This window comes from Dipteris shenzhenensis, chromosome 16 (assembly GCF_047967505.1).
Source record: "Dipteris shenzhenensis isolate YYH24624 ecotype China chromosome 16, Dip_SZ_1.0, whole genome shotgun sequence".
NCBI lineage: Eukaryota > Viridiplantae > Streptophyta > Polypodiopsida > Gleicheniales > Dipteridaceae > Dipteris > Dipteris shenzhenensis.
In genome coordinates this window covers 15,971,066-16,032,013 of record NC_141611.1, presented here as the reverse complement: position 1 = coordinate 16,032,013, position 60,948 = coordinate 15,971,066, and the positions used below count along the sequence as shown (strand labels likewise).

General features: G+C 42.3%; 1 protein-coding gene across 1 annotated transcript; it reads left to right on the top strand.

The window, feature by feature from the left end:
• Positions 1-18,419: 18,419 nt before the first annotated feature.
• Positions 18,420-31,252, top strand: BAG4 (BCL-2-associated athanogene 4). The gene is made up of 4 exons (XM_087387065.1): positions 18,420-18,813; positions 18,933-19,189; positions 19,306-19,452; positions 31,050-31,252. Exons 1-4 carry the CDS (start codon positions 18,606-18,608, stop codon positions 31,236-31,238), a joined length of 801 nt encoding a protein of 266 aa, XP_087243191.1. The 5' UTR covers positions 18,420-18,605; the 3' UTR covers positions 31,239-31,252.
• Positions 31,253-60,948: the final 29,696 nt, after the last annotated feature.

Below are 60,948 nucleotides of genomic sequence, written 5' to 3'. Positions count from 1 at the left end.
ATGGTGGACGATCTTTCGGGTGACAAGACGATCACAATTGGCCTCCACCGAGGAGCTCAAGCTATCTGGTAGCCCTTGCTACACCCCAAGTCTCGGCCTCAACCACGGCCCATCCACAGGAGACTACCTCCTTCATCACTGCCAAGTGGATCCTTGGTCCAAACACTCATGGACCAGGTCAACAAAGTAGAGTCCCGCCTTCGAACTCCAAACGAACAACATGCGTAAGCAGAGATACAGCAAGCATGAACTCAAGAGGGCTACAACCACCAGATCCAGACCTTGCAGGATCTCTTGGCATAGGAACGGGTGGTGACTGTGTCAATGCAGATACAGAACGAGTGGCTACATACCCCACACCACACAGAGGACTCCGGGTTGGAAGATCGCGCGAGCAACGGGAATTTCATATGTATAGGGAAGTATTCGCACAATTAGCCACCTACACACTCGCCCCACGCACTATCCTGCAAACACTCCAAATGCACTTCGATGCACTCTGCACATAGAATCTCATCTTCCACCTCGACCTCACTGTCCCACTCCCTCCTAACGCCCTCCAAACCATCCTCCGTCGCAATCCCGAGCGACCATTGCCACCCCATTCTCACCATGTCTTATTTCTCCTTAGACCTTCAGTCATCTAGCCTCTCTCTCCTTCGCCCCTTTGACCTCTAGACTCTCGCTGCTCATCCAACTTTTCTTAACTTCCAGGCCTGGTGCCGCGTCATCATGGAGACCACAAATTATCCAACGGACGATGATGTGATGCAATTAGCTAAGCCCGTGGAGTTCGGCCCGTGGGTATATACTCTAGATAGTCTGCAAGCTCACATCAATTGGATGCAAACCTACGGTCGTGACTCCGTAATACAAATGCAAGGGCATCTCACATTTTACCAATCCACAGCATACCATCCCCTCGACATAATAATACTCTATAACCGGGTGCTACAAGCTCTCCAAGACTCACTTGAGTCCTTGGTTAGCAATTTTAAAACAATCCATGTAGCATACCTCGAGGAAGTTGCCAAGGAGGAGGGCCAAGAAGCTATCACGATATTTAATTCTTTCATCCCACCTACTGAGCTTCCACAACCGCCTCCTATTGATCCCCCCCAACCCACCCAGTAAGCCACCCAACCCCTCCTACCCCCCCTTCCTCGCACAAATCTTCGTGAGTACTCATCTAATGCCTCTAATACTAGCACTGCACAGCACAGGACCTCCCTGTCCATCTCATTTATTGCTTCGATTGACCTCTCAAAAGAGGCCCTCAATACGCTGATTAAGTCAGCCAATTTTGTACATACACCCACCGACACGGCACCCACAGAGACAGCGGAGGAGGAACCAATGCCGATGGAAGATGATGAGGTTCCTCAAACTACTCCCTCCTCCACACTGAAAGATGTATAGTGGAGACCCAACCTACAATCGTTCCAGGAACTACTAGACAGTGACCTCATGCACCACTGGAAGAAGCAGCTCAAAGGCTGTACACACACATTTACAATAGATTGAGTAAATCCTACCATGTGTCTTTCTCATGGAGTTTCTTCTATGTTTTGATCCTCAGTGATCTTTATGCCTCATTGAGTGATAGATTAGGCTAAGTACAATCTGCATGTCACTACGGGCCCAAGAGCCTTATAAATGTGAAGAAAGAGAGATGCTGAAAGGAAAAGGGTTGGCCCTCCCTTCAGAAGGTGACTTGTATAAAAGACGAAATGGTTGACTTTGGTCTTCATTGTTGTATGCACAAGTTTGGAATACAAGCTCCCTCTTCTCTTCAAGAGTGTCTTTGGGTGTTCTCTTGTTTCCTTTGTAGTGCCTTTGTGTTTGCCTTTCCGTCCCCCTTCACTCTCCTCTTCCCTTCTCCTCCTCCTTCTCTTCTCCCCTCTCTTCTTCCTTCTCCCCCTTCCCTCTTTCTCTCATGGAAACTCACTACAACAATTTGAGAGCCGCTTGAATGCGGATGGCTCGTGCCTTGCATTGCTCTCACAAGGAGTAGCTTGGAGTGGAGGCCCCATCGGCATTCCTTCAAGATCCCCACGACATGTGAGTCACCATTGAGACTACACACTACTAATTCCTAAAATCTCACAACAAGTGATCTTTGTTTTTTTGTTTGTTTTTTTAAAACAAAAAAGGAAACTTTCTATTAATGCTTTGAAAATACATAACCGACAAATCGACTATCCCAAATGCAATGATAAAAATAAACCCTCAAGCCTGGCGAAGCCTAGCTTGCATCTTGAGAACCCATCCCACTACCTAGGTATCTTAGGGACAGGGGCTAACAACCAAGGGGGGACTATAGAACTAGTGAATCCCTCGCAGCGTGAGAATGTAAAAAACCCCTGTAGGCCATGCCTTTCAGAAATGCCTCCCGACATTTTATGGTCGCTCTAGAGTCGAATGTCCTGCACTCCTAGATGGCATGCAGAGTGTAGATGATGTCCTGGAAAATAGCAACCAGAGTGGTTGTCGCTAGTGGAACTCAATGACCTCCCATCACTAGGATGGAACGTGCAACCTAGATGTTCCACACTGTGATGCATACCATTGTGTCCCACACATATCCTCAGGAGCCAAGGGAGAATGATGTTGGGAAGGAGGACTCACCTCATGTAGCTCTATATGATGAATGCTCTGTCTATATATCCCATAGGCTAGAGATAACACATCATGGAAGGCATGGCCCCTCTCAATCAACCAATCCACCATGGCCTAGGCAAAGTCTCGGTGGATATTTTGCATCTGGCCACAATCCGAAGGGAGCTTAGCCAAATCCTCTGAGTACTTGGGTAGCTCTAGAGACAATGTAAGATCATATCCAAGACACCCTCCATTTAACTCTAGTAGTGCCCATCCACCCTCATCTACTCTAACCAAGGGCCTATAGGCAATCCCTCATAATAAGCGATCAACCAAACGAGGTATGAGATCTTCGAGGGTCGAAGGCTGGACCATAGCCACGTCTAGAACCAAGATCAAACCTTTTGAGATACCTTTTGCTCCCCCCAATGTCTCTCTTTCAAAGGAGTCGAGGTCGATGTCTCCATCTATAGATGTTGTCCAATCCATGTCGTGAAGGAGAAGAAGGGTATCTCCTCCACCCTCTCCATGTGACCTACCCTAGATGGCTAGAACCTCTTTCTTGGGTCCTACTAAATCCCCCAAAGCATCTTCATATTCATTTGCACCATGTTGTAGCACACGTGACTCCTAGTTGATGCTTGTTTCCCTTCTACATGAGATACCTTCACTATGAGTAGCAACACATAGTCTAAGGTGCATATAGGCTAGAATTGTGTCTGCAATACAAGTGGAATGGACGTGCATTTTTAACCTATCAACACTTGGTGACCATGAAGGGATCACAATTATAACCAAGTGCATGTCTTGCAAGGCTCACAGATAGTCTCCAAGATAATATCAGGCTAGACTAAGACGAATTGCAAAGGAAACATTGGGTTCCTTCTGTGGTAGTTGTGGTCCATGTGTTAATTGTATGATGTGGCGAATGATGTGTTTGATGATGTGGATTGTTGATGTGGTCATTGACTAGTCAACATCAACGTGGAGTTTGTGGTGTTGACATGGTACAATGACGTGTGATGGCTGATCAGTGGATGATGTGGCATCATGCTGAGGTGGTAGATAGGGATAAGGTGGATATTTGGCACTTCTGGTGGGCTTAGTGTTGATGTGTTAGGTGTGCCACATGGCAAGATAGGGTGTGCCATGTGTCACTATGCTAGCCAAGCCTATGGGAGACAGGGTTAGATGAAATCCTACCAAATGCAAACAAAATCTTTGAAAGATTTTATTGACAAAAAAAAAGCCCATCATGGTTCATGTTCAGTCTGTGTGTCGATGGAGTTGCTTCAATGCTGGCGTGAGAGTCGTCTTGTGTAGAGTCTTTATTGGAGGCACTTGGTGGTTGAGGCATTGTTGAGTCATGTGAAGGAGCAGCCATTGAGGTTGGCCATCTTGGTGTTTGTAGAAGTCGTGTAGTGCCCCTTGGTTGTTGTCATAGAGAGTCGTCCAAGTTGGTACTTGTGCATTAGTTGCTTATTGGAGGCTAGATTGGTCATTTACAAGAGGCACTTTGAGTCAATGTTGAGTCATAGAGATGCTCGTAGTCATTGTTCGGGTTTAAAAGCTTAGATGGAGTGCCGTTGGTTGGAGCTCATTCAACCGTTGCTCACGTCGGTAAGGGCTAGGTGTGCTTGTTGAAGATGAGTTGTGTGTTGGATGGAGGTGCTAAGCATCGTAGGCTTGGCTTGGTGCTATAGATAGTAGTAAGCCAGTTGTAGGGGCTACCGAGCATGCAAGAAAGTCATAGCTCCATTGTTTGTAGGTCATGGATAGTCGAGTCGCTTGGCTTCTTAGTGTGTAGTTATTGGCGAGGTTGCTTGTGGCTTGTATGTGTCACTGCGTTATCGTTGTCAAACAAGGACAAATTTTTTTCAAGTTAAACTTGAAATTTATTGACTTCAACCTTTATGTTGGGATCCTCAATCCATGTATTTGCTTGACATCAACCTTTGCTTTGATCACCAATGATTATAGTAGATATATTGGTTTGAGAATGAATATCTTTTGAATGGATATTATCTCCTATTTGATTTTCACCACTTGCTTTATCGACTGCCTCCCAACATGAGAATGGGAATATCGAGTAGAGTCTTGAAGGTCTACCCTATCACCACATGACAACATGAAGGTTGTAGTTATTGCCAAAAAACAAAATCACATTAGAAGTGTATACTAAACTTTTGATTCAAGAATAAGCTAAGAGAAATGGAGTTGATGGAAGTACCATTCCAATATCTTCAATGTCTAATACAGAGTTTAGAAGCAATGGTAATCACTTTCATAGGTCACATAATAATGGTAGAATTCCCAAGGATATGATCATTAGCATAAAGGGAACAAAGGTAGATCTAAGCAATACTAACAACTTCTACCAACAAAATGATAATCATAATAAATCAACACAAAGGAAAGCAACAACGATTCTAGATAAAGAAGCAATATGCACATGCAACAAAGATATTGAACTACTATCTAGTTTAGCAAGAGAAAGGTGTTACATGACCACAATTTAGCTATTTTTAGTATAGAATTCCCAAGGATATGATCATTAGCATAAAGGGAACAAAGGTAGATCTAAGCAATACTAACAACTTCTACCAACAAAATGATAATCATAATAAATCAACACAAAGGAAAGCAACAACGATTCTAGATAAAGAAGCAATATGCACATGCAACAAAGGTATTGAACTACTATCTAGTTTAGCAAGAGAAAGGTGTTACATGACCACAATTTAGCTATTAATATGGTAGAATTCCCAAGGATATGATCATTAGCATAAAGGGAACAAAGGTAGATCTAAGCAATACTAACAACTTCTACCAACAAAATGATAATCATAATAAATCAACACAAAGGAAAGCAACAACGATTCTAGATAAAGAAGCAATATGCACATGCAACAAAGATATTGAACTACTATCTAGTTTAGCAAGAGAAAGGTGTTACATGACCACAATTTAGCTATTTTTAGTATAGTAACCATTAATGCAATAATTCACATATGCAACAAAGGTAATGGATTACTATCTAGTTTGGTAAAAGAAAGGTGTTACAAGAGCATACTTAAGCTATTTTTAGTTGTGGTCATGGGTAGTATGATGAGAGACTAAAGGAAATAACTCTACCAAAGAGCTATCCTCATTTGTGCCAAATGTTAATATTGATAATTGAATCTATAATACACCTTAAAAATCACTCTCAATGTGTTCACTACTAGACAATCTAATGGTACATATATTCACCAACATTTGTGCACATGAGCTTCAAAGGATCAGACTAACAAAGCCAACACTAGAATATCTACTTGTTCATGATAGAACATTATCAACTGAACACTACCAATTGAAGGGATAGAAATTGATGGATCACAAAGAGAAATCTATCATTTAAGTTATGTATGTTCTAACACTAGCCAAAAATTTGATATCTGTGTCAAGAGACATTGATCAAAAGATAAACTTTGTGGACCATAATATGAGCAAGAATGTGAAACCAAATGATTACTCTACCTCTTTAGCTCCATCTCAATCTACATCTCAAGGTCCTGTGATGTGAGGTTTTTTATCTAGATCCTTTAGAAAATTAATGGTCCACTGTACCTTTGAGGTACTTGAAGTTCCTTTTTAATACTTTCTAATGATGCTTGCTTATATTGGTTTTGCATGACTTGCTTGACCAAACCTATTGCATAATGGATATCTAGCCTAGTCCCTATCATTACATAAATCAATTTGCTTGCCAATATGACGTGCATCTTGGAACTAATCTCACTCAATCTATATGGTATTGTGACCTATTTCAATTAGAGTGTTGGCAAGTTTGTAATTATCCAAATCAAACTATTTGAGCATCTCATCAATGTATCCTCTCTAATTGAAAAACATCTTGTCAATGTATCTTCTTTGATTGAGAAATATCAAAATCTATTTACCTTAATGATCAATACATAATTCAATTATAACAAATCTCTCATGTCAAATTGCGATTTCAAAGTTAAACTATCATCTTCATTCTATTGCATGATGCAGTGAACACTGTCATCCACATATAGTGAAATGTTTTTTAAATTTCAATTTTGAATTAAAATTTATAATCCACGATTATGCTCACTCCTAATAGACCCTTTTTTCTTGAAGTATGCATCAATTTTGTTGTAACAAAGCCCTTGGAGATTGCTTCAAGCCCAAAATATTTTGTTTAATTTCCATACCATATGTCCTTTTGCTTTCATCTCAAGTCCTAGTTCTTTTTCTTCGATCCATATCATATGTTATTTTCCTTCTACCTCAAGAATTAATGATTGTTGCAAGTATACTTCTTATATTTATCCCATTAAGAAAAACATATGATAAATACACAAGTTCCAAGTTCATGCAATTAAAAGTAGGAATCTATTTGTAGTCATTCATATTATTGGTATAGAAGCTTCCTTAAAATTTACTCATTCCTCTTGAAAGTAACATTTACAAACAACCGATCTAGCCTTGCATCATTCCATTATGCCATTTGCATTCAATTAAACTTTCTAAACCCATTTGCAATGAACTATATACTTATTATAGGTGGATCCACAAGCTCTCAGGACGTGTTTCTCTTAATGGCTTTATATTCTTCCTCAATGGCTTGAGTCCAAGTGGGTTTCTACTTCAAAAGATTTTGGCTATTTGAAATTTGTTAGTAAGAAACATAGAGCTTGATGTCTAGGTCTATTGTCCTTAATAATTTCTTTACCCTCTTCCACTAGCTTTCTCACTCATCTTGTTTGAGGTTTTGAGGTTGTTGCATGCCTATAAACTTTGTCCACCATAGCAGATAAGTTGATGAGTCTCAAGGTTTTGCTAACCTAGGGTTGCATCTGATTATATATCTCCTTCAATGCTTCTTCTATATTTTCAACAACACATCCATCTGTTGTATCTCCTTTGTGAAATTTTCTTTGAAATGCAATAGATCATGATCATGGCATACAATTTCCATTGGAATTTCTTCAAAAAAAGAATCTCAACTATAAGAAATCTCCTTTTTCTAAATTTGTAAATCTCGTATGCCTTTTTCTCATCTATCTATCCCCAACAAATATACATTTTTCACTCTTTGATGCAGACTTTCCCCTTTTGTCCTCCTTAATATGAGAATATGTGGTTGATGAACCAAAGACATGGAGATGTCTCCCTATTGACTTGACTCCCAATCATGCTTGACTTGACTTAGAGGTGTCTCATAGCTAACTTGACTCCCATTCATGCTTCCTACTGTGTCATACCTTTACTGTCTCCCTATTGACTTGACTCCCAATCATGCTTGACTTGACTCGGAGGTGTTTCATAGTTGACTTGTCTCCCATTCATGTTTCTCTTGTTTCATAAAGGTTGATGCATAAGTTGATGTAAATCAATCAAATATAAAATGGTATTTATGGCTTTTTCCCATTAGGAATTTTCCAAACCATTTGTTTGAAACATACATCGAGAACTTTCTCAAATTACCTACGTTTTCCTTTTTTCAAAACTGTTTTATCTGCTATAAGATTTTCCTCAAGATGCATAGCTCTTGCAAAATACAATTAACTCCTATGTTGACAAGTTGTCTCTACCATTATCACTTCTCAAATGTGTTATCTCTCTTTTAAGAATAAATTATACTTGAACACTTAGGATCTCTTTTTGTATGTAGTAGATAAAGACTTTCTAGTGTAATTATTGATGAAAGTAGCATTATATTTTCTTCCTTCTAATGATTATGTGTTTATTAGCCTTGTATTTTACAATATTTATATGAACCAAATCCAATCGAGCACATGTTAAAGTGAAGAGGAGACAGGGAGAGAGTGAGTAAGAGAGAAATTCATCAAAACCTACAATGTACACCTCCCTAACATGGACCGTAGTCTATGCTACTCTAACCTTGCCCTAGCATGGACCTTAGTCTATATCACTCTTCCCTTGCAATTATTAACAAATATGCACGTTGTATTTACATGATGTTGATAATTTTTTCTCAACACCTTCCCTTAAGGTCAGCATCATGAAGTTGGCCTTCCCTCATGATGGTGGTTTTGGTGTTTAAAGGAGGAATATTGGGCATATTTCCTCCCCCTAATGAGAACATCCTTTCTCTTGGTCATACCAAGAGATTGATTGTGTTTTCCATAAAACAGTTTTCCAAGAAGTTTGTTAAAGGTCTTTGCAGCATTATCCTTATTGTCACAATGCTATAGTGTGATGTCACCACGTAGCAATTTTTTTTAATGAAATGCTCTCTAAGATCAACATGGTTTATCCTAGAATGATATACTAGCCTTTTTACAAGTTCATGAGCTGACTTATTATCGAGTATATTAATGTTGGTTTTGTCTCATGTAGATAGTTAGCTTTTTAATAGGCTTTTGAGCCATGTAGCACATGCTTCTATTGTGAGAGCTCTATATTCTAACTTGGTGATGGAAAATGGCTAGTTTTTACTTGTTTAATCACCATAGAATCTCTCCTTGACCAAGGAAAACGCATAACCTTGGGTTGATCTTCTTATATTACAATCTCTTGCATAGTTTCTAGCATAGTGACCATGCAACCTGATATGACTCCCTTTGTATTCAAATCCTCTATCATAGTAGCCACACAACCTAATATGACTTCCACTACATTCAATTCCAAATTGATAGGTGCCTATGAAGTATCTAAATAAACTATTCCGATGTGGTTGTTTTTTCTTTGACATAAACTATTCCAATGAACTCATAACATAACATATATTTGGCCTTATGACTAGAGGGGTCTTGTTGGTGGTGCATGCAAGTACTCCCCAACCTCCTAGTGGGCATCTCGACAACTCATTTAAACTCACCTTTAACACTGCTAGGAACATGAATACCCTAGCAAGATCTCATGGAGAGAATGCTTCTAGTAGCTATGTCCTTAGATTGGGAAGAGGGGACGATGGAGTGGAGCTCCATATGCATAAGAGTCTTATGCACAAGAGAGTAATGCATAAAACTCTCTATGTAGAGATAAGAGTCTTTTGTATAAGCATCTTATGAATATGCATAAGAGTCTTAAGGTTGTTGTGAGTAAGAGAGGAAAAGAAGAGGGAAAGGGGGGTTGTTGTGGGAAAGAGTGGAGATGAGAAGTGGAGATAAAGACTATGAGAAGGGGAGATGAGGTGAAAATGAGGGCTTTCATTGCATCATGGCCGTCATATCTCTAGAGTAGCGGCCATATCTCATGTTTAGGAAAGCTACCATATCTCCAGTCTAGGAAATAATTTGAAGGGATCTCAAAAAACATTCCATGCAATCTTGTTTGTTGTGCATATCTTGAAAATGGTAAATTCTCACAACATCAATGACTAAAACCAAACCGGGTTTCCACACGAACTAGATTGGGTTAGTTGTATGAATTGAAACTTGCATGGGCCAAAACATATTACATGATGTTTTTTGAAGCACCTGATTGATTGCTTTTGCTAAGCTTCTATATCTTTGACTTTGTGAAGCTTCGACTTCTATTAGTTTCTTAGGTTCACGCTTCTCCATTTCCTTTCCTCATCTTTCATATTGCTTCCACTCAACTTAGTGAAGCTTTTACTCTCCTCTATCTACTAAAAGCAACCAAGAATAGAGTTCTATCAATTATTCTGATACAACCTTCTCCATTGATTTTTCTCTCCATCCATTTAGCTTCTGCTCATCTTTGCAAGGCACCATCTTTACAATAAAACCCAAAATAGTCTTACTTGAGTTATGTGAACCTCATACACTTGCCATTAGATATGAGCACAGACTTCTGCAAAATTTCCATCATTGGCATTAAAGAGTTTTGTTTTTACTCTCCATCCATTTGGCTTTTGCTCATCTTTGGCAGGTGCCATCTTTACAATGCAATCAAAAAGAGTCTTACTCTAGTTCTATGAACCTCAGACACTTGCCATTAGATATAAAAAAGAGTTCTGCAAAATTTCCATTATGGACATTAAAGAGTACTTTGCTATTAGAGACAGTGAGATTGAGCTACACCAAGAAACTAGTATTGAGGATGTTGTGGACTTGGAAGGTGGAAAGAAAGGTTACAAATTGGATGGATGTTAGTTTTAACATTTCAAAGTACCCATCCAGATAGAGCTTTGACTACAAATGCTGATCAGAAGGTGAGTATAATTGCAATTTTACACCTTTTAGCTAAATCTTTGCATGTTGCCTTCCCAAGTGCAGAGTCAATTCATATGGTCCAGGAGCTCCCTATGACATATGATGGGTACGTTTTGTATGAGAAACCACCAATAATTTAAGGGTCTCCTATGCAAGGAATGGAGTGAAAGAATGATGGGCATGTTTGGACGGAACACCTCACAAGCATGCAAGAGGTCTTTAGAGGTATTTGAGATTGAGCACATGTGTAGGTTTTTTGCAATGTTGTAATGTCAATTGTGCTTATACTGAGCATAGTGGTATAGTTAATGAAACTCAATGAAAGGATAGGCATCTATAGGGCCACTTTGACAAGATATTGGAACATTTACAATGGATAGATTTCTTTCTCAAAAAAGAAAGTCCTACATTGGAAGGCATTCAAGTCAACCAACTACAAGCAAGTGCAATGAGGAGGATGTGCATGATGCCATCGGGGAAATTCAAAGAATTGAACCACATAGCACTATGACACATGCTTTGGGTACTTTGTAGATCCATGTGGGAAGTGTGGGGCATTATTAATATTTAATATGCTCAATAGAGGGGCTAAACAAGGAGTACCTGCACCATGCTTCAAGGGTAGACAACAACATCTAAAAGGGATCATAGAGTAGTTCATCTAGTTTTGAAGTACAATAGTTACCCACACAAGGAATTTGGATCATTCGATTCAATGTGTACCTAGAAATTCTCTGAGAGAGTGGAAGATTGCTCGAGGCACCTTTCTAACAAAAGAATATAAATATCAATTGGTCAAAGCAAGATTTACCCTTCATGATATTGTCCAAGGTATTGAAGTGTGACAAGGTAGCACAATAAGCCATTCACAACCACCTCGTCATCGTGATGGGGTCGTGATGGAAAGATTGTGAAATGGATATCAAAATTGAGTAAGGAATTCAAAGATATGATAGAGAAGGCAATGATGGAGAATGCTGAGGTTATGAAAGAGGATATCCATACCTATGAGGTGCATGTGTTTCATCACACAGGCGTAGTTTCCACACTGCACATGTATTGACTTTGTGCAATGAGATGCAAAGAAAGAGCACATACATGCCTTGCAAACACATATACTTTGTATTGATTTCTCGACTTGCGTTAAGTGCAATGGTCCATAAATTCATGCATCAAGGTGCTCTCATAAAAGTGAAATTGTTTCAAGCCTTACTAGAAGAAACCTCATAGAGTAGATGGAAAAGGACACATATTCCAATTTTGTTTTTGTGCTACATGTGGATGGCATGCAATTGGTGGATATGATAGAGGAATACAATTTTAATTTGCCAAAGAAAAGCACCTATAGTATTCCTTTTTTCCTCTGCATGTTAGAGCATCTATTTTGCATCCTTTTTTGCTCCTTTTTGAATTAGATAGTAGTTTATTGGGGGGTGATTGGACATGTATTAACTATTTCACCTAGGTGGTGGCATGGTTTGGTAAAACTGTTGGCCAATTGTGACTCAAGTTCAACCTTTTCACCGATGAATTCCCCTAATAGATTCTTACTAGTTTTAACTAGATGTCTTTTGCAAAAGTCCAATTCATTGCATTTGCAAAGATAACACCTTTTAAATGTCCATTGCCTTGTCATTTCCTCATCATATGCTACCAAAAGTGGTAGCTTTTCCATAATACTTCAGATGAGATAGCTTCCTACCCACCACTAGGAAGTCCTTAACTTAGCATTAAAAGATGTGATAATTGTTTCCATTGGATATCTTGGTCTCTGGGACCTAAATGGTATTTATTGATTCCATCTTTTAATGTTCAACATTTTTTGGTGTATTCGATCATAACTACTCTCAATGTGTGTAGCATTTGCTCACAGCTAATCTTGATAGTGTCATATCAATATTGATATTCATTTTGATGCTAAAATACCCTTGAATCTTTGATGCTAAATGGAAGAATTGGTTTTAATCCTTGAACTTTATCCAAAGATATATCCTCCTTGAGGAACACTTTTGCTTGGCAATTGTTTTGGAATACCTTTGGAAAATACTCTTTTTGGAAAGGCCAAATGATTGTTTTTAATGCTTTAAACTTGGAGGATTAATATCTTTAGCTCTCTAGAAATGACTTTTAGAAGAACTTTTGAAATGAGCCTTGTGTTTCCTTGGATTGCCTTAAAATAGTCCTTAAAAGAAGCTTTATAATGGGTAATGGAAGGATTTATGATTAGCTCTATCTTATGGTAGAAGGCTCTAAGTAAGTGTTTCATGCAAGTCTTAGTGGATATATAGGAGAGGGACTTTATGGCAAAGAGATTTGGGATAAAGATGTGCTTAGGGATCTTGGGAACACTCAAGTCTACTGACTTGATTAAGTGCTATAGGATAGACTTGGGAGGGAAATGTTTAGCCATGAATTATGCAATGAAACATTTTAGGGACTTAAGACTTAAAGATTATACTCCAATTCATATGATATACTCGGGTGATGGTTGGGTGAGTATACTAATACTTGAGTGCAGTAGTAGCTGAGGATTCAAGGTACACATTATCATTTTTGTGAATTCTCCACTCTTCATTTCTACACATTCTCCAAATCCATTCCATCATCGTTTGTGCACTATGCAACCTCCTCTTGTTCTCATGGTTCTCCGTCTTCCTCAAGCTTCACTACAAAGCCTTACCTTCTATGCCTTCATGACTTGCATCATTGTTATTCTCATCATCATCTCAAGTTGCATGTGTTTCATTCATTCTCTTTGTTCGTGCCTCGACCCATGCTTGATTTTGTTGACCAATAGTAGGCCATAGCCTCACATCCTTCACAAGCTATCTACAACCTCTCTAAGTATGGTCCACATGGCAAATAGTACCATATGGTAGATAGGATTAGACTCAATACTACAAGTCACGTGGGCAAGCTAACTTGACATGTCATTAGAAAATGGTAGTAGGTTCTAGCTAGAAGACATGTGGCACAATGCCTCATAATCACTACCCATGTAGCTATTCCATATCAACCACCACCTCAATAGACTAAATCATTAGTAGCCATCTTATTTGCCACCTCAATAAACACATGGCACATAGTGCATTGTCATCACCTATGCATGCCGCTAAGCACACCACCAACTCACACATTTCATATGCTCCAATTTGCCATCATCATTTGAGCATGTTCTTTTAATAAAAGATTGGCAAAATTTCCAACTTTAGGCACAATGATATTAGAGGTTATATGAAAAGGAAAAGTGCATGGCATCTCATGTTCTATGCAGTTGTCACTGCACATGCATGTTTTTATTTAGCTTCGTTCATTAAAATCCACCCCTTAATTGATTTAATCTTCTTCATTGACCATAGTTCTTCATTGTTCTACATTCAAACTAACACCTAAAGGGAACAAGAAAAGAAAATATTTTGCTACTATTTTCTTGCCAAGACATATAGTACAACTTTTAGACTAGCACATCTTTAGGCTACACCCAACTTTATTATCAAAAATAAGTTTGACAATGAGATTTGGATAGGGGAATCAAGTGCACCACAGCATGTGTTAGAGATGTAATTGGTTCAAGACACTTCATCCAAGTTAAAGGAGCCCCATATTTCATCTTGGAGTCATCCACTTTTTATCAAAGGGATCAGTGATATACCAATCAAGATTCCAATTGGCGAGATTAAGGCTATAGGTGTGTGCTTTATATTGTAGACTTTCCATGAATCTATTTTCAATTATGAAATTTATTGATCAGAAGATTTGGGTCCTCTTTGATGACAAGAAATGCGATCTTGTTCACTCAAAAAGAAACCATGGACATGGGTTGAGAGATGGCATTTTCTACAAGTTATTAGTTACACCCCCTAGATAGAGAGCATGCATGGCTGCATATGAACTCTCAATTATGGCACAAGAGGTTTGGACATCTTGACTTTAGATCCATGTAATGGACTCCCATCTATCAAGGAGTGGAATTATGCATTTATGGAAAATAACACAAAGAGTCATGCCACTAGAGGACAATGATAATTGCAAGGTATATGACTCAGATATAATCACTTAATGGTAGCATGTACTTTGTTACATTTATTGATGAATGCACTCCAAAAGTATTTCTCTACTACATCAAGCAAAATTTAAACTTCTTGCATGATTTTGTGAATTCAAGACTATGCTATGTCAAAAACATAGTCATGTTATTAAATCAAATGCCTTCAACCCAATAATGGGGAAGAATATGTCTCTAAAGCATTTTGAAAAGAGTGGTAAATATGCAAAGAATTCTCCTTTACTGACATAATTGCAAAATGGAATAGCAAAAAGGAAGAGCCACAGCATTATTGAGTGTACAAGAAGCATAATGACATGCCCAACAAGTATTCGATGAAAGCAATTTACATAGTAAGTAGTGTATTAATTAAACCAGTCTCTTGCTATTGTTTTATGCACTCTGGTCAACAATCAGGGCTTGCTTACACACCCAACTCTGCTAGGAAATTGTTTGAAGCGTTGAGTGGGTGGGCGGTTGGTTTGGAGTTGGGTTTATACCACCCAACACCCATCCTCCAAAAAGATAGGCAAAGGGCTACCATCCTAGGTGGGGAAGAAGACCGCGGATAATGACATAAAAAATTGTATCCAGCACCTAAAGGCCACCCAGCTCCATGGCCAACTGAGATAAATCTCCTAGCCAACTGCGTTGATACTCACACTAACTTATCCGAAAGTTTTGCCTCAACCATTACACTAATCAAGCTTTGGTGACAACTAATGGCATGTGAACCACAACACCTGATGGCCATTCATGAGAAAGGCATTTCTCTCCCCATGGGCATCAAAGGTGGTTGCATTCTTTGCAGGCAGGCAGACATCTAGCGGTAGAGTTGGCACCCGATGGTGTGAACCTAGCCTAAGAGCTGACCAATTAGCTATTTCATCCACTTGACTTTCGGATGCCAGAGCCACCTGTGGTTTGCAAATTTAGAGAGCAGCCTAGCAAACTCACAATGAATGGGTTGGTAGTTCAGGTATCTTACACACACCCATTTCAGAAAGCTTCTGAAGAAGATTATGCATAGTTGTTATGTCGATGCTGAAATACTGTTGGCACTGAATTAGATGACAATTTGTAGATCAACTCAAAGAGATAAGGAAATATTCGCTTTTGCAAGAAGATGAATCAGACTAGGAGCAATGGTAGCATCTATCTTTTAACTGTAGGATTGGATGCCATAGATTGGGAATTGAGACCTGGCGATATGTTGGTCCAATGTCGAGACACTTTCTCCGAGCCCTCCCCATCCTCTTGGCCTTTGCTCAAAGTCAAGGTTGCTCACAACTTGAGGTGTCACTAATTGGCTCAATAGGGAAATGTTCTATTGGTCACTAACCAAATCAATAGGGAAAGCAAACTAAGAAATGCCCCCTTAGTCATTGACCAACTCAATAGGGAAACCAAACTAGGTCCTGATAGTTTCTTGTAGAATTTTACGCCTAACTCCACTCAATTATCTTGCAATGTGCATGCTTTGACTCACTTTGTGTAGTAAGCCATTGCCACATTTATTGTACTATTTGCCAATTCACAAATGCATCGAAAAGCTTAGAACGAATCCCAAACTTCTTCTAGACCTTAGGTGAATGCAGAAAGCTATAGAAAGCTAAGAAAGCACAAAAAGCGGGCTCAAAAAGCTATAAAGAGCTTTCAAAAATGAGTTCTAATATCTTATTTTTTAATTTTAGTATCTGATTGGTTATTTTAGGTTAGAATACTTTTGAGTAGTTATTTAAATCCTTCAATTAGGTCTCTAAAAAATTGTTGCCTTGTGACCCCTCTCCCCATGCACACAATTAATTAAATTAATAGGCCTAACAAATGCACATCCTAGGTTTGCTAGGCTCATAACTTGACCTAGACAACTCAGAATTTACCTTTACTGTATCCATCCTTTAGACCTAGACATACTCTATTTAATGAGCGCGTGAGTGATTAAGGTGCTAAACCTAACACTCAAATGTTAGGTGTTCTAAAGATCACATTCACCTCACAAATGCAAAACCAATTGATGAGGCATACAATCCATGGGACCAAGGTACTTGTCCTTTTACAACTATCACACTCTCTACCATATTTATCAAGCTTAGTATACATAATTATAAACTTTAACTCTACCAAAATTGCTACCAAACTTGTATGCATGAGTCCTCTTTCTTTGATTAAGTAATTATTCATAGTTTTCAAGGTCATCTTCACGATTATAAGAGGAGATTATCCATGTTGGAAATAAGGATACTTGGCAAATAAGTGTCATATTAAAGAGAGTTTCCTAATGTTAATGTACTTAACATGAGCCTAAGTCACATTGATGTGCTTCTGGTTGAAGCATAATGGTGTGTCCCACCTATGGGAGACAACCATTGGCCATAAGGTGATTTGTCTACAAGTTTTGCATAGTTTATGTTTTAAGATTACTGCTAGGCCTCCATAGACAATTATAGTGAATTGCAAAATCATAACAATGTACCAACACCATTTTGATGCCATCTCAACCACCTTTGGTCGCATGAATTCATACAAGCAAAGGAATGTGGTGCTCAAATAGTGGCCTTCACATCATTAGTGTTTGAACAACTTGTGGTATGTAATGACCCACTCCCAACAAGTTGGTGGAAGCACTAAGTATTAGGCATCTTCAAGATAAATATATATTGAATTTAGTACAAGTTTCATAGGCCAAACTTAGGAAGTGTCATAAGCCAAACTTAGGAAGATAAATATATATTGAATTTAGTACAAGGGTCATAAACTTAGGAAGTCACAATTTACCAACTAGAAACTCACTGTAAATGCAATACCATCCACAATAAAGTTGAAAAATATGTTGCGGGGTGGATCCCATATGCCGCCATAAGAGTGAATGTCTATCCGCACATCATCTCTAGGCCAAGTGGTAGAGAAATAAGGTGAATTGTTGTCTAGATGGGAAAGAACCCCCAAACAGACAAGTGCGTTCCTTGTGCTCATCCAAATTCATCTGAAACCAAGGCTAGGTTCATACCAGCCCGCGCAGGACAAGCAAATGGTGATGAACTTCCAATCAGACAATGGAGAGTGGCAATAGGTGTGTATATGGTACGACACTTCTCTCCTGCTAGAGATACAACTGACAGGAAAGCGTAGCTGAAATTCATCTCAATTGGCCAAGCTTGCCCACTCCTCCTGCACACTTTGGCCAACAATCACCCAACCTCCAAAAAGATAGGTGAAGGGCTGCTGTCTTCGGTGGGGAAGAAGACTGCGGACACTGATACAAAAAACTGTGTCTAGCACCTAAGTGCTATACCCAGCTCCCAGGCTGGCTACTAACAAATCTCCAGTTGGGTTTTGACTCAAGCCAACTTATCCGGAAGGTTTGCCTCAACCATTATACCAATCAAGCGGTGGTGACAATTAATGGCAACATGCATTATAAGTCATGGATGCCGTGTGTGGGGTGGTGTGAAGCACAGTACCCAAAGGCCATACGTGGCAAACAGAGAGGTGGGAGGTGGAGCGGGGACGACGGCGAGAGATGGCGAGGGGTGGTGTGAACCGAGCCTAAGAGGGGACCAATGAGCGCGTGACTTTGGGATGCCAACTTGCAAAGCCATGTGTGGTTTGAAAAGTTGGAGGGCAGCCTGGCAAACTCACAATGAATGGGTTGGTTCGGATGTCTTACACACCCAGCTTTGCAAAGCTTCCGACGAGGATTACGCATCGCTTCTGTGTCAATGTTGAAAGCCCGCCGGCATTGAATTAGATGACAATTCGTATATCATCTCCCCAGACAAGGAAATATTCGCTTTTGCAAGAAGATGAATCGGCCTCGCAGCGCCGTTAGCAACGATCCTTCAGCTGTAGGTTTGGATGCCATAGATTGGGAATTGAGACCTGGCGGTATGTTGGTCCAACGTCGAGACCCTTCCTCCGAGCCCTCCCCGTCTTCTGGGCCTTTGCTCAAAGTCAAGGTTGCTCACGGCCTTCGCCAACACGATGTTACCATCCCTTCAGAGGCCACCTTCGGTGAATCTCGGCCCTGAACCAATTTGCTTTGCTTTCCCTTTGAACAATCCGATCGCAAGGAAGAGATGCTTGACGTCACGTAAGTCCCTTTCCTATTGCTGATATCGTCTTTTTGGCAGGCGACATGAAGTGGGTTCTGGCGCCCTTGACCGGCCTGCACCCGCAAGAGCAACGGATTTTATTTAGAGGGAAAGAAAAAGAAGATACGGACTACTTGCACATAGCCGGCGTGAAGGACAAATCCAAGCTTATTCTGGTAGAGGACCCAGCAAGCAAGGAAAAAAAGCGGGAGGAAATGAAGAGGAATGAAAGCATCGCCAGAGCCTGCCAGGCAGTGGCTCATATACGGGAGGAGGTTGACAAGCTTGCCGGACAGGTGCCCTCGCTTTTCAGTTTGGCTTATCCACCGAATGAACCTTATGTCATATCCTCGAATTGTCTCTTTGACTTTTCGGACGTTGAAAATTGAATAGCTAGTTCTCCGTTACACAGATCACGTCTTTGGAGGCAACAGTCGGCAGCGGGAAAAAGGTCCTTGAGAACGAGTTCACTTTGCTGTCAGAATTATTGATGAGGCAACTGCTTAAATTGGATGGCATAGAGGCAGAAGGAGACGCCAAGGTGCAAAGAAAGGTTGAGGTAAGAACATAAGAAATGCTAGGGTTGGTTGGAACAGGAGATCTTTTGGTATGTTTTCGAGCGATTAATGCTGCTCTCGTAAGAGGAGGCAACTGTGATCCTTTTGGAGCATTAGTAATCGCGTAGCTGGCAGGTTCACACAGATGGACTATAGTTATGCTTTAGAGATGAACAATGCAGAGGTGTACCCTGCTGCACTACAAGTTACAGAGGCTACAATGGACACAGATGTAGCTACTGAAAAGATGTGCAAATCCGGCCTAACCATTTCCAAAACCTGATACATCGTCTGTTAGTGGGTTGAACCGACATGTTAAGGTCCATGATTTTGACATCAAGAGTCCTAACTGGCCAACACAACAAGCCTGCCTCTATCATTCCTTTCAAGACCCACTTTACTCTTTAGGTCCTAGCACATGACCGGTCCTTTAGAGTTGGTTAGCCCTAAGATTAAGTTTACACTACACCCAGTGTTCGGGTACGCTGAAGTTAGAGACACCTTGGGTCTGTCTATAAATATGAGTGAGGGGCTCATATTTGAGGATCCCACGAGGATGGAATCCCTGGGACACCAAGGCCTAGAGCAGGCCTAAGCCTAGTCAATCCATACATTGGGCATTTGTGGTATTGGACACAGATGCTTTGCTGGCTCCTCCCATGTGGTCCTTTCTAACATTGCGGTGTTGCGAGGTATGGAGAACTTGGAGTGTGCGATCTTGGATACAAGTCAGGTATAGGCCTAGCTATTCAGTTGATATCGGAGCCACTTTAACTCTCTACTTGCAGTGTGATCTTTCCTGCATTTGCTTTGTGCAAACATATGTTATGAATGTGTTGATGAACAATTCAAAGGCGTGCTGCACTACAAGTTATAGAAGCTACCTTACTGAAAAGACGTGCAAAATCTGGCTGATCCATTTTTAAAACCTGATACATCGTCTGTTAGTGGGTGGAACCGACATGTTAAGGTTTATAATTTTGACATCAAGAGTCCTAACCGACCAAAAAAACCAGCCTGCCTCTACCATCACTCTCAAGACCCAGTTTATTCTTTAGGTCCTAGCACATGACCGTTTTAAAGGGGTCCTTTAGAGTTGGGTTAACTCTAAGGTTAAGTTTACACTACATCCAGTGTGCGGGTATGCTGAAGTTAGGGACACCCTTGGGTCTGTCTATAAATATGAGCCATGGGCTTATATTTGAGGACTCACGAGAGCAGGCCTAAGCCTAGTCAATCCCTACATTGGGTATTTGTGGTGTGGGACGCAGATGCTTTGCTGGCTCCTCGTATGTGGTCTTGCTAACGTTGCTGTGTTGCCAGATATGGAGAGCTCGGAGTGTGCGATCTTGGATACAAGTCAGGTATAGGCCTAGCTAACTTCTGCTTGAGTGCATGTTTCAGTTGATATCGGAGCCACTCTAACTCTCTATTTGGAGGGTGATCTTTCCTGCGTTTACTTTGTGCAAACATATACTATGAATGTGCTGATATCTGTTGTGAATCACTCGATGATTCATGGTTGCCTTTGTGCAATCAGTGCCATCTTGGTTGATGAGGAATCATCCCAATGTGGAGGTTTGGTGGTTCAGTTCTGACTAGAATAAGGGCTTTCAAGCGCCATGGAGTAGAGCGTGAGGATCTGAAATCTGATCGCTCCTCTTTCTGGTTGTTTTGCTGGTGTTTCTTGTTAGAGACAGCAAGGGACAGCTGCTGTTAAAACATTTGCAAGAGGGTTGCTTGTTTTTGGGCACCTGATGTTGCCTAAACTAAGGCGATTTGTTGACCAGCCAGTATGAGGCTGCTTGGTTGCTTGTGGAGGGCCAGAACAGAGGCTAACTGCTGAAGCAGGTCTTTTTTGCCACAGTGAGTGCCGCTGCAGCCCCGTTTATGCTATGCTTTTACCCAGGGCAAGTGGGCGAACTCTTTCTGGGCTAATCCAAGGTGAGGCGCAGCCTCCTTGGCCTGATTGAGGGCTAGGCACTCTAGTATGGGTGATGCAAAAAATACAGTTTTCCTCGGCTGCCTCGTGCTGAATTTGGAGCCAGCTGAGTGATCTTTGGTGATATGCTGCTGATTTTAGCCTGTTGCCAGCCCAGGGGGTGATTGTGGTTGTGCTTGCCTGTGATGTGGACGACATGAAGGCCTCATGCGGGGAGATTTGTCCTTATGCATGCATTGCATGGCTCCTACGTGGCTCTTTTTGACAAGTGGCAGCCATGCATGCACTATGCACAAGAAAAAGTGTGCATGTATGCCACATGCAAGCTTTGCATGTGTGGGTAGCAATGACATGTGGGACTAGAAGTGTCCATGCTATGCCATGGGGGCAGTTTTATTCCATGAAATGCACGTTGTGTCAAAAGCTAACTGGGGCAGAGGTGAGATATCCTATGCATGAGATAGAGCTTTATGCTGTGACCCATGCTTGGAAGTGGCGGCATTATCTATATGGCACCAATTTTGTGGTGTGTAGGTAATACATCCCCTAAGTATTTCTGTAATGCTTCCGACTTGCGTGGTTAGAATTTGAGTCGCATTGGACACGTGAACATGATGAGTTTCACAGAAATCCAGTCTTATGTCTTCCTTTCCTTTAAAGGCTTGTATGAGCATGATTAGAGTTTCAGTTGTATATGTCAACAGAGTCCAAGGTGGGCCCCAGATGAACCTATGGGTTCTACTTCTGTGGGAAGGAAAATGGATCCAGACTCTATTCAGAGTGGACTACTATTCTGAAAAGGCAAAATCTGTGTACCAGGTCGTTAAGCTATAAGGAAGAAAGTCCTTCATGAGTGTCATGACGGCCCTTGTGCTAAACATACTGTGATCCAATGGATATTGGCTTTGGTCAAGAAAGATTTCTATTCGCCAAAGATGCAGACTCGTATCGAAAGGTATATTCGGGAATGTCATCAATGTCAATTCAATAAGCCGAACGCCTTAGATAGGGTGGCACGCCTCGTCCTTTGGAGGTTGTAGATAAGAAATGGGAAAGTATTTCCATTAATTTCATAGTTGGACTGGGTCGTACGTAGAAACATCATGATATCATCTTGGTAGGTGTAACTTGTCTGACCAAGATGGTGAGATTTATTCCTACAAGGACTACAATAACCGGGCCACGACTAGCCCAATTGTTGGTGGAAAAGTTGTCTAGTCTTTATCGGCTGCTAGCTAAGATTGTTAGTGACCGTTAAAAACTCGCTCAGGATTGTTGGGTGTAGGAAGCAATGGAAGCTCAGAAATGAGTGCAAGAAGCCAAAAAATGAGCTGTTGTAATCAAAATGCTGCAAGTACAAGTGAGGAGGCTCAAGGGAGACCCAACATAACAAAACCCTAGGGCTAACTATCCTAACTAGACTAAGTCTCCTCACTGACCATAACTAGGCCTACAAGGCACATACCAAGGAATAAGTGGCACCTATGGATAGCCCATAGAATGGCCTACAAACCCCCCTCCATGGTATGGGCTGAAGTATCTTGGACATGGCTTAGGATACCTAGATATCTAATGTCATGGTTGCACATGTTCGTCCTGTCGGGATATAGCAACCTATGACTGTACAGAGTATAACAGATCAAGTTACAAAAGGTGCTAAATTTAAAGCTTGCCAAAAAGCTTCAAACTTAGGTCGAGGTAGAGCCTTCGTAAAAAGATCTGCCAAGTTGTCTTCAATGGGAACATAAGACAACTCAATATCACCTGCTGATAATCGCTCTCTAACATAGTGATAGTGAACCTCAATATGCTTTGTGCGAGCATGGAAAATAGGATTCCGTGCAACAACCAAAGCACTCTGACTATCAGTGAAGATGACCGTAGGAGCAGTTTGACATGCACAAAGAGCTGCAAGTAGCTTCCGAAGCCAAACACACTCCACTGTAGTTGTAAAGGCTGCTTTGTTCTCAGCTTCACAGCCAGAAGTAGCAATTGTACTCTGCTTCTTGCTGAACCAAGAAACACATGAAGTACCAAGCATAAAACAGTTGCCACTATGTGACACGAGTGTCCGAACAACCAGCCCAATCACTATCAGTAAATCCATGCATGACAAGTGAAGTATCAGCTCCATAAAGAAGGCCTAAGTGCTGAGTGCCTTTAAGATATCTGAAAAGACGCTTCACGGCATGCCAATGGTGCATAGATGGGTCGTGCATATATCTGCTCAATTGTGAGACAACATACTGTAGATTAGGTCTCGTATGGCATAGGTAAATCAAACAACCAAGTGCTTGCTGATAGGGAGTGACATCACATGTGGTAGAATCAAAAGCAAAGGCATGTGCATCTGCAAGTGCAGCATCAACATCCAAACATCTGTCATAACCATCAAGTCTGTAAAGACCTCTAGTCAATGTGCTAGTCAAGACCATGGTGAAGGCATGTGTAGTATCATACACTACACACCTAACACCATAAAAAAGAACCTGATAGCCACACTTAGCAATGGCTGAAATAGAAATGAGGTTCTTATGAATGCGTGGAACATAAAGCACATGCTCTAGAGTAACAATACCACCAGAGATAGAAGTAAGAGCAACTTGCCCAATACCTTTCACGGTATATGATGCATTATTGGCACATGTGACCACTGCCCCCTTGAGATGTATGCTCTAATGAGCTGAATAACTTCCGACAGGAAGTGATGTGCTTGCTAGCGCCACTATCAAAGAACCAGGCATCATGAACATTTGAAACTGCCATACAAGCATTATAAACATCAGGATTATATTGACATGTAACCAAGAAAACCCAATGCTGGTCTTGTGCAAAATTAGCAGACTCATGTCGATCTTTTGCACTAGAAGAACCAGGTACTGCAAAACTAGACTCTCTCTTCTTCTTTTCAGATGCTATGCGCTTGCTACATTCAGAAATATCATGCCCAGGTTTCTTGCAATAATTACATCTCTTCTTTTTGTTATCCCTTGAAGAAGAGACACCATGTGAATGATCAGCATCCGAATGAGAGGGTTTTTCAGCTGAAACCTTGCCTTACCTTTGTGTTTGTGATGAGCAGCAAATGCTTGATCACTAGCCATAGAAGCATTGCGATTTGCACGACTTTGCTGTTGCTGAAGGAGAAGAGCAACCAGCTGGTCAAATGAGAAATGATTTGCATCACCCCCTGCAACCAACCTCACTATAGTAGAAAAGCCTTGATTAGGGAGTTAATATGCTCACCATTGCACATGACGATCAAGATATGTGAATAAAAATGGCAAACAACATCATCAAGGAATGCAAGCCCAAGTGCCTCAAAGTGGAAGAGGCATATGCCTCAAGCATTGCAAATAATCTACTCCCAAGATGGTCTTCCCAAAGGTTTCACCAAAGATGAAGAGGGATAGAGGTCAATCTATGAAGAGCTAGCCTATTGGATCAATCAACTTAGTGGTACTGGCCAAATCACAGGCAACCCATCAAGGGCATTAGAAACAAGCTGAGAATTAGGCTTAATCTCATCAATGTTGGCCAATTGCTCTTTCAAATCCTTCACATTAGTGAGATAGGCATCCATCTTACCACCTTCTTTAAGCTTCAAGTCTTTCAACTGCTTGCAGAGATAGGCAACCCTTGCCTCATTCCGCACCTGATACAAAGACGCAAGCTGAACCCCTGCTTGCTTAGGTGTCTTGCAACACCGGATATGAGGGATAATAACCCGTTTTATTGAAAGCGCAATCAAGGTATGTGCTTTGGCATCACGACCATGCCAAAGAATCTGCTCCTGTGTAGGAGGCAAAACACCTATAGCAGGAGGTGCAGGTGTCCTTGAAGTAGCATTAGAACCATCACCTGAAGACCCATCACCTGAAGAAGAACCAGAGGTAGTAGGTGCAACACCAGAAGTGACAGTGCGTGTAGGCCTGGCCTCAAAATTTGAAACAATATGCCATAGATTCTTGGCAACCAAAACATGTCCCATCATGTATGACCACATGGGATAATTGGTGCTATCAAGCTTGTCATTAGCCCCAAGTATCCTGAACAAATCATCTTTACCGCTAGACATGGTGCTGAAATTCAAGACAAATGCACCAACTAGCAAAGCAAAATGAGAGAAAGGCAATCTCTCAAAATCAAGTAACAAAAATCTGCCCAAGCTTCAAAGCTTATGCCTACAAGAGACTCTGCTGTCCCAAGGTGTACCTGTTGCAAGAAAAATCCCCAAAGGCAACACGAGGCCTTTCCAAAATGCAAATGAAGCAGAAATTGGAAAGAGCCAATGCAACAACGGCTTACCCAATGATGTAGCCTGAAAGGATAGTAGTGTAAGGCTTTGAATGTGAGCAAATGAGGGCTGGAAATGAGAATGACAGCAAAAGAAAGTGCTCCCACGACGAGGAGAGCACTTAGGAATGGAGAGAAAGAGATCCAATGGAGGGGAGCTTGCAGCCCGAGGCAAAGGGATGCCAAGTGAGGAAGAATGGGTTCAAAGAGTAGACTCTAGATCACTTCAACATGTTCCAAAAGGCTCCAACAGTCGGCATGCAGCTCGAGGCAGCAAGAAAACTGTTTCAAAGGGCTTCAACAGTCAGCTGGCACACAACTCGAGGCAGCTCCCAAACGCTGGTATGTTTCACGAAACAGCTCTAGAGTGCAAGAAAACTTTGAAATGGCTGTCACGAACCCCGAGGAGCAGAAAATACAGACACAACAGTTCCGTACAGCAACTATGGGCCCCGTAAGGCAGCCGTACTACATTAAATGTAACCCTGACAGGTCCGTACAGCAGTTAATGCAACTGGTCCATACAGCTGCAGGACAGCAATAAATGCAGTCAAAATTCGTCCGTGCAGTCTGTACGACTGTACGGAATCTGTACAACAGGCCCACTCTTCACACGTGCGAGTCGTACTGCAGGAAAACAGGTCGAGGAAGTTGTGACCGCCTCGAAATGCAGCAAATGGATGAGAAAACAGCCAAAATGCAAAGCTTGAGCACTACAGACTCGATTTCCGGTGATGAAACTCCTCCAAATAGCTTCGAATCACTCTAGCTTGCTGCAAATGCCTTGAAAATGAGCTGTCCAGCAGGAATGAGAGCTCAAGAGGCTACCAAACAGCTTGGGAAAGCTGTCAATGGCTGAGGGAAAGGATTCCCGAGCTGCTTTGATACCATTGTTGGGTGTAGGAAGCAATGGAAGCTCAAAAATGAGTGCAAGAAGCCAAAAAACGAGCTGTAATCAAAATGCTGCAAGTACAAGTGAGGAGGCTCAGGGGAGAGCAACATAACAAAACCCTAGGGCTAACTGCTTGGACTAAGTGTCCTAACTGACCTAGATGAAGGCACATACGAAGGAATAAGTGGCACCTATGGATAGCCCATAGAATGGCCTAGAAGGATGAACTCTACAAAATCTCCAGCAAGGTGCTGGGATAAACATTGGATTTCTCTGCCAAAGATGGCCTCTCACAAGAGTGTGTTGCACTGCCTGTGGTGGAGGCTTCTGCTCCAGGGCCAAATTAACTGACTAAGGGGGCTGACTTTGCCCCTTGCTGCACTGATTTTTCCCCGCCTCCTTGCAAAATGCAAGGTCGGCTATATGGGCCGGCTTTGGGCCGACCGTGCCTGGCCTATAAAAGGCCCATGTGCTGGGCACATGAGCTGCTGCTGCCAGGCCTATGTACAGCAGTGCAGGCCCCTCAGCTGGGCCCTGCTACAGTCTGAGATGGTGCCTTAGATCCCGCGAGATGCTGCTGCTGGTCGCCCTCTTGATGCTGGGTATGTGCTGAGTATCCCTCCCCAGCACCCTCTTATCTACTGCCCCCTTGTCCCCTCAAATCGGGGGCCCACAGCTGGGGACTGTGATTTCTAACAAGACGGTCAAATGGAGTGAGTGAATTAGATACTTAAAGATATGCTTCTTGCTTATGTAAGCTGATTGAAAGAGTTCCGAGAGCAGAACCACGAACTGGAATAGTAAGAAAGCTGGATGGAAATCGACACAAGAGTAGGGGAACAACTCTGCTGATAATGCTGAGAAAAACCTCCACATGGATGATAAACAAGAGGGCAAGGGAGGTCCCTATATATAGGGGAGAGCCCCTTGCTGGTTGGCCTGCTTATGCAGCTGACTGATCAGCCTAACTGGACCCACATGGGTTGGGTCTGGTCAGCTCTCTGGTTGGCTCTACCTGACCAGGCGGATTGGGGTTACCCAACCTGGTTGCGTGGCCAAATGTGGACCCCAATCCTTGCTGGTGAGGCGGCCAAATGTGGCCCTTAACAGCCTCCAAACCAGCCTCCAAACGTGGCCTGGCGAAGCCCGGACTTTAGCGGGAACCATGGTGCACATGCCTTAGCTTGTCGCCCTCCTAACCTGTGAAAATACACTGAGAAACGGCTTGATACTTGGCCTCTGTGGAAGACGGCGACCATCATGAGCAGGAGCATAGAGCTAGTAAGGCTCTCATGAGTCAGTGGATTTCTTGTACATCCACCACCGCCATTGATGATGCTACCAGCTTCGTGGCTTCCATCCTCAGAGTCTAGGAGCATGGGATTGAGGCGCATGGCTCATAGTGTGTGACCCACCCGAGAGTAGCCTCTTGTCATTTGATTCAGAAACACTCAGGCTCGCCTTGCAGCATTGTGTAGGCAGACAATGCTACGAACCACCCCCATATTTGCACCCTTATAGGCAGAGGAGAGGCGCGCCTTCCGGCAGCAATGAGATGTCGCCCGCAAAGGAGGGGCAGTGGGTAGTGGTCAGAGATGGATAGCTTTCGATAGGCCTCCTTTGGAAATTTGGTCGCTCCCCTACATTGTTGGGTGGAATGGCAGAGGACATTGAGCATTAGCATTTGTAGTAGTATTGACTTTAGAGTTTCCTTTGTCCTGGACTGTAGGAGCTGGTTTATTCGTTTTAGCATTTGGAGGCATCTTATGCAAGGCCAGGGGACATTGTGAGGCCATATGCCGAAATTTTGTACGTTTAAAACATGCACGTGCAAAAAGATACCATTTGATCTTATAATTAGCACGTCCCATTGAATTATTGACAGTGACAAAATATGATTCAGGCGTGGGGATGTCTGTGTTCCTCAAAATGCAAAAACAATTAGAATTTCCATGCTGCCTGGGAGGGCATATGACTTTATCCAAAGATGCTGCAATTTTAGGAGAAAGTTTTTCCAGGCACTGAAATGAGTAACGGATAGTCCCGTGTGGGAGATCACGGCAATACTTGCACCGTCTGCTGCCCATAAGGTAAAGGAGAATGCTCCAAAAGCATTTGTTTGTGCTGTTCATTTGTCATGATTACCTCAAAGAAACCTCGGGCAGCATAATGCACTTTTTGAACAAAGCATCCTCTTAGAGTCCTGGTCAACCAAATTTCCACATCTGCAGCCACAGGCATTCTACCTGGGAAAAAGATACTGACAGCTTTTCTAGCATATTCCGGAACTGGATCAACTATGTCATCCACCTCAATAGTGATGCTCACCTTGAGGAGCAGGCTCTTTTCAATCTTTCCAGGTGTCTAAACCTCTCATGCATAACTTCAAAACAAGTTGTGCCTCATACGAGGTATGAGCTGGGTCATCCTGACCCATGGGTCAACTTTTCCTTTTGCACCTGTCTTTCTTTATTGTACGTTTTATCAAACTGAGGATCATCAGCCATTTGAGCACAAGATAAGTCCCCCACAAGCTGAGCTGTAAGCTGGGAAAATGAAATATTAACAGTGAAAGAGAGAGAACCTGTAGACACAGCTATACACAGCAGAGAAAACAACCCCAAAAGAGAGTTTTACAGAGTTCCAGAGCAAGAAAGGGCAGGCTTATAGACAGCAGAGAAAAGAGTCCTTAAGGAAAGGTAAATTGCACAGTGGAAGATAGATAAAGAAGAAGGCTAAAACCAGGGGGGAAATAAAGAAAGATTGCAGCTCACTGCACACACACACACACACAGAGCTACCCACACACGCAGTGGGTAGAGGTTAAAAAACAGCAAAAGTTGGCGACAAAATGGAGGGGAGATGATTGGAGGTCTGAAGGGGCACATGACAGGAAAGGGGTATTTACAGCTGCACACAGGTCGACGGGCTTCAAGAAACCCTTAACTAACAGAAATTCAACATCCAGCAGCTCCAACGAAATGCTCATAGCAGGACACATTGCAGGGCTCCACACGTGCTACACCAGGTCAAAACCCAGACTGGGAAGAACCCGTACAACAGGAAAGAGACTGCAGAAGGGTATGAGTTGCAGACGCGCCTACAGGTAAGGGCTTCCAAAGGATTTCGGGAAGGCTAGAAAACTGTTGAAGAAGGTGCAGGTCACCATGGCTGCTCTCCTCTCACACCACACGCAACTCTGACACCACCTCTCTCTCTCTCTCTCTCTGACTCATGCACGTGCACACTCTCTCTCACACACACACACACTCACACACACGCATGCACGCACACATGTACATGTGGAGAGAGAAAGAAAGAAAGAAATGCATGTTAACTTTAGAAGGTCTTGCAGGCCTATGAGACGAAGTGCAAACACCAAGTACATCTAGATAACCAGAGAGTCAGGGGAGTGCACAAAGCTCAACTCCTCCGGAGTTATTATAGAGCATAAATACATTCTAGTATTATAATAACATGGCTTGAATAACATCAGTTTAAGACTGAGAGTCTTTTCTATTCACTTCGTTGCTGGCATCAGCAACCATTTCTTGCTTGATTGAGCTCACTTGGTACCTCTTGAATGATTCCACTATTCTCCACATCCTGGACTTTCCTCCCAAGGGCTGCAAGCTGAAGCTTGAGCTCTCAATCCAACAGGTCGCCGTACAGTTGTGCTTTCACTCCAGCTCCTACTCCCGGGTCGCAGCACTGCCTAGCCCTTAGTCAGGTTCTCAGGTTGTGGTTTTCTCCACAGCTGCAGTTCAAGCTCCTGCTCAGTTCGCAGGTCTCAGTTCAGTCCACAGGCTCTTTTATTTCTAATTCAGTTCACATTTTACCACCAACTGAGGTTGGGCTGAACAACTGGCCCAACTTGGGGGCTCATTCCAGCAGAGGGGTACTCAGATTTACGCAGGCCACCATGGAGCTTCCTGAGATGAAGACATTTGCCACCTCAACTCCAACAGTCATTGCAGCCTTATTGATACCTACCCCCTATGCAAAGACGTATTAGAGATGGAAGATAATCTCAGAACCACAGGAGCACATCTATTACTTGCAGCAAGAAATAAAACGCGGGACCTGAACTGAGTTGCTGCTGGCTGTGCGATAACCTGGTCTGCTAGGGCTGAGCTGCTGCTGGTGGCGCGGTGCGCTGGCCTGCTGAAGGCAGCTGAGGCAAGCTAAGGAGAGGAGAGAGAGAGAGAGAGAGAGAGAGAGAGAGAGAGGGAGAGAGATGCATTCCTGAGGAGGCATCATGCCCAGCTGTGATGTTGGAAAATCGTAGAAATCCAGAGAACCAGCAGCTGACGCTTGAATTATATTGTTGGGATCATAGCATCTATCTTGACTCTCTGTGCTCATGATACGCTTTTGCAACCTGCAAATCTGTATTTGTGTGTGTGTGTGTGAGAGAGAGAGAGAGAGAGAGAGAGAGAGATTCTCACATTGGATAGTAATCAATGCAGGTACGGAGAGTGCAAGGCTTTGCTGATATGGTGGATAGATTAAAGGTTCAGAACAGCAATCCTCTGCATAGTAACACTGTTGTGGTGACAACTCAGTGGGAAACGTTCGATACTGGCGTCGGCAGCCTTTCTGCACCACCACCCTCAACATCATCTACTACAAGTACAGATTGGGAACTCTTTGATTAGAGTTGGCATAATTGATCTTTTTATGCTCATTCAAGATCTCTTAGGAAACATGGGATGGTTAGAGTCACAAATTATACCCTCCTTGCCCTGGCAGCTGTTCTGCTTTCTGCCGTATGATTTCTGACCACTTGTGGATTCTGATGCTAATTAGAGCTCTTAGAAACTTGAGATCTTTAGTACCTGTCTTGTAATTTCATTAGCATTCATTAAGCAAGGCCCAATGTGTAAATCTCTTTTTTGGCCTGCCATATATGGAGGCCTAAGTAAAGCCGATGGCATTTGAGAAAGCTCATTTTTTTGAGGGATTGGCGCCACGTGGAGCCACATCAACGCTTGAAATCCTCTCTCTCTCTCTTTCTCCCTCTCTCTCTCTCAGCTTTCTGCGCCCTTTTCCATGCTGCACATTCAATTCTTCTTCTTTTTCGATCTCGGACAGGCCTTATGATTTGATGGGTAAACCTTGTCCTTCGATTATGCCATTTTCAATGTCACTGCACACTTTCTGGAATGTTTGTCGGATATCAGATTGGAGCCACATTGTTTTATGTGGTACCTATATCTCTAAGTTTTTTCTTACTGTCAGTGGCATCAAGGCTGTGGTTTCACAGCCTTTCACTGAGGGCTATGGTTTTCCCTTGTCTGAGTAACTGAAAGAAATTGGGACTATTGTTTCAAACAAGTACACAGTTTTGGATGCCTGTGCCACCACAGCATGTCTGGCTGTCCAAGCAAATTATAGATCCGATTCTTCTGCCTGATGGGGTTGATGAGACGAATGGTGGCTTGGAATTTGGGGTCGTTCTTCTTGTTTCTAGAGACTCTCATTGTAAAGAAAAGCCAGTCCAGTGGCCACGTTCCTGCATCTTCATATCGTGCGAGCAGTGAACATGCACTTCCATGGAAGGGGTTTTTGTACCCCAATTTTGTACTTGCTCATTCTCCATAGTCTGATGTCAAACAGCAAAAGCAATATGAATCCATCAGAGAGCTTCATATGAAGGAGGACACTAGGAAGGCTAGGATATGCCTTACAATGCCAAGTACATTCTTTTGACAAGTGAAAATACATACAGAAGACTTCAACCTTTGACATTACCATATGTTAATCGTCCTAGTGGGCCTATTCCAGATAATCTAATAAGTGAAGGAATTGAGTGTATAATAGTATATAATAGTATGTGATGCTTAGAGCAAAATGAAAATGACCTTTGGTAAAGCATCAAGAGACTGAGTTGGTTTATTCCATTGGTACTTTTTTGCTTGTAGTCCAATGCGAAAGACAAGCATTAGGTTTTTATATACAACTATGTAAGCGGAGCTTATTAGAAGGATGCGATTTGGTACTTTTTTGCTTGTAGTCCAATGCAAAAGACAAGCACCAGGTTTTTATATACAACTATGTAAGCTGAGCTTATTAGAAGGATGCCATGTTCGAGGGAAGGAGTGTTCATGAGACCCATGCTACATAGTGCATTTTCATTGAAGTATCATAAAATTAAGCACGTCTACTTTCATATGCAATTTTGAACTTTCAATCGATTCTTTAGGCTTTTGCATGGTATAAACCTTTCGATAGATTTTGTAATCTCTAGAGTTGAGCCATAAATTTAAAAAGATGCTGCAAGATGAATCCAAGTGCGTAGAACTAGTGCTCAAGAGCAAGAATACCAATTTTCTAAAACGTGATGTGTTGAAATATTATGTGCAACTTGATAATATGTCAAGGGGAAATAAGAATTGAGTGGTCTAGTCTCTCTTTGTATGTAGTGGTAAAGGTCATCGCTTGTAAGATGAAGTTACATTTCTATAACATGTGGTCATGGGCATGCAATGATAGAAATTTTAAAGGGTGCACATTTGCAATGATAGGTTTTTATGGCCACACAATGCTAGAAATTTTTTAGTGTGCACATTCGCAATGATAGATTTTTTTAGGGGGTACATTTGCCAAAACAAAACATCATGGACGATCATTGACTTGACATATTCCTAAATTGAATGAGCAAAGCCTTCCATACTAATTCAAATAGAGAAAGACTTGAAACAACATTCCCCTGATGTGGAAGAATCTTTCATCTGGCGCCTACATATTCAAATATAAATTTTGTGAAATAAATTTTGAGATAAGATATCTTTTGTTGCAAGTGTTGCAACTATACAAGGAACGAAATATTGTTGCAAATGAGTCAACAGATGCAAGCTTTGGCTTATAGACAAAGTTGCATCTCATATTTTATTCAATGTCTACATATGGTGGATCCATGTTTTGCAAATCTAAGCAATCAAGAATTATGTGACTCTCTTTGGCCACAATGCAATGAGCAATAAAACCCCCAATGTAGATGTCTTTTTACAGAAAGCATGCTCAATGTAGATATTTTTTTTTGAGAGTCGAAAGAGATGCATTTTAAAGCAAGAAAGTCAAATGAAATTGCATAAATGTGGATTGGAGCAATCAAAGTCTTGAAGGCTAGCACCATGGTGGGTAATATTAGCATAAGATGATCTTAGTGGTTTACCATTTTGGACAGCTAATGTTGTGGATGTCGTTTTGGAGACCAAAGCTATTGATGTACATTAGTACATTCTAGCAAGTCCATGGATGCTATTATTGGTATAATTTAGAGATGATGGTAACAAGCAAATAAGAGAGGAAAGGGAAGAGTGGGACTAAGAATACTCTACTTCTTGGTATGCTATTTCTAGTTATATTTTAACGAACACATTTCAACTAATACATAGAAGACTTAGGAGATTTTCGACAAAAGATTCACGGCCTTGATTGAATCTAGTGAAAAAGTTAAAGAAAAAGAGATGGGATAGCTCATAGAACCAGGCATCAGAAGCATCAGAAATTGTCATACATGCATCATGAATCGAAAGATTGTAGTGACAAGTAACAAGAAAAGCCCAATGCTGATCATGTGCAAAATTGGCCAACTCATGCCTGTCCTCTGTACTAAACACTAGAAACTGCAAGATTGGACGACTCTTTTTCAAGTGCAACTCTCTTTTTGCACTCAGTGATGTCATGCCCAGGTTTCCTACAATAGCTACATCTTTTTTTCTTTTTCTTCTCTCCAAAAGTAGATGCATCAAAGGAATGACCAACATGTGTATGAGGGGTCTTGCTAGCTGAAAATTTGCCCTTGCCCTTATTTCTATGCGGTGTGGCAAAGGCTTGATCACGAGTCATAGAAGCATTTCTATTCACATGGCTTTGTTTTTCCTGTAACAAAAAGGCAACCAACTAGTCAAAAGAGTAGTGGCTGGCATTTGCCCATGGCAACCAACCGCAAAGTAGTGGCAAAGCCCTAATAGAAATCAGGCAATCCATCACGTATCATGGATACAAGCTGAGAATCTAAGACAATATTTGCCAACTGCTCTTTAATACGGTTAAGGCATCCATGTTACCACCTCTTCAAGCTTTAAATCCTTTAACTGCTTGCTGAGATAGGCTACTCTAGCCTCATTCTGCACCTGATATAAGTAGGCAAGTTGATCCCATGCTTGTTTAGCTGTCTTGCATGAATGGATATGAGGGATAATAACCCTTTTTACTAAGAGAGCAATTAGGGCATGTGCTTTGTCATATGTCCATCCCAATAAATCTGCTCCTGAGTAAGAGGTAAAGTACCTATAGTGGAAGAGGAAACTGTACCAAAAGTAGCATTAGACCCATCACCAAATGAGCTAGAGGCCACACCAGATGTACAAGAAGCAGGAGGTCTAGTGGGTCTGACCTCAGTCCCTGTAACAATTTTCCAAAGATTCTTGGCAACCAAGACATGCCCCATCATATAGGCCCACATGGGGTTATTTGTGTCATCAAGTTTGTCCTTAGACCCAAGCATCCCAAACAAGTCATCCTTATTGCCAACCATAGTGCCAAAATGCAAGGCAAAGGCACCAATTGACAATGCAAATGAGAGGTGTGCAACCTCCCAAATCCAACAGGCAATTTACTGCACAAGCAGCTTTTTCACTGCAAATATGTCGTTGTCACAAGGTATACTTGCTGCAAAAAGGCTTCCAAAGGTAACACGGGGCCTTTCCGCAATTCGAAGGAACCAAAACAAAAGCCCGTTTTGCTGGAAATAAAAGAAGGCAATGCAGTGGGATCTTACCAAGTGATTTTGACCAAAATTACAGCAACGAAAAGGCTCCAAACTTGAGGACAAGTAGTCATGCTTGTAGGAGAGGTGAAATGGATAGCAAATGGCAACTGAGGGTGCCAAAAGAAGTTGGAATGTGGAATTACAGCAACAGTATATGCTCCACAGCAATCAAGGACTTGAGGGATTATGACTTTCATTTGGCTTCTCGTACTTAAAATGGAAGAAAACTAGATGTTGATGGGCTCACATGTAATTATTTCTTTTTGGGAAACGTTAACAAGTGGAATATTCATAAATATGTTGGATAGGATTGCTAATTTTCATTGTTGCTCAAAGTGATGAGGAGAAAGTGGTGGAGTTGCTTATGCAATCTTGGAGTCCTGCGTGGCAAAGCCAAACCTAAAGTTTGAGGTTTCCTTGGCAAGTGATTTGGGGTGGAAGCCCTTGAAGATGGTGCACATCTTAGATGACAAAAATTAGTGAAAGGCTTTTATGAAATGTGTCCAACAAGATCTTTTGTTTTTTCCAATAAATATCTTCAAATGCCAATTCTAAAACTAGTTCTTATACAAATCAGTTTCATAGACTATTTTCTTCTGACAAAACACTATAATAGTGTGCATGTATGCACTTCGGTGTTTTGTGGGAGATATGGAAACTGGACACCTCACTCATATGAACAAGCATTTCTCTTTGTACATGCATGCAAATTATATTTAAACCGGTTTGTTTCAAAATTTAACGAAACCTTGTTTCTTGTTCCTCCTTAATATTTTATGGATTCATCACAAGCTTGCTGTGAAGATTGTGGGAGAGAGGGAAGGAGTCTCACTTGCGGCTTTCTCACAATCACAAATGGGGGAATACACACAAAGGTGGAGGCTGAAAACAGTTTTCCTCTTCTTAGTTGTGAAAGCCAAAAGAACTCAAGTACAAAGAAATAGAAGAACCCTATATGTGGGTCTCAAACCAAACTCAACTAACTAAGGTGGCATACTAACTGAGCCACGAACTAGTGTAGATAAGGATAGCTGTCATCCAGCTATTATTCGTGGGCGGTGTACCAACCGCATCTCCAGCTAACAAGTCGGTGACATAAGTACCCAACGGTCACCCTGGCATATCTCGAGTGGAGCTTGATATCTCAACACTCCCCCTCGAGCTCAATCCCAAATCCTGCACACTAAGCAGGTCTCTGAACTTGCGCAGCTTCTCTGCGCCCAATGCTTTCGTGAATATGTCAGCTACCTGATCCTCTGTGCTGACATAAACTAGATCAATAAGACCTAGTAAAACCTTCTCCCGCACATAGTGATAATGCACCTCAATGTGCTTTGTTCTAGCATGAAAGACTGGGTTCTTTGCCAAATGTATACTACTCATGTTGTCACAATAAATGACAACTGGCCCATCTGTAGACTGATGCATATCATAGAGTAGCTTATGCAACCAAGCTACCTCACATGCAGCCATTGCTGCACCCCTGTACTCAGCCTCTGTGCTCGACAAGGCAACTGTAGGCTGTTTCTTGCTGCTCCAAGTGACTGCAGCACTCCCAAAAGAGAACACATATCCACTGGTAGATCGTCTATCAGAAATGCTACCAGCCCAATCAGCATCAGTGTATCCATGCAACTGTATCTGAACCCCAGCCTCATAAAATAGTCCATACTGCAATGTGGACTTCACATACCTGAGTATGCGTCTAGCCGCATCCAAATGCGGTTTCCTTGGAGCCTGCATAAACTGACTTACCAACCCAACAGCATAGCTCAAATCTGGCCTGGTAATAGTCATGTAAATCAAACTTCCTACTATGCGTCTGTACATAGTAGGGTCTTCCAGAAGCTCACCTGCATCTGTGCTCAGCTGCACATTCTGCTCCAAAGGAACTGAAATAGGCTTACAGCCTGTCATCCCATATTTGGACAGCATGTCCAATCCATACTGCCTCTGCAAGAGCTGTATCCCACTTGGTGATCTAATCACCTCAATGCCCAAGAAATAACGCAGCTCTCCCAAATCCTTCATCTCAAACTTCTGCCTCAATAGCATTTTCACATGAAGGATATCTTCATCACTATCACCTGTGATGATCAAATCATCAACATAAATGACCAGCAGCATAATCCCTTTCTCTGTTTTTCTCACATAGAGTGAGAAATCTGCCTTGGAAATCTGAAAGCCAATAGTGACAAGATACTGTCCTATCTTGTCAGACCATGCTCTAGGTGCTTGCTTCAAGCCATACAAGGCTTTCTTCAACCTGCAAACAAACTCAGGATGAATAGCATGAACATAACCTGCTGGTTGCTCCATAAAGACCTCTTCTTGCAAATCACCATGCAAGAAGGCATTCTTTACATCCATCTGATGTAAAGACCATCCCTTTGATGCAGCCATAGCAATGGCTGCTCTTACGGTTGCCATCCTTGCAACCGGGCTGAAAGTTTCTTCATAATCAATGCCATATGTCTGTGCATACCCCTTGACAACTAATCTTGCCTTGTATCTATTCACAGAACCATCTGCATTGTGCTTGATCTTATAAACCCACTTACAGCCAATTGCATTCTTGCCTTTAGGCAAAGGCACCAATTCCCATGTAGCATTAGCATCCAAGGCATCCATTTCTTCATCCATGGCTTTCTCCCATTTTTCATTTCCCATGGCTTGCTCAAAAGAAGTGGGTTCTGGTTCCTGTATCACCTTGACCATATAGGCATACTGAATGGCTGTAAATCCATCATATTTCAGCCTATCCACAGGATACCTAGCCCTGGTAGACCTGCGCAAAATAGGCTCACTTCCATGTGCTCTCAAAACATCCCTGGTCTTCCTTACTCTAGGTGTAACAACAGAAGGAATACCCAACTCATCATCAATGCTCTGTTCTGAGCCACTGGATTCACCATCCACATAAGAGTGACCTGCATTCACATCAAACATGGGCTGATCTACCTTCTCTTTTCCTTTTCGTGATACCTGCGTACCACTATCTGCATTGCTTTGAGGGGATTCTCCTGATCTCAATCTGCCTGTCCATGGCGAAGTATGTGAACCACTGGTAGAGGACACTCCAGGTCCACTGATATTTTGTGATTGCTGCTGTGCATTCTGTGCAGCATTACCATGTTGTGCATCTACATCAATCATCACATTTACTGGTTTATACCAACTGCTCATCTCATCAAAAACAACATCTCTGCTCACTGTGAACTTACGTGTAGAAGGGTTATAGCATCTATACCCTTTCTGCTGCAGAGAATAACCAATAAAGACGCACTTCTCAGCTTTTGGATCCAACTTGGACCTCAACTCATCTGGCACATGGACATAAGCAATGCAACCAAAAATCTTCAAATGAGAAATATCTGGTTTCCTACCAGTATACATCTCCTCTGGCGTCATGCCATGTATTGCTGCAGTGGGAGTCCTGTTCATTATATAGACTGCTGTAGCAACTGCTTCAGCCCAATAATAATCTGGTAGATCTTTTTCATTTAGCATAGCCCGAGATAGCTCTCCAATATGCCTGTTTTTTCTTTCTGCAATTCCATTTTGCTGTGGTGTATGACTGCATGAATATTGCTGCTTTATACCATGCTCCCGCAAGAACCTTGCAAACTCATTTGAGAGGTACTCTCCCCCTCCATCTGACCTTAGGCATTTTATTTGCAGGCCTATTTCTTTTTCAACCATAGCTTTGAAAGCTTTGAAGTGCGCAAACACTTCACTTTTCTTTTTCATAAAATACACCCACAGTTTTCTGCTAAAGTCATCAATAAATGTGACAAAATAGTGACACCCTCCAATAGATGCAGCGTTTGTAGTCCACACATCAGAGTGGATTAATTCCAATGGTTTTTTACTCTCTTGAACATGCCTAGGAAAAGGTTTCCTTGCCTGTTTCCCAAATTGACAGGCTTCACAAATCTTGTGCATTTCTGCAACCTTGAATTTTGGCAATCCTGCAACAATATTTTGGGCTTGCATTGATTTAAGTCGCTGTATATTGACATGACCAATGCGTTTGTGCCAGATATCAATATCTGCAACTACACCGGTCCCATGTGCAAACATTGCTGCACTCAATTCAGGCATGTCTGCATCCAACGTAAACATCCTGCCCTTCTTCTTTCCTTTTGCTATCAAGCGACCATTATTTTTCATATCCTCAACAAAGCATCCATGAGGATTAAATCTGACCTGCAAGCCCTGCTCAACCATCTGACCAACAGAAACCAGGTTCTTGGTGATGTTCGGGACATGAAATACATCAGACAAGTATTTCTTTTTCCCATCCTGCATAGACAAAGGAATTTTGCCAATCTGCACAATAGGATGTGCAGTATCATCACCAGTCTCCACAAATCCTGGTTTTTCCATTTTTCTTGCATCCTGCATCCATTCAGTGTGACCTGTCATGTGGTTTGACGCACCCGAGTCAACATACCACACATCATTGCTTTCTTCTGCACTTGTTACAGAATTTGTCATATGCTGCACCATAAACAAATGCTCATTTCTGTCATCACCCTGTCTACTAGAGGATGCATAATTGCCTTGCTGCAATTTTCCATTCATAATGTCATTTTGCTTTTTATAGCAGTCCTTAGCCATATGACCCATTTTGCCACAATAGTAGCATTCAATATTGCTGTTTGCATTTTGGCCTCTCTGCCATCCACCACGGCCTCTTTGGCTCCCCTTGCCTCTAGAGTTCCCATGTCCTCCTGCATAGGACTGGTTTTCTTGCGTTTGCTGCATATTTTGATTTCTACCACGGCCTGCAGATCGGCCTCCTCTATCTCTGCCTCTACCTCTGCCAGCATTTGAGACAGTTTCTTTTGAAGTTCCTGCTGAAGAAGATGCACCCCCATTTCTCTGCTCTTCAGAAATTAGAAGAGCAATCAACTCCTCAAAATCAGGAAAGTTTTCACGGACGGCAATGGATGTCCGGAACTGTGCATAATCCTTTCCTAGACCATTCAAGGTCACAGAAACCAAATCGTCATCATCCACTGGCGACCCAATGGAAGCAAGTGCATCTGCAATTTTCTTCACTTTCATGTGGTAGTCATTTATGCTCAAATTTTCTCTCTGCACATTGTGCAACTCTTGTTTGAGTTGCATTTTCCTGGCTTGCGTATTTGTGCTATACATTTTTGCCAAAGTATCCCATGCCTCCTTTGGCGTATTTGCATCCTGAATATGCACAATCATGGAGTCCGAAATACTGATAGACAACCAGTACATAACTTTCTTGGCTCTCTCATGCCATCCTTTGAATGCCTGCGTTTCCTGTTGACTGGGAACATTAGGAAGAACAGGTTCTTCTTCATTTCTTGTAATGAATTCCCAATAGCCTTTTCCCATCAAGAAATTCGTCATTCTAAACTTCCATGCCTGGAAGTTGTTCTTGTCAAGCTTTTCAGTGACAATCTGTGAAAGAGAATCAGATGCCATTACAGAACACTGCAAAATATTCTGTCACTGCAAAAAACACAGCTTTTTTGCCTCACACGGGCAGATCTGCAAAACTGACGAAAGTGGTATTTCACCACACAGTCACTTCCTAGTGACGATTTTGCATCAACAGGCAACAGGCATGAATCTGCAACTCCCAATATCTCTGCACACAGGCATACGATGCAATTTGTGCGGCACCTTTCCACCAACTAGCCGCGCAGTGGTCGCACAGCAAAAAACAGGGCCCTTTTCTGAGTGCCTGCGAAGAACTTCCGCCTTCAAAACGGGCCCCGAAACGGCCTCAAATCAGAAAAAATGAAGTCACTAAGGGCTTTGCCCTCTCCCGCAGCATATACTGCGCTCTCGCCACACCGTGAAGGGCGTCTCAATCTGAAACAGTGCACTCCTGCACTTCTGGCTGTGCTACCTGCAGAGATTTGCTCCCAAACTCGAAATAGGAAAGCAACACTGGTCCTCTTACCAGGACACCACGAACTTGGCTTGCTTTCTTGAGCTCCTTACCACGAACAAGGCTCTGATACCATGTGAAGATTGTGGGAGAGAGGGAAGGAGTCTCACTTGCGGCTTTCTCACAATCACAAATGGGGGAATACACACAAAGGTGGAGGCTGAAAACAGTTTTCCTCTTCTTAGTTGTGAAAGCCAAAAGAACTCAAGTACAAAGAAATAGAAGAACCCTATATGTGGGTCTCAAACCAAACTCAACTAACTAAGGTGGCATACTAACTGAGCCACGAACTAGTGTAGATAAGGATAGCTGTCATCCAGCTATTATTCGTGGGCAGTGTACCAACCGCATCTCCAGCTAACAAGTCGATGACATAAGTACCCAACGGTCACCCTGGCATATCTCGAGTGGAGCTCGATATCTCAACACTTGCTTCATAAGTTGAAATTTAGAAAACAAAGTTTAACTTAAGGAGAGTGCTAGTCTCAAGAGAAGGAGATCACATTGATGTAATTTGCTATATGGGAGAGGCGGAGATGACCACACTATCGAGCAGAGGTGGAAAGAGAGTTGGCGAGGCAATTGGAATTGACCTAATGTGTTTTAGGAAACCAAACTTGTACTCTTTGCTCCTCCCATTCTCACATTTGATATTCAAGGTGTTTTGATGACTTGTTCTTTATATTGCACGAGTGTTTCTTAAGTATCTAAAATATGTATAGAAGCATTCTCTGAAGAGTGACTACTACAAGATATATATACATACATGGAATTTAAGATATATCCATGAATATGCAAGAATCATACTCTAAATACAAAAACAAATTGTGCAATTGTTTTTGTAGGCCATCTTCTCCCAGTTCTAGTGATGCCCTATGGGCCCTGGTATGTGCCTTGTATGCATAGTTATAGGCACTTAGTTTATTTTGTGCCTTTTATGCCACATAGGACACTTAGTCCTAGGGTCTAGGTACAAGTACTATGTACTTCTCTTTTCTTACTACTCTAGTTGATGTGACTGCGGATTTTCTTCGACCCTTGTACCTTGTACTTGCTCTTTCGTTTATCGATCCTACAATGGTGTCAAAGCCAAGGTCTACACTTGTCTTCCAGCTCTCCTCAGCCCCTTGAGCCCTCCATCGCTAATTGGAAGTCTGCTCCTTTGCTGGTCGTTCCTGCTCTAGCCTGTTCGAGGCTCTCCAACTGTTGTCCAAGGCTCCCAGAGTCTTTTCACCGCCATTTTTTATGCTGCAGATCTAGGCGCCCAGCTCCTCAGACCTACATTGCTCCTTGCTACCTTTCCTTTCCTCTAGTTGCAACTTCTTGCAAGAACACTAGAGTTTTGGGATTTGGTGTGCAATTCCTTGTTTGATTGCAGTACATTGGGTTAAGTTGCAGGACATTAAGTCACATTTGTAGGACATTGGGTCAATTTACAATACATTGGGTCACATTTGCAAAAATTTCAGCAAAAATTGGGGCTTTTCTATATTTGCCCTCTTTTTGGCCGATTTTCCCTCATTAAATTTGGGGCTTTTGCCAGATTTGCTGTTTTTTGCAGTGAACATTGCCTGACATAGTCACATTTGGGTCAAATTTGCATTTGCCCTTTGATTTGGGTTGGAAATTTGCAGAACATTTATTTGCAGATATTTGCTGTCATTTTTGGATAGCCAGCTCTTTGCAGTGATAGCCTTGAGGCTTTTGGGTTTTTAGGTCTTTTTCAGGGTATCCCATTTGCAATGGCTGGGAACAATCATAATCTATTTGGCATTCTTCGTGAAGATGATAAGTTGGATGGCACCAACTATCGGATGTGGTCTTATCTCACGAAACATATTCTTCTTACAAGGCATTTTTGGAATATTGTTTCTGGGGTCAGCCAATGCTATGGTGGTTGCCTCTACTGCTGGTCCCTTTGCAAAGGGTACTCCTCCTGATGCCTTATTTTCTAGCACCCTTGTTGTTGCTCCCCCAACTCATGAACAATCAAGATGGGATGCAAGAGAGGCAAATGCACATTCCTATATTGCTTTATCATGCAAGAGGATCATTATTCCACACATCTGGTCTTGCAGGACAGCAAAGGATGCTTGGGACAAATTGGCTTCTCTTTATCATATTCGCAATGAGGCACATGTTGCATTTTTAAGAAGGCAATTGCAGGAAGTCAGTATGAATGAAGGTGACTCTATGGATGCATACTTGACAAAGGTCAAGGACCTCATGGAACAACTTGCCAATATTGATGAGGTGGTGCCAAATTCTTAGCTTGTCAGTACCACATTGAATGGACTACCAGATACATATCAAGGGTTTGCTACAACCCTTTGATTAGTGGCCATGGATAATCCAAATCACTACTCTTTTGATCAGCTAGTCACATTGCTTTTGCAGGAAGAGCAAAGTCGAGCTAATAGACAAGCTATTATTCCTGATCATGCATTTGCTTCACAACAAACAGGAAGAGGCAAAGCTTCGAAGCCTATGGGCAAGCCTAAATGTGCGCATAGCAGTGGCAATTTCTCCAATGCATCTAAAAATATAGCAGATAAGTCAAAGAAGAAAAGGTGCAACTATTGTTGCAAGCCTGGACATGACATTTCAGAATGTAGGAAGCGCATTGCTTCGGAGAAAAAGAAAGCAAGATTGACAGTTAATGCCTCACATGCAATCGAATCCCACGAGCCCAGCAGATGCTTCACATGCACATGCTCTTCAGGATGATTGGGCATGGGTTGTCCATTGCTCATTTGATCCCTCCAAAGTTGATGCACTCTTTATTGCTAATGATGCTCAGTCTTGGTATTTTGATAGTGGTGCTTCCAAGCACGTCACATCTTGCAAATAGTTGTTTCATTCCTTAGCTGATGCACCTCGTGGGGGAACTGTCACATGCACTAACAATGCCTCCTATGCTATAAAAGGAATTGGAGATGTGCAGCTCACATCCATTTCAAGACATCCTATCACTTTGACATATGTTCTCTTTGTGCATGGACTTGAAGTCAACTTGATTTCAATTTCAGCAATTGCCACTTCAAGTTTCAGAGTGATTTTTGGTGGATACACATGCCTAGTATATAATCTTCGTGATGACAATGCCATAGTCCTCACTGGCACTTTGAAAAAGGGGCTTTATCACCTTGATCATCACTCAGCTACATTGTCTATTGAAGCATTTGCCATTTCAGATTCACAGCTTGCTGAAACTCATCTTTGGCATGAGAGAATGGGTCATCTCAATTATAGAGCTCTTGCAAAGCTACATTCACAACAAATGGCAAATGATGTACCTCAAACTCACACAGTTTCCAAACATGTGTGTTAGGGTTGTCTTTTGGGTAAGATGCATCGGTTTCCTTTTCAAAAGAATTGTCCAAAACTCTCACAAAGGAAATTGCAGCTAGTACACAATGATGTCTGTGGTCCAATGAAGACAACCTCCATTGGAGGGTACAAATATTTCATGACTCTCATTGATGACTTCACAAGATATTGTTGGGTATATGCTTTAAAAGCCAAATCTAACGTGTTCTCATGCTTTCAAAGGTGGCCGAATATGGTTGAGAATGAATCAGGATGCAAGCTTGTCACCCTCAACATAGATAGGGGGAGAGTATATGTCAAAGGAGTTTGATGCATTTTTGTCTTCACGGGGCATTGCTCACTCATGCACTACTCCTTACACTCCTTAGCATAATCCTATTCCTGAAAGGAAGAATAGGTGCACTATGGAGATGGCCAGATGCATGCTTAAGGCCAAGTCCTTGCCCAATAAATTTTGGCTTGATGCAGTGATGTGTGCTAACTATGTACTGAATAGATCACCTACAAGGGCATTGAAGACTATTACACCTTATGAAGCATGGAAAGGCAAGAAGCCTTCACTTTCACACATGAGAGTTTTTGGGTCTCTTGCATATGTTCATGTACCATCTCAGCTGAGACATAAGCTTGATGACAAGGTAATCAAATGCATATTTATTGGTTACAGCCAGGAGAGCAGAGGGTATAGGTTATACCAACCAAATACTGGGAAGATTATTGTCAGTAGAGATGTAATCTTTGTTGAACATTCGGCTTCTCCTCTTGTGGACTGCAAAGCTAAGCCATAAGTTGACATGTTTGATGCCTTTGACTCGTGGTTACCTCTACCTTCCTCAAAAGGGGACTTTGACTAGCAACATGAGCTTCCTGCAGGCCCTCCAACAAACAATGATAAGCCAGTACCCCATGCTGATTTGCAGGTTTCTCTTCCAGCACAAAATGATCCCACTATTCATGATGCAGTGATTGAAGAAAGAGATGTCAATAGACAACAAAGGCAAGTTCCCAGATGGCTTCTTGACACATTGAGGGACAGCAAACAAGATCAATCTCTTGCTGCCTGGACAAGATTAGGGAATAGACAGATGCATAGTCACTTTCTTGAGTTTGCACTCCTTGCTACAGCTTGTAATGAAGAGCCTTTGTGTCATAAAGATGCTTTTGATAGCAAAGAGTGGATGGATGCAATGAAAGCTGAGTTACAATCCATTGCCAAAAATGACACATGGGAATTAGTAGATCTCCCTCCCGACAAGCATGCCATTGGTACTTGGTGGGTCTACAAAGTAAAAAGGAAATCTAATGGCAGCATAGATTGACAAAGCCTGTCTTATTGCAAAAGGGTATGCGCAACAACAAGGCATTGACTTTGAGGAGACATTTGCTCCCACATCCAGGATTACTACCATTAGATGTGTCATTGCCATTGCAGCCCATCATCATTGGCAAGTGCATCAACTTGACATCAAGACTGCTTTTCTTCATGGGGATTTGCAGGAAGAAGTCTATGTCACACAACCTCCTGGCTTTAAGGTTGTGAATTCTAAAAATAAGGTATGTAGGCTTAGAAAAGCCCTTTATGGTTTGAAGCAGGCACCCAGGGCATGGTATGCCCTAAATTCATGCACACTTAATATCCCTTGGTTTTTAGAATAGCCCCACAGAACCCACTCTTTACGTCCATGGGAGTGGATCTGATTTTTTAGTACTGATTTTATATGTGGATGATATGCTCATCACAAGCCCAGATACTCTGCATATTGCAGCTTTCAAGGTTGATTTGCAGTAGGTTTTTGAAATGTCAGACATGGGACAACTCCACTATTGTTTGGGCATTCAGTTTGCTCATGTTGAGGGGGGTATCATGATGTTTTAGTCCAAGTATACTGGACAGCTTCTTAATCATTTTGAGTTTGAGGATTGCAAGCCAATCTCTACACCAGTGGACCTTGGCTTCAAATTTTTAGCTCATGATGGGAGCCCACCATGTGATATCACTCTTTACCAGTAGGCTGTTGGATGTCTCATTTACTTATGTCACACCAGACCTGACTTACAGTATGCAGTATCTCAGCTTAGCAAGTTCATGCACATGCCCAATTCACAGCATTGGCAGGTAGTGAAGAGAGTCTTCAGATATCTCAGAGGCACTCTGGATTTAGCCCTCTTCTATGGTGATCAGGGTTCACTTACCATGCATGCTTACACGGATAGTGACTGGGCAGGTTGTTCCAACACCAGAGTGTCACATACCGGCAATTTTTTTTTGCTTGGAAATTCATGTATCTCTTAGCTTAGCAAGAAGAAGCAACCAATAGTTTCCACATCTAGCTGTGAAGCTGAGTATAGGGTAGCCTTCACCGCTACAATAGAGTGTGTTTGGCGTCGATAGTTACTTACAGATCTTGGTATTCGCCAGACATCCTCCACTATGGTCTACACTAACAGTCAGAGTGCCTTGGCCAGTGTGTGAAACCCAGTGTTTCATGTGCGTACCAAGCACATTGAAGTTCATTATCATTATGTTCGAGAACGGTTTTCAGCAGGAGACATAGAGTTGTCCTATCTTCCCATAGAGGGCAACATAGCAGATCTATTTACAAAGGCACTTCCTCGTCCCAGGTTCAAAGTTTTCCGACAGGCTTTACACTTAGTTCCCTTTGTTATGTGATCTGACATACCTTGTACATTCATAGGTGGCTATATCCTTTTGGATGAACATGTGCCACCATGATCAGAAAATACCAAGTATTCTACGACGTTTCCAGAATACTTCAGCCCATACCATGGAGGGGGGTTTGTAGGCCATCTTCTCCCACTTCTAGTGATGCCCTATGGGCCCTGGTATGTGCCTTGTAGGCATAGTTATAGGCACTTAGTTTATTTTGTGCCTTTTATGCCACATAGGACCCTTAGTCCTATGTGACACCTAGGACACTTAGTCCTAGGGTCTAGGTACAAGTACTATGTACTTCTCTTTTCTTACTACTCTAGTTGACGTGACTGCGGATTTCCTTTGACCCTTTTACCTTGTACTTGCTCTTTCGTTTATCGATCCTATAGTTTTATCCTTATGTTATGACAATCATGCAAAATGAGTAGTAAGGGCTAGCTTCTATGGCATCTCCATCAACATCATCAATGCCCAACAATGGGCCTAGGCCCTAGTATAACTCAATGCTCACATACATGCATATCCCACACACTCATGCACACCAGAGCACCAGAGCGTACACTTACACAAAGGTCATCTTTCAAAAGGGTTGGCGAAGGTAAAGGGCACATTGGGCTATGACAAAGGCTAGCACTAAAAGTGAAGGTTAATAAAAGTCCCATTGATCCAAGGTACAAGTGCTTGCGAAGATCAGAGAGTTTCATTGTGATTTCTCCCAAATGAGCATTTCTAAGCAAAAAGCTTAGAAAGATAGCTGACAAGGCAATATCTGCTATGAATAGAAAGAAATATATTATAATAAGCAGCCACAACATGGATGAAAACTTCACCAGGCGAAATTTGCACATCTGTTAACATGACGGAAGACACATATCAAGATGAATCAAGGAATATGCCCAAGAAATCAGAAATAACAATAACAAAGTATTTCTAGCTTATTCTCTTTGATTTTATTGTAAAAGCCAACAGATTCCTTTTCCTTTGCCATGTATGAATGCTCCATGTCCCCATCTTTTTGTAAACCATGATTTTATGACCAATTTATTATGGTGTAAATGTCATTTTTTATCTAATAATATCATCATAGGACAGCCTTATCTAATGACTTCCAATGCATGAGTGAGCATGTATCATTCTACCTCAGATACTGACATTGGAAGATATTGTGCAATCTAAAATTGGTCTTGTCAATAGGTACCATGGAACCCAACCTTTCACCTCTTTTTGTTTTTGCCTTGGTTCAACATTTCAAAGCTCCATAAGCCACCCCCGACTGTTCCAAGGCCTACAACAGCCCTACAACATCCGCCTTTCACACGTATTATCAACATCTGAATTTTGCAGCACCTAAAGCCACCGACGTGTTGCTACAATGCCTATAGTAGCACCTACATCAGCCGCCTTGCACATGTGGTTTGCTCCTGCATTTTGAAGCCCTAGACCAGCCGACTTAGACTTTTGGAGCCTGCTGCTACATTTCAGAGTCCTCTTTTGCAACCTCCTTGCTCTCATTTGCTGGTTCTCCACTTTGGGCTGCAAGCTTTCACTCATGGGAGCCTCCAATTGATGTAGTTACACCTTTAGTACTACAGATTTTTTTGTGAGCCATGTCCTTGACAACTGATGAAAGGTCCATTGTCTTAAAATACAAGCAGGTTTTTGAAACCCACTAGTCAAGGGTCCATGGGTTTTGTAACTTACATAGTCCAGAAGTTGATACGAGACTATCCATCAGGCAATCCCAGTAGTATCTCCACCTAAAGCACCCCCACCAGTAAAGATTCAAGAGACAACATCCACCATGGTTTCCATGTAGTAGATGCAAACAAAGCAATCAGAGAACCTCCTCACCCAAACGTTTCATCTAGGAGATGAGAGAAATTTCCCAAGAAGCAAAAGAAACACACGAAATCATCCTTTCTCGGGAAGCTCAATGTGGCGAGAGTCAAGACCGAACCCTTGGTGTTGATCACATTTTCTTCGTGGTCGACAACAAGAATTGCATTGTAGCATCAAGACAGTGACTTGGTGCACAAATGCTCAAAGATCACTATGGTGGGGGTTACAAAACAGTATGTTATACTTGCATGGAATTCATCAAGGACATCAAGACCCGATTCCTCCCACCATAGTATTTGGATCATTTGGAAAGTCAATTATTTGAACTGTACTAGAACCCCAACAAATCGATCAACCATTATGCCAACCAATTCACTCAAGTAGCCATTCAATTGCACAGGGAAAAATAAGACAAAATAGTGTTTCACGATGGCTTGCTCTTAGACATTCAGTGGTACATGTGCAATTTTAGTCCTAAAGATTACTTATGAGCTTGCTCAAAATTTTGAGCTTACCAGCAAGGGTCAAGGACCCAAGGCAGCCTTGAGTAAGAAGTACCCCAAGAAATAAATAGAAATATTTTTATTGTTGACTCTGGTCAAGGAAAGTTGACTTTAGTCAACTAGAGCAAGTTTCCTTTCCTTTTTTTTCCATTGGTTAAGGAGCATCATGAGGACACCCACAAGGGACTAGGATTACTCCAAGAACTAGAATCAATGGATTAGCTAACCTCTTATGGGTTGAAGTATGTTGGATTTTGTTTATTTGTTGCAAGACCTTGGAGAGTGCAAAATGTCCCTTGTTTTAAACTCTCGCTATCTGTGGCAGAGGGGTGAGATCCTTCCTCGCACCTATCCTTTGTCCAAGCTCCCCGTAGGGTGCAGGTGTCTTCCAGCAATCAGGAGAAGAGAGAAATGAAGATAGAGAGCAGAGGGTGAACAAGAAAGAGCTATAGAGGAAAGATGGTCCACAAATTTGTCTCAAAATGATTGCCTCGGGATCTATGCCTGAGTCTTCTAAGAGGACATTCCAAAAGCTGTAGTAGGTAAAGCTTCTCCTGCAGCCTGCATTGGTCCAGAATAGCTCCAGAAGCCACCATGCAGCCAAAAACATGTGCAGAAAGATCCGGCACAATAAAAGACAACCCCGGGCACCTGCTGAAGGCAGCTAGCTATACATGCCCATACAGACATCTATACAATCCATACGAAAATTTTCAGAAAGTTGAAAAATGACTTCTACTAGCCTTGGAACAGTCAAAACAGGCTTAAAACGGTTGAAAACAGGCTTGAAATAGCTCAAACAGCTCAAAAACTGCACCAGAACAATTGAAAACGTCTAGCACCTTAGGGACAGTGAGGGGAGAGAGATGGAAGGGGGGGGGAGGGCATGCATACACATGCATGACAAATGGCACCTCCTTCTTGCCATTTGCTCCTTCATTAAAGTCCTAACCCCCATACCAAGGACAACGTTGGTTGTCCTTGGGCCCCAACTTTCAGACCTATCTTTTAAAGCTTTTGCCTTGCCCCTAGGACCTAGTGGTGCACCTAGACTTTGCCCCTCACGTCCAAACCATTACAACACTTAACCATGGTTAACATCAAGTTCAACATAGGTTGAGTTACGAAGATACTTTACATCACTTTTCACATCCTCATGACATTTCCATCTTGCTATGCAATCACAGAAAGGCATCCCAGTCCAATGCAATATCCCATGGCATCCCTTCTTCTGGTTTTGACCAAGGGTTCCAACTTGGCAGCTCTAATACCCGTCAAGGGAGTCCTAGCAAGAGAGAAATTAGCCAAGTGTGCCCTGGTAGCTTTGATGCCGGTTAAGGGAGTCGTGGCAAGAGAGGGGCCACAGCAAAACAACCAACCTTGGCTGTTCCTAGCAAATAGAAAGGCTAGCTGCAATAAAGCAATAGGATCTGAAGGTCTAGAGCAGTAGGAAAACTTCCAGGAAGTAATCAACTGATCTGAAGACTCATGAAACCTTGGATCTTGTTGGAGAAAATTCTTCAAGTTTGGGAGCCTTGGATGGCTCCTGGCAAGTGCAAACTAGTGGACGTCTTGTTGGAAGACTTTGGAGCAGCCTAAAAGGATGCAAATCTGAAAAACGACTGGCCAGGTGATGAGAGTCTCTCAACGGAAGCAAGAACGGAAGACGGAGAGAGAGAGACAGAGAGCCACACAAGTTTGGTGGGTGCAGAACCACCCTAATCTTCTTTTTCATTCATTTATATATGTGTTTGAGTATTGTACATAACCGGGGTTAAGGCACAGTGACCTTTAACCCCCATAACCTCCCACTTAAAGGACAATGTGCCTTTAAGGGAGAACAACCAGTGAGCATACTATCCAATGCCCATCAATACACGACAATACTCAAACCGCTGACTAGGTAGACTCTTCGTCAGCATATCTGCAGGGTTATCATATGAACCTTGACAAGCTCTATGCGCTTGTCCTCAAGTACCTCCCTGATGAAATGGTACCTGACCTCAATGTGTTTGGTCTTTGCATGAAAGACCGGATTCCGTGCTAGCTGAATAGCACTCATGGAATCACTATGCAATGTCGGTACACCTGTATGAATCCCCAAATCTCCCACTAGCCGATCAAGCCATATAGCCTCCTTGCAACCCTCTGTGGCTGCAACATACTCAGCCTCTGTGGTAGACAAAGCAATGCACTTCTGTGCACGAGACATCCACGACACTGCACCACCTGCAAAGGTGAACACATAACCGGAAGTGGATCTCCTACTATCCACATGCCCTGCATAGTCTGAATCTGTGTACCCAAGTACACGCATGTCTCCTTTACCAAAGCAAATGCACATCTCCTTGGTACCCTTCATGTACCTCATGATGCACTTAACTGCCTCCCAATGCCTCTTTCCTGGATTAGCCATATACCGGCTAACAACTCCCACTGCAAATGCAATGTCTGGTCTAGTAGCTATCATAGCATACATAAGACTCCCAACTGCTGATGCATAAGGAACCTTGGCCATCATGGCCCTCTCCTCATCTGATTTGGGACTATCTGTATGACTCAGTTTCACATATGGAGGCAATGGAGTACTCACTGCCTTCCCCCCCTCCATATTGAAACGCTGTAATACTTTTGTAACATACTCTTTTTGTGAAAGCCAAAGGAGTTTCCTACTCCGATCATGCGTGATGCGCATACCAAGAATATGACCTGCAAATCCCAAATCCTTCATATCAAAGGCCTCATGCAACTTGGCCTTTAATGCATCTAGCTCATAAGTATTCTTGCCAGCCAATAGCATATCATCCACATATAGTGCCAGGATTATCAGGCTACTATCCTTAGCCCTTTTAGTGTAGAGGCAGTGATCAATTTCACTCCTTCTAAAACCCTGGGACCGAATGAAAGCATCAAACTTCTGATACCATTCTCTAGGTGCTTGCTTAAGACCATAGAGACTCTTTTTCAGCTTGCAAACTAAATGCTCTTTGCCCTTTTCTTCAAAGCCTTCCGGCTGCACCATGTAGATGTCCTCATGCAAATCCCCATGCAAGAAAGCTGTCTTGACATCCATTTGCATAAGCTCCATATCCTCTACTGCCACTAGTCCAAGCATGCATCTAAGTGTGGTCATCTTCACAACCGGAGAGAATATCTCATCAAAGTCCACACCCTTCTCTTGCTTGAACCCTTTAGCAACCAAACGGGCCTTGTATCTAGGCACATCATCACCTGTGACCTTCATTTTGTAGACCCATTTACATGGCAATGCTTTCTTTCCATGTGGCAAAGAAACCAAGTCCCAAGTCTTATTCTTGATAAGTGAACTCATCTCTCATTGCATAGCATACTCCCACTTGCGTTGATCCTCACGCATCATAGCCTCTTTGTAGCAAGAAGGCTCCCCGCAATCAGTAAGCATCACATAATCTACCCCTGGAACAAACCTATCAGGCGGTCTAGACACTCTAGATGATCTTCTCAAGGGCATTTCAGCTTGCTGTCCCACTTGCATATCAGCCACATTTGGCTCATCATTTCCACCAATAGATGATCCATCATCTACCCTTGATTGTATACCTGTGGGAGTACTTGGTTGTACCATTTCTTGCACATTTGGTGCATGGACAGCTTGCTGTCTGTCAACATAGGCAGGTGGATTCACATCCTGGAAAGTGATTCTCCTCATTTCCACATCCCTCATGGGTGCCTTATGCATCTTCTTCTCATTGAAGACCACATCATGGCTGCGTATGATCTTCTTTGCTTCTGGATCCCAGAGACGATAGCCCATCTCTCCACTTTCACCATAACCTAGAAAGATGCATTTCCTAGACTTAGGATCTAGCTTCTTTTGAAGCTCTTTTGGCACATGTGCATATGCCTCACACCCAAATATATGCAAATGAGAGTAAGAGGGCTTCTTGCCACTCCATGCCTCTTCAGGAATACCACCATCCAAACTCTTACTAGGTGATCTATTGATCACATGCACTGCAGTCTTCATTGCCTCAGCCCAAAAACCACAAGAAAGACTTGCATTGGAAAGCATGCATTGCAACCTTTCTTGAATGGTACGGTTCATCTTTTCTGCAACTGGATTTTGCTCTGGAGTACGAGGGGATGTAAGCTCCCTCTTAATCCCACGAGTATCACAGAAATGCTGAAAGTCATGAGAGAGATACTCTCCACCATTGTCAGTCCGTAGGCATTTAAGCGTTCTACCTGACTGATTCTCAACCAAGGCTAGCCATTTCTGAAATACCTGGAACACATCACTCTTCCGAGCTATAGCATAAGCCCACACTTTCCTAGTTGCATCATCAATGAATGTCACATAGTGTTCAGCCCCGCCTAATGACCGTGTAGGCATGGGACCACATACGTCTGAATGCACCAAATCAAGCATTTCAAACTCTTTCTTTCCCCTTCTTTTATGGGCTGATTTAGTCTGCTTCCCATAGAGACAATGCTCACAAAATTCAAAATCAGAGAAACTCAAATGCGGTACATAACCCAAACGGCATAAGAGTTTCATTCCATTCTGGCTCATGTGCCCCAACCTGCAATGCCACAAAGAAGTGCTTGGCTGCTCGGTTATTGCAACAACATGATCAAATACCCCTGATACATGTAAGGGATACAAAGTCCCACACTTGGCACCCCTGGCCAAAAGCATAGAGCCCTTTTGAATTTTCCAACTCTGAAAGCCAAAAGTGGTGTGAAAACCAGCATCATCTAGCTGACCCACTGAAATAAGACTCTTGGTCAGCTTAGGCACATGTCTCACATGTTTCAAAACAAATGCAGACCCATTTGCAAAAGAAAACTTTATGTCACCTGCTCCCACTATGTCACATGCATAGTCATTTCCAAGATGCACACAACCTGTCTTTCCACTGTCATAAGTGGAGAACCATTCCCTATGGGGAGTAACATGGAATGAAGCACCAGAATCCAAAATCCAATCCTGGGAATATGCATCATCTGAAGTGGTAAGCAACTCTGCAGATAAACTAGACATGAAGAGAACATCATTGTCACTATCACGTGTGACAGCATTGATCTCCTCGATCTTCACTTTTCCTTTGTCCTCCCTTGGACTCTCTTCCTTTTGATTTGCACCCCAATTTGCATTCTTTTTCTTATCCCTTTGCTCTCTTTTTAGCTTGTAGCAATCCTTTTTCATATGGCCCTTCTTGCCACAGTGGTAACACTCAATGTTCCGTGCCCTGGATTTGCTACGTGACTTCCCTCTTTCTTGGGATTTCCCCCTAAACTGTGATCTGCCCCTTTGCACATTTAAGGATGCATCCTGCTTGTTGCCATCCATAGACTTCCGTCTAATCTCCTCGGCCAACAAGCTACCCACAACATCATCAAATTTCAGTACTCCACCAGGTGCAGAGTTACTGACAGCTGTACGGAAGGTATCCCATGAGGATGGCAATGAACATAAGAGAAATATTGCCTTAGTCTCCGCATCAAAATTCATTTTCTGAGCCTGAAGCTGGCTGAAAATAATATTGAATTCATTCAAGTGAGAAGCAATGGAGACCCCTTCCTTCATCTACAGCTCAAACAACCTCTTCATGAGGTAAACTTTATTAGAGGCAGTCTCCTTTTCATAAGTGGCACACAGTTTCTTCCACAAATCTTCCGTAGTCTGCTCATTTACTACTGTGAAATAAACTGACTCTGCAAGATGAAGTCTAATAGTAGACTTTGCTAATGCATCCAACTCATTCCAATCATCCTCAGACATATTTGCAGGCTTAGCTTCAATCCCTGCCAAGGGTTTAATCTGCTTCTTTTGAATAAGCACATCCCTTATCTGTTCTTTCCACAAAGAAAAGTTTGTCCCATCAAACTTTTTAATGCTGAAAAACTCCTTTTCAGGCATGGAAGAGGATGCCATGATGCAAATAAAGCAAAATCCCAAATGCTAGTGCCTGCAAGAGAGAATCACACCAAATACTAGGTGCACCCAAATGTGTATGCCACAATAGAGTGAAATATCACCAAAACTCAAAACTCAAAGCATCTGAATCATGTGCATATACTATGCATCCATATGAGCAAATCTGGCCCAAAAGAAAATGCCAATAAGTGCCAAATGACTCAAGCATAAACACTGTCCACTGGCATATGCATCAATAATGTCTCATCCAAGAGAGCATAGCACTATCAATGCATCACCTGCAATGTGTCAAAGCTGTCCCTCAGCATAAAATAGCATCCATGTGCAAAGCGTCCATAAAAATAGCATCCCACAAGGCAATTTGGGCCTATCAGCGCATCCAACAAGGACCGCAATGCATCCAAATGGCCTATAAATCATCCACTGCAACCCAATGCATACCACGAATGAGCGCACACTGCTCAAACTGCAACCAGAGTGATCTGCATAAGGTATGCTCAAGAAATCATAGTCCCACGGTAATGAGCGCTACTGAAAATAGAACCTGAGATGCTTCAAAACATGGGCGCCATTGCATAATTGGACTCAGCAAGAAAATCTGCAAATATCTCTCTTCTGCCAGAACTCCAAAATCCCAACCGATGAATGAGAAATGGGAGTCAACACTTATCCACTGCCATGTGGCATAAATCTAAGGTTTCAAAACCTTAGCATGAAAAATGCATAACAGAGAGACGAAATCGAATACACAGAGATTTATAACTCTGAAAATCCTTCACCGAATCGCGCAAGAACTGATAGGTAGGGGTTTTTGGGCGTCCGGAACGCAATGGGACAGACGGTTTTGGAAACCGTGGTCTCAATCACTGGGTCCAACACACGGACTGAAAAACGTTTTTGGAAACAGAGCTATCTGTAAACTCCACCGGAGTGCGAATGATGAGCAACATAGAAGTTTTAGGACCTCCTAAGTCCACCGGAACTGACAGATCTGCAAATGGTTGCTCCAAACTTGAGTTCCAACACCCGGGCAAAAAACGCAGGAATTGACACAGTGAGTCAGAAATCCACTAAAATGATCTCAGATTCAAGAATGAAGGTGTTTCCAAGCTCCTGAAGTAATGTGGACACCAAAAGCAAGCAATAGTTGCCTCCACAAGTCAATACGGAGTCTCTGTCATCGAACGGAACAGGGAAAAGCTCAAAAAACGACTTTTTCTTTGAAAGCTCTTAACAGGCTCTCAAAACCACTTCGCAAAGCCAAAGTGACTTTTCCAAAGGTTCCTCCAAGGTCTCTGCACACTCGGATGCAAGTAAAGTCACCCACAAAGCTTCTCCTTCCTCCCACAGAGCTGCTGAGCTTCCAAGCATTCACGCACGCTCAGCTAGATCACCCGAGCTCTGATACCAGTTGAGAGTGCTCTCAACGGAAGCAAGAACGGAAGAAGGAGAGAGAGAGACAGAGAGCCACACAAGTTTGGTGGGTGCAGAACCACCCTAATCTTCTTTTTCATTCATTTATATATGTGTTTGAGTATTGTACATAACCGGGGTTAAGGCACAGTGACCTTTAACCCCCACAGGTGAGCTCCTGGCAGATTGCAAATCAGCAAAATCAGCCTTGGTAGGGCTCCTGCAAACCTCAGGAGTGTGCAAATTCGTGAAACGACCAGCTTGGTGCTTGAATCAGCCCTGAAAAAATGTGCAGAAGTGAAACACATGTCCTGGAAGGCTCCTTGGAAAAGTGTGAATCGGCAGACAGCTTGTGGGAAGGCCCTAGTGAATTTCGATTTTATTAAACAGCTCCTGGGAAGGGCGCTTTTGCAAGCTGGGACTTAGCAGGGCTCCTGGCTCGTGATGGCGTGTGGATAGCTGGGGAGCAAGAAAAATGAGTTTCTGATATGAGATGGAAATGAACCAGCCTTGGCTTAGTTAGCCCTCAATCCACTTTAGCCAAGTATAGTTGCCTTTGCTTGCCCTGCAAGTCACTGGTTTTTTACCCCTCTCTAACCCTCATATCCTTCACCTTGGCCCATGGAATTAATTGCACTAAAGTGTCCTTTATAATTTTGATTAGTTTGAGCCACGTCAGTTACCAAAATTGGAAATTCACGTCCATGGGACACCCATCCTCCTTCTCATGATCATTTAGAGCCACTTGTGCAGTCTGAAAATCAGCAAGATTTACAGCTTGATATATGCCTCCGATGGATTCGGATATTATGCACAGGGCAGTTGACCAAGAGAGAGCTGAAATTTAGGAGCCCAAAAGACTTCCCCGTTGGTTCTTTGACACTCTAAAAGACAGCAAACAATATGCTCCTCTACCAGCCCATACTAGAGCAGTTGTCAGGAAAGAACATGCTAATTTGGTTGCTTTTGCATTGGTTTCTACAGCATGCAATGAAGAGCCATTATACCACATGGATGCCTTAGAAAATGATTGTTGGTTGCAAGCCATGCAAGATGAATTGGATTCCATCCATCAGAATCACACTTGGAATTGTGTGACTTGTCTTCTAGCAAAAATGCCATTGGAACTAAGTGGGTATACAAGATTAAATGGAAAGATGATGGTGCAGTGGACCATTACAAAGTCCCTATGCACAGCAACAATGCATTGACTGTGAAGAAAATTTGCCCCTGCTTCGAGGAGCACCACTATTAGGATTGTTATTGCCTTTGCTGCCCACTTTAATTGGGAGGTACATTAGCTTGAGATTAAGACGGCATTTCTTCATGGGCCCTTGCAAGAGGAAGTCTATGTTACCCAACCTCTTGGCTTTGAGGTTGTAGGTTCTGAAGGGAAGGTATGCCGGTTGAAGAAAGCTCTTTATGTATTGAAACATGCACCCCGGGCTTGGTATTCAAGGATACATGCTCATTTACTAAGTCTTGGCTTTCAAATCAGCCCTATAGAGGTTGCCCTTTGCATCCGTAAGAGTGGGACAGATTTGCTGATTTTAGTACTCTCTATGGATGACATGCTTGTTACTTGGACACATGCTGAGTAAATTGCAGCTTTTAAGCTTGACTAGTAGAAGATATTCGCTATGTCAGATCTTGGTCCTTTACATTATTATCTGGGCATTCAATTTGCTAGCAATGAGGGGGATATGTTGATGTCACAATCCAAGTATATTGGACAGCTTTTGCAGAGTTTTCAGTTTGAGGATTGCAATCCAGTATCCACACCATTAGAGCTTGGTTTTCATTTCTCATACGAGGATGGCAGCCCAACACAAAAAAGTCTCCGTGCCCTCCGGCACCAAAAATGTCAAGTCACGATCGCACCCTCCATGGAAGTCTCGTACTTATTATGTGTGACAATGCCATCAGGGCCAGAATAGCTGCTTTTCATGGTTGTAATAGTTAGGTCTTGGGGGAGACAACAAAATCCTACACTCTAAGTTCATGAGGGGTATTGTGATATTACTGGTACGGTGAATGATCCCTAGCTTTACAACATATCTTTTTAGTGCTCTCCTGTGTTGACCTCGATGTGAACCACATGCTATCTTTGCACTCATCTTAGGCCAGAGTTGTGAGTAAGCAGTCACAAACCAGTGCCAAATCATACTGAAAGCAATGCATGTTTACATGGAAAGCAGTGGTAAAGTAGTCACAAAGCACTGATAACCATTGACAAGCACACATACAAAGCAGTGCTAAAGTAGTGAGAGACACAAAGCACACATATGCATATAAAGCAGTCTAAAAATGCCAAGCAGTGACCAAGTAGTCAGAAAGCAATGCCAAAGCACTCACAAGCAGTGACCAAGCAGTCAGAAAGCAATGCCAAACCACTCACAAGCAATGCAAAAGCACTCACAAAAGCAACCAGACACAAAGCAGTGCCAAGCAATCTGAAAGCAATGAGTATTTATTACAAGAAATTAGTTTTTGAAGAGAAAGCAGTGGGTGGTAAAGCAGTCACAAAGCATTGACAAACCACTGAAAAGCACATGTAAAGCATTACAGAAATAGAAAAATAGAAAGCACTGGGCAACCAGTCCCAAGGAAATATGCAATACATAAAAGACAAACAAAATAGGGGAGTGAGGCATACCAATTGATGAGCCTAAAACCATCAATTTTGCTACTGTGGGGATTTTTCCAAAGCAACCCTCCACCCTACAATGTGTGTCTTCCAAACACAGATTTGCAAAAAAAAAACTGGTGGTAAGGATGGGCACATGCAAGCACACATACCACAACAAATTCTTTTTGTCAATAGTAAAGCCACATCGTAAGACACATTGAACCCTCATCTTCTGTATTTGCAATTGTTGGTGGGGATGGGAAAATACAAAGAGGCTAGTTGGACTGGACTCTTTCCATAATTTTTTTGCAAAATAATATTGTTGCTGCCTCGTCTAAAAAACAATAGGCTTTTCATGTAATTGTGCCTTCTGCATGTCGAAACAACAAAAAAATTGAACTCAGGTAAACACAATGGACTGTGGAAATGTCACAAAAAAACTTAAGGACTGACGCAAAGTGTATGATAAATTTTATAGTCTTACCTCCAAATCAGGTATGCTCTCCTCAAAATTTGGGGCTTCTACTTTGAATCCCAGGATCTCCAATGTGTCCCGTGAACCAGGCAATGTTAGTTTTCTAAAATGCTCTAGGTCAATTGAAGGAGCCAAACATGATATTTCATTTTGTGCTACTTGGAGCTTTGTCCTCAATATATGTACTAATTCTCTTGGCATAGCTTGTCTTTCTTGGCCTTATCTATTGCATTTATAGCTACATCCACCTCTTCACTTGCTTGGTCAAGTCTCATCTTCACAACATATAGCATTTTTTGATTGTAGTTTACAAACGTGTGCCACAGCCATGTAAGATTTGGGTAAATGAAGACCATGGCCTATGAGAAATAGATTGCCACCGCAATTCCCCCTCCCTATACCTCAAGACACTTTTGACATCTATCTCCATTGCTATTTCGGAGGGGTCAGCTGACAAATTATTCTTTTGTTGGAAACATTCAATTTTTCATTGGAGCTTACCTTGTTGTTGGACTGTAAAAACCACGCTTTCAGCGAATTCAGCCCAGTTGATAGTGAAATTGTCCTTTGTAGGGGGATTTTTTGTAGCCTTGCAATGCTCAACGGCAAAACCCTGAGCAAATGCAATCCCAAACTGCATATTGGGGGGTGCCTCCTGGTAAACCCAAAAGTGAAGGTCTAGAGCCTCCTGTAGAAGGTCCGGGTCCTAAATACTTTTGGCCTTCACCCTATAGTCCTTTAAATTTTGTGGCTAACTGAACACAGTGAGCCATTCTCTTACCAAAAAGTCATCATCTATAAGCCTTTGGGGGTTCCTCCCAACCATGCTAAGACCATAAACGTCATGAGAATCCACAGAAGTATG

Excerpts from the sequence above, each read along its gene's own strand:
- BAG4 (XM_087387065.1), top strand. The coding sequence starts at position 18,606 with ATGAATCGGCCTCGCAGCGCCGTTAGCAACGATCCTTCAGCTGTAGGT. Across the intron at positions 18,814-18,932 it reads CCCTTCAGAGGCCACCTTCG|GCGACATGAAGTGGGTTCTG; the intron begins GTGAATCTCGGC and ends TCTTTTTGGCAG. Across the intron at positions 19,190-19,305 it reads TTGACAAGCTTGCCGGACAG|ATCACGTCTTTGGAGGCAAC; the intron begins GTGCCCTCGCTT and ends TCCGTTACACAG.